Here is a 72,089-nt window from a genome sequence, read left to right as displayed (position 1 = left end):
ATGCGCAAGACGCGGTGAGGTCAGAGAATCACCTCCAACGTTTCAAGATGAATGACTCTTCTTCAAAACTGAAGAGTTATCCAGATGCGAGACGCTAATTTTATTTCTGTGCCTCTTGATGCTGCCAGACCTGCTGAGTCTTACTGTTTTAATTGAGAATTTAGAATATGTTGGGAACCAATGGAAGCTTACTTTGTTGTAACTGAACATTTAATGCAATGTGTGCAATTGTAAATAATTAAATGTCATTTGTTTATTGCTAGCTGATAGTCTTTATTTATTAGGGAATGACTGTGGAATTTGGGTACTGTAAATTATGCCTCCATGATTAACATTTCATTCACCAGCTTATACATCTATTCCCGCCCTGTAACATAGCTGCTGTGTGCTCCATATTTAGGATGCAAAGTGGCAACTCACTAAGGTTTTTTTCAGCAGCTTCAGAACCCGTGATCTCCCCCATCTGGAAGGACAGGGCAACAGATGCAAGGGAAGAATATCACCTTCAGGTTTCCCTCCAAGTCACACATTGGGGAGGATTTTCTCCCCGTGCTCGCCCCAAGGCCAGAAAATCCCGTCCAAGGTCAACGGATCTTTGCATGGTCCGTGTCCCACTCACTACGATTCCCGTGGCCGGCAGGACGGGAAAATTCCACCCATTACTTTGAATCCTTATCTAACAACTAGACTTAAGTGTTTAATTAATAGCCACTTTAGGGCTTCAGTTGGCTCACTGATAGGCAGGCTTACCAACGATGCCCTGGTACCATTGTGATGGGGCAGGGCCAAATGGGTAGGCGTTGGGTAGGCCATCCATTGGAATTAATGGATGGCCTTCACCTTCAAATATTCTGGCAAGGAAGCATAAGATCCAGTCCTCTGTTTCTCTCTCCACAGATGCTGTCTGACCTACCTTGAATTTTTATTTCAGATTTCTAATATTTGCACTGTTTTGCTTTTGAAATAATCTCAGAGCATTGCATAAGAACATAAGAACATAAGAAATAGGAGCAGGAGTAGGCCATCTAGCCTCTCAAGCCTGCTCCGCCATTCAATAAGATCATGGCTGATCTGATAGTGGGTTCAGTTCCACTTACCCGCCTCCTCCCCATAACCCTTAATTCCCTTAATGGTTAAAAATCTATCTATCTGTGACTTAAACACATTTAATGAGGTAGCCTCTACTGCTTCATTGGGCAGAGAATTCCAAAGATTCACTACCCTCTGGGAGAAGAAGTTCCTCCTCAACTCTGTTCTAAATTGACTCCCCCGTATTTTGAGGCTATGTCCCCTAGTTCTTGTTTCCATTGTAAGTGGAAATAGCCTGGCTGCTTCTACCCTGTCTAGCCCCTTCATTATCTTATATGTCTCTGTGAGATCTCCCCTCAACCTTCTAAACTCCAATGAGTACAGGCCCAGTCTACTCAATCTCTCCTCATACGCTAACCCCCTCATCTCCGGAATCATCCTGGTGAACCTTCTCTGTACCCCCTCCAAAGCCAATATATCCTTTCTTAAATAAGGGGACCAAAATTGTACACAGTACTCCAGGTGCGGCCTCACCAGTACCCTATATGACTTCCCTGCTTTTATACTCCATCCCTCTCGCAATAAAGGTCAACATTCCATTTGCCTTCTTGATTACCTGCTGCACCTGCAAACTGAGTTTTTGTGATTCATGCACAAGGACCCCCAGGTCCCTCTGCACAGTAGCATGTTGCAATTTTTCACCATTTAAATAATAGTCCATTTTACTATTATTCCTTCCAAAGTGGATAACCTCACACTTACCAACCTTATACTCCATCTGCCAGATCCTTGCCCATTCACTTAGCCTATCCAAATCTCCCTGCAGGCTCTCTGTGTCCTCCACGCAATTTGCTTTCCCACTCATCTTTGTGTCATCTGCAAACTTTGTTAACCTACACTCGGTCCCCTCCTCCAGATCGTCTATGTATATGGTAAATAGTTGAGGCCCCAGCGCCGACCCCTGCGGCACGCCACTGGTCACTGATTGCCAACCGGAAAAGCACCCATTTATTCCTACTCTCTGCTTTCTGTTAGATAGCCAATCCTCAATCCACGCTAACACTTTACCCCCAACTCCATGTACCTTTATGTATTTCAGTTTAAAATAAACTTAAGTCCCACTGTTATTAGGAGGGAAAAGTATCAAACCATCATTTCCATTATTTTGGGTTCCCACCTGGACACGTGGGACATTAGCTGAGGGTGGATTTTGTTGGACCCTAAGACCTTCCTTGTTTCCATAGCTGACATTCACCTCTGCAACAGGAAGAATAGGTGAGGCAGTGGATGGTGTCTGGCATCCATGGAACGTGATTTCAAAGAGTGAGGGTCTTCAGGGGTGGGGATAAAACACAAGTGGGGGAGGAAAATAGGGAATAAAAGTTCCGGGTAAGATTTCAATGGGAGCTAAGGATACGTCAGTGAAAATTCTTAAATTTCAATTCATTATGGAGGAACGTTTTGTTGAAATTCAGTACAGAGTAAATGGCTGTTGAATGTATGTACAATTTATTTTGTTAAAAGGAACTATTAAATCTCAGAAATTGCAAATCGCCTCACAATGGGCAAGTTCTAAATGAGGGAATCCTGCTCCCATCCATTTGGTGTATTGGGGATGTGGAATTGATTAGCGGGTTTTGTTTGAGGAACCCACTGTTCTTGAGTCAGCATTAGGTTTGTGCTGCATTTGATGGACGGCATGGTGGCACAGTGGTTAGCACTGCTGCCTCACAGCGCCAGGGACCTGGATTCAATTCTGGCCTTGGGTTATTGCCTGCGTAGAGTGCACGTTCTCCCCATGTCTGCGTGGGCTTCCTGCGGTGCTCCAGTTTCCTCCCACAGTCCAAAGATGTGCAGGTTAGGTTGATGGGCCATGCTAAATTGCCCCTTAGTGTCGGGGGATCAGGAGAGTAAATATATGGGATTATGGGGATGGGACATGGGTGGGATTGTTGTCAGTGCAGACTCGATGGGCCAAATGGCCTCCTTCTGCACTGTAAATTCTATGATTCTATGATATTCAAAGACTGAAAGTGTTAAAGCCGAGAGTCAGTATTTTGGAGAGAAGATGCCAGTTCTGATGCTCGCATGGCCTTGTGTACTGTGCCCAAGCTCTGGTGGGGTTTCAGAAATCGGACAAAGGAAGCATGTGGAATTGTCTTTACTATTGTAGGCTCTGTTTCCCTCAGTCTAATTCTGGAGTTAAATCTCATTATCACGCCATCCTTGCATTGTAAGCTGACGATCTTCAGAACCAATTGTGGCAATAATTATCCACACACATTTCACACACCACCACAGCCTCCCAGGGTACTTCCATTGCATAGTTTATGTAAAGACCCAACTCAGAATGCAAAATCTAAAGGTTATAATGTCAGAACAGTCACTTCAGACTTTATATAATAACTCAGTTCCCTGTGGAAACAAATGCATTCTCTCTTCATTTTTCGTTCAGTTTATTTGTTTCTTTCTCTATTTTGTTTATTCCTTTTTAGTTCTTATTCTCTGTATTTTAATTTCTTTTACTTGTTCTTCTGGTTTTTGAACCGAGTGTAAAGGGTAAATTTGGGAAACAATGAATCTAATGTTTTTTTTAATTGTTTGTAAAGTGAAAGTCCTTTGATTTATGTAACAGAATGTGTGCTGCACTGCTTCAGATTAGATTTGTTTTTTAAAGATTATTTATGAGTGTTACAAGTAGGCTTTATTTTATTCTGTCATGGAGCATGGGCGTCGCTGACTGACCAGCATTCATTGCCCATCCCTAGTTGCCTGAGGGAAGTTGAGAGTCAACCACATTGCTGTGGCCCTGGAGTCACATGTAGGTCAGACCAGGTAAGGATGGCAGATTTCCTTCCTTAAAGGACATTAGTGAACCTGGTGGGTTTTTCTAACAATCGACAATGGTTTCAAGGTCATCAGTAAATTCTTAATTCCAGACTTTTTTTATAGAATTCAAATTCCACCATCTGCCATGGCGGGATTTGAACCCAGGTTCCCAGAACATTAGTTGATTTTCTGGATTAATACTCTAGCAATAATACCAGGCCATCGTCTTGTGGTATTATCGCTCGACTATTAATCCATATATAATCTAGACATTAACACTGCAATGAAGTTACTGTGAAAATCCCCTAGTCGCCACATTCTGGCACCTGTTCGGGTACACTGAGGGAGAATTTACCATGGCCAATGCACCTGGGACACTAGGGTGGGATGGTGTGGAATTTCTACATGAGCCTTTCCAATCATCCGCAGTCATTCGTGGGGGTGGGAGTGTGGGGGGTGTGCAGAGCTGTAGAAAGGATCAATTCAGTTCCCATGGCTCTATGTTTGCCATCTTACTGTCCTGAAGCAACACAAGACACACAAACAAAATACAGACAATCTGTCTTCCAGTCTCAGGACTTATGCAATTCTGATGTTGACGTTCTGACAGACAAGCTGGACAATACTCTCCACAACCCCCCAGTATGGGAAAGTAGGGGGTGACATATAAAATCCAGTGGGTGGTCTTCCCACTGCCTATACATCCCATGCCGCCCATGCTTCTACATGGTCGAGGTCAAGGGTTTAGAAGATGCTCTCGAAAGAGGCTGGCGAGTTACTGCAGTGCATCTTGGAGATGATACACACTGCTGCTATTGTGTGTCAGTGGTAGAGAAAATCAATGGTGAATGGAGGACCAATCAAGTATGATACTTTGTCCTGTATGGAGTAGAGCTTCTTAAGTATTGTTGGAGCTGTGCTGATCCAGGTCAGTAGGGAGCTTGGGAGCTACTCACCAATTAATTCCCAGCCTCTGATCTGCTCTTGCATCCATGGTATTTACACCTGGCCTACTTAAATTTCTGGTCAATGTTAATTCCCGGGATATTGATGGTGGGATATTTAGAGATGGTATTGCCATTGAATGTTAAGGGGCGATGGGTAGATTCTCTCTTGTTGGAGATGATCATTGCCTGGCACTTGTGTGGCACAAATGTTGCTTGTCACATATCAGCCCAAGCCTGAATATTGTCCTGGTCTTGTTGCATTAGGGCATGCACTGCTCCAGTATCTGAGAAATTGAGAATGTTGCTTAACATTGTGCAATCATCAGCCCATCAGACAATGTCCCCATTTCTGACCTTACAATGGAGGAACGGTCATTGATGCAGTAGCTGAAGATGGTTGGACCTAAGACATTATCCTGAGGAACCCTTCCAGCAATGAATGGGGTTTGTGATGATCATGACTCCAGCCAGTACAAAGCCTTCCCCCTGATGTCAACTGACTCGAGTTTTGCTAGGGCTCCTCGATGCCACACTCAGTCAAATGTTGCCTTGATGTCAGGGCCAGTCACTCTCACCTCACTCTGGAATTTAGGTCTTTTGTCCATATTTGAACCAAGGCTGTAATGAGATTTAGAGCTAAACGGTCCTTGCAGAAGTCAAACTGAGCATTTGTCAGCATGTTATTGCATATTGCATAGTACTATTGACGACATCTTTGATCACTTTGTTGATAATTGAGTAGACTGATCAGACAGTCATTGAATTTGTCCTGCCTTTTGAGGACAGGACTTACCTTAGCAACTGTTCGCATTATTGGGTAGATACCAGGTGTAGCTGTACTGGAATAGCTTGGCTTGGGATTTGGCTACTTCTGGAGCACAAGTCTTTATTGCACTACAGTCGGGATGTTATAGGACCCCATAGACTTTTGCTGTTTCCATTGTGTTCAGCTATTGCTTTGATATCATGTGGAGTGATTCAACTTGGCTGAAGATTGGTATCTGTAATGCTGAGGATCTCAGGAGGAGGCTGAGATGGATCATCAACTCAGCACTTCCAACCGAAGATGGTTGCAAAGACTTCGGGCTTGTCTTTTGTGGTGACCTGCTGGGCTCCACCATCATTCACGATGGGAATGTTCAGGGAGTCTCCTCCTTCCATTAGTTGTTTAATTATCCACAACCATTCATGACTGCATGTGGCAGGATCACTTATCGCCGTCTGCTTCCACCGTTTAGCATGAACATAGTCTTGCGTTGCAGCTTCACCAAATTGGCACTGCATTTTTAGATTTCCCTTTTCTTCTGGACTCCTCATTGAACCGAGGCTGTCACTTGGCTTGATAATAGTGGTACAGTGAGGAACATGCCTGGTTATGAGTTTACTTCTCTTGTTGCAGATGGTCCACAGCACCCACATATGCCCAGTTTTGAACTGCTAGATCTGTTCTGAATCTATCCCATTTATCATGATGATGGTGCCACATAGCAAAATGAGTGGCGTCCTCGGTGTGAAGAGGGGATTTTGTATTCAGAAGGACTGTCTGGTGGTATTACTAATACGGTCTTGGACAGATGCATCTGCAACAGAGAGATTTGTGAGGACAAAGTCGAGTAAGTTCATCTCTTGTGATGCTTCTTTTACCATCTGTTGCAGGCCCAGTTTGGCAGATGTGTCCTTAGCAGTTCAGTCAGTCATGGTACTATTGAGCCACTCTTGGCGATGGACGTTGAAGTCCTTCCGCCCATGTATATTCTGTGCCCTTGCTACCCTCAGTACCTCTTCCAATTAGTTTCACTGTGGGGAATTATTGATTCATCAGGTGAGGGAGGGCAGTAGTTGTTCTGGGATGGTCCTTCTATTTTGGATTCTAGGCACAGGATGTGGTTAGTAAACTGGCTGATTTCTACAGAAAGGATCCATTTAAGATCAATGTTCAAGAATAACTTTTCTCGTGGGGCCAGGATGAGCAAGAGTGCCCTTCAAGCCTCTGTAAGAACAAGAGTACCGGCTACCTGAGTACCACGATATTCTGATCTGTCATTGGGATCAGTACGTGATGAGTTAAGTAAAATTGCTGGGTGTTGTGTAGGCTCAGGAAAACCTGACCTGCACACTTTTGCAACTTGCGAAATGCACACCCGACCCATATGTGACAATTATCTTTTCACAGAGGGGTTGGGTTTGCAGTACATTTTATGAGCTGCAATGGAGTGCATGAGGAGTGTGGTTATAGCTGAAGATGGTTGGACCTAAGACATTATCCTGAGGAACTCTTCCAGCAATGAATGGGGGTTTGTGATGATCATGACTCCAGCCAGTACAAAGCCTTCCCCCTGATGTCAACTGACTCGGGTTTTGCGAGGGCTCCTCGATGCCACACTCAGTCAAATGTTGCCTTGATGTCAGGGCCAGTCAAGTTATAGATGCCTGTTTAAGTTCTCCAAAACAGCAGCCCAGCTCCCCGCAATATTAAAAGGCCCCCTAAACCTCACCTCACCCATCCCATGCCCCTTCAGATTGTTCATGCCATCCCATGTTCTGTCAACCCCACCCACACCCACCCTATGTCACCTCATCCCTCACTCAGCCACCATGCCACCCCATTCTCCCTGTGATCTCCATGCCACCTGGTGTTCCTTCAGATCCTAATATGCCACCTCTATACCCCTATTTAAGCTTCAAAGCCACTCATCCAGTATCCACGATATAGAGTCCTTATAAACCATGAAACTGTGATGATTGATACTGGGAAAATACTCCAGTGTAAAATAAGTAATCCTTTAAGTGCCTATTAGGTTTGTAAGCAAACAAGAAACCACATCAAAGGCATATATGTTATTACAGCCTCTTGAAAGTGTCAATCACTCTTGGATCAACAGACCACCTGCTCAGTTGAAGTCATTATAAGCTTCTGAAACCCAGCCAAGCATTCATAGTGGTTACAGCAGTCATAACAAATGCGTCCGGCTACATTGCCTGAAACTGACAGAACAGAATGGTGTCAATTTCTATTTGAAAGTAGAGTGTCTGTTATCAATTCAGCAGAACAGGTGCAGAGATTTACTTCAATTTTCAAAGCAGGATTTGCTTTTTAACAGCCAGAGCTGTCAGTAGATTTAAATCACAGCATGAAACATAACAGCAGAGGCCGACAGGACATTTTATTTTACATTTTTAATGCATTAAGGCATTTTTAACAAATGGAAAAGTACTGTAAGGGAATGACAACAATTACACAATGCTAGTCAATGTAAGAAACCTAAAAAATAGGAGTAGAAGGAGGCCATTCGGCCCTTCAAGCCTGCTGTGCCATTCATTATGATCATGGCTGATCATCCATCTCAGTAGCTCCATCTCATAATCCCGTCTTCCCCCCATATCCTTTGATCTTCTTCACCACAAGTGTTTTACTTAACTGTTTCTTGAAAACATTTTGACCTCAACTACTTTCTGTGGTAGTGAATTCCACAGGCTCATCACTCTCTGGGTGAAGAAAATTCTCCTCATCACTGTCCTAAACGGTCTACCCTGTATCCTCAGACTGTGACCATGGTTCTGGACACCCCCACCATCGAGAAAATCCTTCTTGCATCTACCCTGTCTATTCCTGTTAAAATTTGATACCCCCTCATTCTTCTGAACTCTAGTGAATACAACCCTATCTGACTCAATCTCTCTTCAAATGTCAGTCCTGCCATCCCAGGTATCAATCTGGTAAGGATCAACTTACCTTTGCATGACAGGTCCCTGGGATGAATCACTGCATTAAAAGCACTCAACATTGCAATTTTGCATCTAATAGTCAAGAAGGTGTCAAGACATTTTACACTTACCTGTCAGAATGTTCCTGATTGATCAACAGGCTTCCCCAGAAGTCGTGACCTTCAAGGAGACTTTTTTTTTTAGGGCTTCCAAAACCCCATAGCACCACAACGAAAGTGATGTTCAGGAAGAAATGCTATTTTGCTGTGGTCCTCACAATGGAGATCTCAATGTCAGAAGAGGATTTGTTTGTAGTTTGCACCCCAGGCCTTCCCAACTGGCAGAAAGGCCACGTGATAATATCTCTGGATCAAAAAGGCAAAAGAAAATTCCCCTGAAAGGCAACTAAGCGAGGTGTTTGGCGCCCCAATTCTCACCTCCATTTGGAGACAAAAATCTGCCCTAAGCCTTCTATTCCACCACTGCCTTCTGACCACCACCCAAGCTACATTAACCCAATTTATGTCCCCCCAAACCATCAGAATTTGGGGCCCTAATTCACGATACAGGCGATGATATACTATAGTTATAACATTTTTGATACACCATTGAGATGTTATACAAGTGAAAGAACAATATAATTTCTGCTTTCATTTCTCCAAAAGAGATTTGTAAGTGATGTGTCTCAGAAGTTTTTTGGACTGTACTGGATCAAGGTGGTCCATAGCCAATGGTTTGTTTAATATACCTTTCTCACTTTCTAATGGGATATAAAACAAACTAACATGCTTTTCCACTGCGGACTGGGCCCCTTAATAGCCAGAATCAAGTGAGAAGCAAATAAAGCAACTGCAAGAGAACTGAGGACAGAAGAAGAGAGCTTATTCTGGTGAGGTAAGTCAAATAGGCAGGGAGCATTTGAAATCATCATGATTACTGATCCCCCATGAAATCTCTCAAGACCAAACTCATCCAAACTCCGTCAATGATGTGGCAGGAAAGGAACACAGCCATTTATTTATAGTGAGTCTGAAAGGCCAATAATGGCTTTATTTCCTCTCTTAATACAGAAATGTCTGAATAATTGTGAAGTGTAATAGAAATTCCGTTCCAAACCTCAAACAGTTCACACCATTTTCACAGAGCCTGAGTGCAGTAATGATTTTAATATCTACACATGGCTTCACATGACCTTAGTTGGTCTGTGGGTAGATTTGAAAATGTATTGATCACATAACATGCTCGTGTCAAGTACACTGAAACGAAGAATAAAAATAGGTCAGAGCGTATTTAACCTTGTGAGTACTGAATGCTATTTCTAATGTTCAAACAGGGACAGTGTTTTCAATCACACAATAGAAAAATGAACATGCCGGAGACAGAAACATTGCCAAGTTGAATTTCAAGAATAACTATGTCCTGAGAGCATTTCATAATGTACAGCATTCTTTGCAGCTTTTACTGATGGAGGAATGCAAGGTGCCTGAATAGTTAAACTGTGCTTTTAATCAATAAATAGCCACCTTTGCATAAAAAAGGTTAATAATTGTTTGAGAAATGCCATGACCAATTTTCATAAACATTGTTGGAGGATTTAAGAGATCCTGTGAGTCAAACAGCAAAATGTTATCGCTCTGCTTTTTTACATCGAAAGGTGATTGCACCCAATGGTTAGTAAAGAAAAGGTTCCATTATGAAGTCAGAAAATGGAATGTCCAATTCATTTTACATCTGGGCTTGTGCCTGCAGAGACATCTTAGGCTCAATCCAATCACTATTAAACGTTCCATTTGGTGTCAATCCCACAGCAGTTGAAGCAAATTGCTGGATGCATCTTTTATCCATATGCTGCTTCTCGCACTTGCTTCAATTTGCCTCCCCACCTCCACCCCCACAAACCCTTAAAGAGATTACTCATTGCTGGAGGATTGTTCCGTAACCCTCCACCGCATTAGCAAAGTGGCCACATTCATAGGAACATAGGGGGACATTTTCCCGTTCCACCCGCCATGGGAGTCAGAGCGGACGAGGGGCGGACGATGGAAAGGTACGTTGACATCGGACAGGATTTTCTGGTTTCGGGCGAGGGCGGCCAGAAAATCCCACCCATAGCAGCATTAGGATCGCAAGTAGGCCATTCAACCCCTCAAGCCCAGTCTGCTATCCAATTAGATTCTGGCTGATTTGCACTGCAATTATTTTCCTGCCCTTGGTTCTTATCTCTCAATAACCTTATGTGACAAATATGTATCCATCTCAGTCTTGAAAGCTCCCGTTAAAGTAGCACCTGCAGCCTTTCAGGGGAGAGAATACTAAATTTCTACTGCCTTTTTATCATAGGCGTAGATGTATTTAAGTGTCGGCAAGCAATTTAACCAGGGGTAGTCCATTCTTGGCCATCACTAGACATGTACATTTTCCAGTAAATGTAACAGGATAGAAATCCTGAGTGGAACCCCTGGCATGGAATTAGATTTAAATCATGCATCACCATTTCAATTTCCTAACCATTGCACAGTGAAGCTAATTGTAATACCTCCACTGCTGTCTTTGTTGAGACTAAGTAGCTCAGCCACTCCAGGGATTGAAGCAGATTTTCTTTGTCGCAAAACCATTCCAGGTGATGGATTGACCTACTAAGTCATGCAGGAAAGCAATTTGATGCACTTAGCAGGAAAAATGGCCCAGATTTTGCAGTCAGTGGTGAAGCAAGGGCACTCACTGCTGATGTTAAAGAAAGCTACCCACAAGGATCTAGCCGTCTCTATGGCATGGTTCTCCCCTTTCCCAAACGACAGGTTAAACCTGGCACTAAGTCAAAGGGAGATCTCTGTGTTTAGCAGCACTGATGTCTGCAAGTAAGCAAAACACTAATCACGTTAAAGTATTCATTTACAGCAAACCAGAAAGTTAAAAGTACTTAAAATCCCTCCCTCTTAATTTAAATTTTCAGATAGTGAAATACGCAATTACGATTGGATCAATGTAAAAACCAAAACAAAAATAAACTTAACAACAGCAAAATTATGTGGAATGTTTCATCTTTATGGAGCAATTTAATTTCTAGGTGATGGCCTAGCGGTATTATCACTCGGCTATTAATCCAGAAACTCAGCTAATGTTCTGGGGACTCGGGTTCGAATCCTGCCACTGCAGATGGTGGAATTCGAATTCAATAAAAACAATATCTGGAATTAAGAATCTACTGATGACCATGAAACCATTGTCAGAAAAGCCCATTTTCTTCACTAATGTCCTTTAGAGAAGGAAATCTGCCGTCTTTACCTGGTCCGGCCCAATGCGACTCCAACAATGTGGTTTGCTCTCGACTACCCTCTGAAATGGCTGAGCAAGCTACTCAGTTGTATCAATCGCTCAAGAAGGCAGCTCACCACCACCTTCTCAAGGGTAACTAGGCGAGCGGCAACAAATGCTGGCCAGCCAACGACGCTCATGTCCCACTAATGAATAAAAAACATACACGCCGGAATTCTACCGCCTCGCCCGCCATGGAAGCGGAGTTGGCGAGGGGCAGACAACGGAAATGTCCACTGACCTCAGGCGAGCCTGTAAAATCCCATCCATAATTTTCAAGGCCAGTGGGGGTGTTAACTGTAACTCTGACATGAATAGTTCAGTAAAAATCCAGTTACACCTCATTCAACCAGGTGTAACTTTTCCAAGTTTTTATAGCGAGACTAATGTTGTTAGAGTGGATGTTCTTGTCAATTTGTGGTTGCAAGGGATGTGGCACTCTGTGGGGACCTCTGCAGCATACCTTCCGAGGAAGATAGACTCAGTGACAGTGGTTTCTGGATTTCCACGTTTATCTACACACATCCAAACTCCTGAGATTCCTCACAGTTCCGGCGGAGTAATGACGTGATCGCTGACAGTTTGGCTGTCATTAACACTACAAAGCCCCGAGCCAATGTGATTGATAATATCCGGGAACCCATGATAGTGCCGAGTGGAATAACACCAATCCTGTCTGTAAAACTGCCTTCCGTGGATTATACAGAAAGAGATATCAGAGATCTGCCGTTGTTACAAAAGGTCAAGAGTTCACCAGGATGGCTGCAAACCTCATCCCCCTCAGTTCTGCTGGAAAGATAGAGTATTGCCTTGTAGAAGCAGACAGATCCAAAAAAAGTACAATGGGTGAGGTGGTGGTGATTAAGGTGTTTGGGCACGATCTTACCTGCCGTTCATGCCACGCTCCCGCTGCAGTGAGGTTGGAGAATTTGGCAGCCAGCCAAATCTCCGTTCACTGCATTGGGATGGGAAAATCCCACTGGCGTGAACGGTGATAAGATTCCGGCCTTTGTTTCATTCTCAAGATGTAGGTGTTTCTGACAGGCCAGCACATATTGTCCATCTCTAATTGCCCTGAGGAGGTTATAATGGACCATCTTCTTGAACTGCTTTCTGAACTACTTTGAAAAGCATTCAAGAGTCCAAGCATGAAGAGATGGGACTGAAGTCTAGGCCTGGCCAGGTAAGAGTGCAAGATGTCGTTCCTGAAAGGACATTCGTAAATTGGTTAGGGTTTTACTACATTCTGTCAGATTTATGGTTGCCTCTCAGCCTATGACAGCTTTTTCGTCCCAGACTTTTTCTAAAACTGAATTCAACCTCTCAGACCCCTATTTGGGGGTTGAACACAGGGAGAAATTTGAAGGAAAAGTTTAAAGTGGGAGAAGCAAATTGGCTGGGAAGGAAGTGACAGAGCATGGAGTCTCAGCAATGGAAGTGATGCTCCCAATGTGCGAGTGAATGAAGGGAGACATGCATAAATAGCTGGAGTCAGATGAATTAGAGTTCATGTAGAGAGAGTTGTAGTATTAAAGAAGGGAAAAACGATAAGGAAGAAAGGAGCTGGGAAATAATTAAAACACTGGGCCGAAAACTTGAATTTTCTGTCATTGGGTCACTGGAGTCAGTGTAGGCCGGTGGTGTACAGGTGATGAATAAATAGGTCTTGGTGTGGGGTAGAATAGAGGCGATGGTAGTCATGATGTGGAGATGCCGGCGTTGGACTGGGGTAAACACAGTAAGAAGACTAACAACACAAGGTTAAAATCCAACAGGTTTATTTGGCAGCACTAGCTTTTGGAGCCTCAAGCTCCTTTATCAGGTGAGTTAGGACTTGTGTTCACAAACAGGGCATATAAAGACACAAACTCAATTTACAAGATAATGGTTGGAATGCGAGTCTTTACAGGTAATCAAGTCTTAAAGGTCCAGACAATGTGGGTGGAGAGAGGGTTAAGCACAGGTTAAAGAGATGTGTATTGTCTCCAGCCAGGACAGTTAGTGAGATTTTGCAAGCCCAGGCAAGTTGTGGGGGTTACAGATAGTGTGACATGAACCCAAGGTCCCGGTTGAGGCCGTCCTCATGTGTGCGGAACTTGGCTATCAGTTTCCACTCAGCGATTCTGCGCTGTCGTGTGTCGTGAGGCTGCTTTGGAAAACGCTTACCCAAAGATCAGAGGCTGAATGCCCGTGACTGCTGAAGTGTTCCCTGACTGGAAGGGAGCACTCCTGTCTGGTGATTGTCGAGCGGTGTCCATTCATTCGTTGTCGTAGCATCTGCATGGTCTCCCCAATGTACCATGCCTCGGGACATCCTTTCCTGCAGCGTATCAGGTAGACAACGTTGGCCGATTCGCAAGAGTATTCCGTGTACCTGGTGGATGGTATTCTCACGTGAGATGATGGCATCCGTGTCGATGATCCGGCACATCTTGCAGAGGTTGCTGTGGCAGGATTGTGTGATGTCGTGGTCACTGTTCTCCTGAAGGCTGGTTAGTTTGTTGGTGAGAAGCTGGGTCTGGGTAATCATTGAAACAACTATATGATGACATCAACAAGTTCCATCCCACCATCAGACTCACCATGGACTACTCTCCGGAATCGGTTGCATTCTTGGACACACGCATCTCCATCAAGGACGGTCACCTCAGCATTTCACTGTACCGCAAGCCCACGGATAACCTCATGATGCTCCACTTCTCCAGCTTCCACCCTAAACACGTTAAAGGAGCCATCCCCGACGGACAAGCCCTCCGAATACACAGGATCTGCTCGGATGAGGAAGATCACAACAGACACCTACAGACGCTGAAAGGTGCCCTCATAAGAGCAGGATATAGCGCTCAACTCATCGATCGACAGTTCCAACGTGCCACAGTGAAAAACCGCACCGACCTCCTCAGAAGACAAACACAGGACAGGGCAGACAGAGTACCCTTCGTCATCCAGTACTTCCCCGGAGCCTTCAACATGTCATTGATGAAGACGAACATCTTGCCAAGGCCATTTCCACACCCCCACTTCTTGCCTTCAAACAACCGCACAACTTCAAACAGACCATTGTCCGCAGCAAACTACCCAGACTTCAGGAGAACAGTGACCACAACATCACACAGCCCTGCCACAGCAACCTCTGCAAGACGTGCTGGATCATCGACACAGATGCCATCATCTCACGTGAGAACACCATCCACCAGGTACACGGTACAAAGTCTTGCGACTCGGCCAACGTTGTCTACCTGATACGCTGCAGGAAAGGATGTCCCGAGGCATGGTACATTGGGGAGACCATGCAAACGCTACGACAACGAATGAATGGACACCGCTCGACAATCACCAGACAGGAGTGCTCCCTTCCAGTCGGGGAACACTTCAGCAGTCACAGGCATTCAGCCTCTGATCTTCGGGTAAGCGTTCTCCAAGGCGGTCTTCACGACACACAACAATGCAGAATCGCTGAGCAGAAACTGATAGCCAAGTTCCGCACACACGAGGTCGGCCTCAACCGGGATCTTGGGTTCATGTCACACTATCTGTAACCCCCACGACTCGCCTGGGCTTGCAAAATCTCACTAACTGTTCTGGCTGGAGACAATACACATCTCTTTAACCTCTGCTTAACCTTCTCTCCACTCACATTGTCTGTACCTTTAAGACTTGATTACCTGTAAAGACTTGCATTCCAACCATTATCTTGTAAATTGAGTTTGTGTCTTTATATGCCCTGTTTGTGAACCTGTCCTAACTCACCTGATGAAGGGGTTTGAGGTTCCGAAAGCTAGTGCTGCCAAATAAACCTGTTGGACTTTAACCTGGTGTTGTGAGGCTTCTTCCTGTTAAATTGGCCTGCAGATCGCTAAGGCAGGATTTCCTGTCCCTGATGAGGGGAAATCCTTCCTCCAGCCTATTAACGGCCAATTCGACGTTAGACGACAGCAGGGCAGGCGTTTCTCCCATGGACAGACTACCTACTCACATTTTAGCCATTAGGGGATCAGGGGGAGGGGGGAGGCATGGCCCCCCTGTAAATTGCAGACTATTAACTCTGCTTCTCTCCATACCAATGCCACCAGAGCTGTTGAATCTTTCCAGCATTTTCTGTTTGTATTTGTGCCAATGGGGAAACCAAGGGGGTGGCGGAGAGGTTGAGTGGGTGTTATCATTGTGCACGAGGAAGCTCACTCCATGACAAAATACATGTTAATATTTGAAAGTACACTGATTACCACCCATGTGGCTGACCTCATTCTCCCTTGTTTGCTTCCATAACTTATGGAAACAGAGATCATTCCCCTGCCAACTCAGGTCAAATATGCTGTACATTAGACCATGAGAAGGCTGGCCTGAGGCACTTTCCTTTACTACATCTCATCCAACACAATGTTCAACGTGTCTTCATCAAATGAGGGATCCTTGCTCAGTTTTTTTGTCTTCCCCTTATCTGTGCAAACTTGTAAAATCTTTACCATCCAATTCCCAGGCGGCATGGTGGCACAGTGGTTAACACTGCTGCCTCACAGCACCAGGGACCCGGGTTCGATTCCCAGCTTGGGTCACTGTCTGTGTAAAGTCTGCACGTTCTCCCCGTGTCTGTGTGGGTTTCCTCCGGGTGCTCCAGTTTCTTCCCACAGTTTGAAAGATGTGCTGGTTAGGTGCAGTGGCCATGCTAAATTCTCCCTCAGTGTACCCGAACAGGCGCTGGAGTGTGGGGATTTTCACAGTAATTTCGTTGCAGTGTTAATAAGAACAAGAACAAAGAACAAAGAACAATACAGCATAGGAACAGGTCCTTCGGCCCTCCAAGCCCGTGCCGCTCCCTGGTCCAAACGAGACCATTCTTTTGTATCCCTCCATTCCCACTCCGTTCATGTGGCTATCTAGATAAGTCTTAAACGTTCCCAGTGTGTCCGCCTCCACCACCTTGCCCGGCAGCGCATTCCAGGCCCCCACCACCCTCTGTGTAAAATACATCCTTCTGATATCTGTGTTAAACCTCCCCCCCTTCACCTTGAACCTATGACCCCTCGTGAACATCACCACCGACCTGGAAAAAAGCTTCCCACCGTTCACCCTATCTGTGCCTTTCATAATTTTATACACCTCTATTAGGTCACCCCTCATCCTCCGTCTTTCCAGTGAGAACAACCCCAGTTTACCCAATCTCTCCTCATAACTAAGCCCTTCCATAGCAGGCAACATCCTGGTAAACCTCCTCTGCACTCTCTCTAAAGCCTCCACGTCCTTCTGGTAGTGTGGCAACCAGAACTGGGCGCAGTATTCCAAATGCGGCCGAACCAACGTTCTATACAACTGCAACATCAGACCCCAACTTTTATACTCTATGCCCCATCCTATAAAGGCAAGCATGCCATTTGCCTTCTTCACTATCTTCTCCACCTGTGCCGTCACCTTCAAGGATCTGTGGACTTGCACACCCAGGTCCCTCTGCGTATCTACACTCTTTATGGTTCTGCCATTTATCGTATAGCTCCCCCCTACGTTAGTTCTACCAAAATGCATCACTTCGCATTTATCTGGATTGAACTCCATCTGCCATTTCTTTGCCCAAATTTCCAGCCTAGCTATATCCTTCTGTAGCCTCTGACAATGTTCCTCACTATCTGCAAGTCCAACCATTTTCGTGTCGTCCGCAAACTTACTGATCACCCCAGTTACACCTTCTTTCAGATCGTTTATATAAAACACAAACAGCAGAGGTCCCAATACAGAGCCCTGCGGAACACCACTAGTCACAGGCATCCAGCCGGAAAAAGACCCTTCCACTACCACCCTCTGTCTTCTGTGACCAAGCCAGTTCTCCACCCATCTAGCCACCTCCCCCTTTATCCCATGAGATCCAACCTTTTGCACCAACCTACCATGAGGGACTTTGTCAAATGCTTTACTAAAGTCCATATATAGACGACATCCACGGCCCTTCCCTCATCAACCATTCTAATCACTTCTTCAAAAAACTCCACCAGTTTAGTGAGGCATGACCTCCCTCTCACAAAACCATGCTGACTATCGTTAATGAGTTTATTCCTTTCTAAATGCGCATACATCCTATCTCTAAGAATCCTCTCCAACAACTTCCCGACCACGGACGTCAAGCTCACCGGCCTATAATTTCCCGGGTTATCCTCCCTACCCTTCTTAAATAACAGGACCACATTAGCTATCCTCCAATCCTCTGGGACCTCACCTGTGTCCAGTGACGAGACAAAGATTTGCGTCAGAGGCCCAGCGATTTCATCTCTCGTCTCCCTGAGCAGCCTTGGATAGATTCCATCAGGCCCTGGGGATTTGTCAGTCTTTATATTCCTGAAAAAACCTAACACTTCCTCCCTTGTAATGGAGATTTTCTCTAACGGGTCAACACTCCCCTCCGAGACACTCCCAGACAACACATCCCTCTCCTTTGTGAATACCGACGCAAAGTATTCATTTAGGATCTCCCCTACTTCTTTGGGCTCCAAGCATAATTCCCCACTTTTGTCCCTGAGAGGTCCGATTTTTTCCGTGACAACCCTTTTGCACCTAACGTATGAATAAAATGCCTTGGGATTCTCCTTAATCCTGTCTGCCAAGGACATTTCGTGACCCCTTTTTGCCCTTCTAATTCCTCGTTTGAGTTCTTTCCTACTTTCTTTGTATTCCTCCAGAGCTCCCTCCGTTTTTAGCTGCCTGGACCTAACGTACACCATTCTTTTCTTTATGCCCAATCACTCAATTTCCCTGGTTATCCATGGTTCTCGAATCCTACCCTTCCTATCCTTCTTTTTTTACAGGCACATGCCTATCCTGCAGCCCTAACAACTGTTCCTTAAAAGACTCCCACATGCCAGATGTGGATTTACCCTCAAACAGCCTCTCCCAATCAACAGCTGCCAAATTCTGCCTAATCCCACTAAAATTAGCCTTCCCCCAATCCAACACCTTACCCTTGGGACACCACTCATCCTTTTCCATCACTATCCTAAAGCTAACAGAATTGTGGTCACTATTTGCCACATGTTCCCCTACCGAAACTTTGAAGAACTGACCGGGCTCATTCCCCAGTACCAGGTCCAATATAGCCCCCTCCCTAGTCGGGATATCTACATATTGTTCTAAAGAACCTTCCTGTACGCATTTTACAAATGCCTCTCCATTCAGACTCCCAGCCCTACGCGATTTCCAGTCTATACCAGGGAAATTGAAGTCTCCCACTGCAACAACCCTATTTTTCCTGCACCTATCCATTATCTCCTGACATATCCGTTCTTCCACTTCCCTTGGGCTGTTGGGGGGCCTGTAGTATACCCCCAACATAGTGACTGCGCCCTTCCTGTTTCTGAGCTCCACCCACAGTGACTCGCTACACGACCCCTCTGAATTATCCTTCCTCTGCACCGCTGTAATATGCTCTCTAATACTGCTACTCCCCCACCTCTTTTGGCCCCTCCTCTGTCTCACCTAAAACACTTGTACCCCAGAATATTCAGCTGCCAGTCCTGTCCCTCTTTCAACCAAGTCTCTGTCACCACAACCACATCCAAATTCCTCGTAAGCATTAAGGCCCTAAGTTCATCTGTCTTACCTGCTACGCTCCTTGCATTGAAGTAGATGCACTCCAGACCTCCAGGCCCAGTGAGGTCATCCTCCCTCAGAGTGCTCTTCTTCTTTGCCAGCCTTGTCCTGGCCCCAAGCTCGTCCCCAGCCTCTACACTTGTAGACCTAATTTTTTGATCCCCACCCCCCTGCCATATTAGTTTAAACCCACCCGAACTGCACTAGCAAAACTCCCAGCCAGGATATTCGTGCCCTTCCAATTTAGTTGTGACCCGTCCTTGTACGGGTGCCCTCCTCTCTTGAAAACTTCCCAGTGATCCAGGAATATGAATCCCTCCCTCCTGGACCAGTCCTTTAGCCAAGCGTTCAATTGTACTATCTCCCTATTCCTAGCCTCACTGGCCCTAGGCATTGGGAGCAGCCCAGAGATTGCCACTTTGGAGGCCCTACTTTTTAGCCTATTTCCCAACTCCCTGAATTGCTCTCGTAGGATCCCCCTGCTCTTCCTATCTACGTCATTTGCATCAATGTGTACAATGACATCCGTTTCTTTATCCTCCCCTTTTAATATGCCTCCTATCCGCTCGGAGACATCCAGTACCCCAGCCCCAGGTAGGCAGACTACCATCCTGGAGTCCCATTCGCACCCACAGAATCGCCTGTCCGTGCCTCTAACCGACGCATCCCCCACCACTATTGCTCTCCTAATCCCTCTCTTTCCTTTCCGGACCACAGAGCCTGACTGTGTGCCAGTGACCTGGTCACTGTGGCTTACCCGTAGAGAGTCATCCTCCTCCACACTATCCAAAACAATATACCTGTTTTGGAGGGGGACAACCACAGGTGAAACCACCACTAATTGCTCACACCCCTCCCCTCTCACACCTGTCGCCAAACCCTGGACAGCCGCTGGAGTACTCTCTGGTATGTTACCCTTATGACCTTTAGTCCTCCTAACTGTAACCCACGTGTCTTCACCCCGAGGCCCCGGTGTAACTTCTTGCCTATAACTCATGTCTATTTGTCTCTCATTCTCCCTGACTAGACTAAGGTCATCAAGCCTCTGCTCCAGTTCCCTGACGTGGTCCCTCAGGAGCTGCAGTTCCACGCACCTGGCGCAAATGTGAACTTCCGGGCGGCTAGGTGTTTCCAGGAACTCCCACATCCCACACCGAAAGCAACAAACTGGCCTATCACTCATAGCTACCCTTTTCCTTTATAGGAATGGAGAAGAAAAAAAAAACGTACCCCGCTTCGCCCTTTCCCGAAGCCCTGTGAGCCAAAGCCCTTACAGCTCACACTCTACTCCCTGCTCACTCTGCTGCCTGCTCCCAACGCTGCCCGCTCAAAAGTGTGGCCTGCTTTTAAACCCTCCAAAAACCTTCCGAGGCTTCTCCTGGGCCTACTTCCTGTTTTGGATTTTTTAAAAATGTAAGCCTACTTGTGCCACTAATAAATAAACTTAAACATTCTGCATCACTTTAAATGCAGAGAGGAGCACTTCAAAAGCTGCTGCTATGGCTGACGTCTCACCCTCAAGCAATTGCCATGTTGCCTGCTCTTCTCAACACACACAGTAGTACTTTAAAATGAAATAGCCCCTTCTCTTTTGACTCAATTGTAAAATTGTGTTCTGTTGGTTCACAGCAGTTCATACATCAGAAGTCTAAAATTGGTCCTTACAATCATTTAAATACACACACACTTTATTGCAAACTCCTTCCTTGACGATGTGCATGTGTTTTATACTCACAAGAAGAATTCACCCTGATGCTGTTTGTGCTCACTTGGAGTAGTAATTAATCACTTTCTCATGCAAAAAAACCCAAGGAAATAAACTACTAAGCAGCTGTAAATAATTGATAAAGCTCAGCTTGCCCACTTCTTCATGTAAAGAGCATGTGGTCTATTCATTATCAAATGTGGTTTAACCCCCTATTCACCCACGTGAGGCCTCTCACTTCTGGAGCTTTTTCAAAATTGTTTTCTTTCTCTACCCCAACTCACATTCCTTATTTTCAAAATCACAATACTGTAAGCTTCTCTGTCAATCGCCTGGCAATGGTAGGGTGAAAAAATCAGCTCAGTAGGGGAACATCTTGTTCTCTATGTAATAAAATATTAAATGGGTTTTCTATTTAGTTGCAGAGATTATGTGGAGGAAATCTTCCCCGGGTGTTCCAAAGAAGGTTTGACCAATGCCCATCATGTGGACTAACCAGCCTGTTTGATTGGCACCCCATCCACCACCTAAACATTCATTCCTTCCACTGCCACTGAGGTGGCAACAATGTGCATTATCGACAAGATGCACTGTAGCAACTCGTCAAGATTCCTTTGACAGCACCTTTCAAACCTGCACCTCTACTGCCTCTCTACTGCCTAGAAGGACATGGGCAGCAGATGCATAGGAACACCACCACCTCCAAGTTCGCTTCCAAGTCACGCACCATCTTGCGTTGGAAATATATCGCTGCCCCTCATTGTTGCTGGATCAAAAACCTAGAACGCCCACCACAGATGTGCCTATACCACAAGGGACACAGCGGTTCAAGAAGGCAGCTCACCACCACCTTCTCAAAAGCAAATAGGATGAGCAACAAATGTTGGTCTTTCTTAGTGGAGCTCACATTCTGTGAATGAATAAATAAAAACCAAGGTCAGAATAACATGTGCCATTTTACAGGCAAGTGTTTTGGAGACATACCCTTGTACTTGATCACCAATGTTGAAAGCAGATTTATTCACACTGATTAGAGAAAAGAGGCGATTTAAACCCAAGTTCCTTTCCTGTTCTAATTTGCTAATGGGCACCTGTTTGAAACCTCTCTGATAGTTTGTCCAAATTTTGGGCAGCGGTTTGTAACTGGTGAGTTCTCACACATTGACTTGTGGAGAGAGACATCTAATTCACGGCTACCCAATTTTCACGTAATACTGGTCTCTCTGTTATATTCAGATAAGGACTATAAATAAACAAGAAGCCCACCCACCTGAAATAAGTAAATGATATTTAAATATGCAAAGCAGTATCCCATGTGAGTCGTAGGACACTATTTACTAAATTTAAGGGGTTGGGGGAGGGATGTCAACAATGTCAACTAAACAAAGGAGATTGTCATTGACTTCAGGAAGCGTAAAGGGGAACATGCCCCTGTCTACATCAATGGGGAGGAAGTAGAAAGGGTCGAGAGCTTCAAGTTTTTAGGTGTCCCGATCACCAACAACCTGTCCTGGTCCCCCCATGCCAACACTATAGTTAAGAAAGTCCACCTACGTCTCTACTTTCTCAGAAGACTAAGGAAATTTGGCATATCAGCTACGACTCTCATCAACTTTTACAGATGCACCATAGAAAGCATTCTTTCTGGTTGCATCACAGCTTGGTATGGCTCCTGCTATGCCCAAGACTGCAAGGAACTACAAAAGGTCGTGAATGTAGCCCAATCCATCACGCAAACCACCCTCCCATCCATTAACTCTACACTTCTCACTGCCTTGGCAAAGCAGCCAGCATAATTAAGGGCCCCACGTACTCCAGACATTCTCTCTTTCACCTTCTTTCTTCAGGAAAAAGATACAAAAGTCTGAGGTCACGTACCAACCGACTCAAGAACAGCTTCTTTCCTGCTGCCATCAAACTTTTGAATGGACTTACCTTGCATTAAGTTGATCTTTCTCTACACACTAGCTATGACTGTAACATTACATTCTGCACTCTCTCGTTTCCTTCTCTATGAACGGTATGTTTTGTCTGTGTAGCGTGCTAGAAACAATACTTTTCACTGTATGTTAATACATGTGACAATAACAAATCAAATCAAATCAAAAGGGCACGTGGGGGGAAGCGGTGGTATTGTTACTGGATGAGTAATCCAGACATATGGACAAATGCTGCAAAAACATAGTTCAAATTCCATCAAGGCAGCTGGGGGAATTTAAATTCAATTAATAAATACATCTGGAATAAAATGTTAGTCTCCTTAATAATGATCCTGAATCCACTGGATTGTTGTAAAACCCATCTGGTTCACTCCTGACCTTTCGGGCAGGAAATCTGCTTTCCTTACTCAGTCAGGTCTACATGTGACTCTAAACCCACTCTGACCTGCTACTAAACCAGTTGAGGTAATCACCACCACCCCCCTCCCGCGCCCCCCCCCCCCCCCCCCCAACCCCTCACCACATTCCCTCCTCCCCTTTACGCTGCCAAACTGCTGGGATCATCATCTACTTTGAAAATGGGTCAGAAGGTAAGCTTAGCAGAAGAGTAAACTGGTTTCCTGCCCTTCCACAACTGGCAGTAGGGTGTCAATTTAGTTCAAACCTCACTTCAGTGTTACATTGCTGCCTTGGTGTCTATTTTGAGAGGAATATGACTAATCTCCATTTACTGGCTCACTGAACGTCTTCTGTGGTATTGGCCAATTTTACTGATTTCAGTTTTGACATTCTACTTGGTTTAAAATCATTTTGAGTGTGCCATCCCTTCCTGGGTAAGACGAAGTCTGTATTCAAACTGATGCTTGTCAATCATTTAAAAGCAACTAATGGGTGGAATGTAAGCCAGACTGAGTAGGTTCCAAGATGACATGCCTGATGATAAGTCATCAAAACAGTTATTCCCCTTTAGAAGACAAGTCCATGAATCATAGAATCCCTACAGTGCAGAAGGAGGCCATTTGGCCCATCGAGTCTGCACCAACTCTTACACAGAGGATCCCACCCAGGCACTTTCCTGTAATCCCACATAATTACCCCACTAATCCCCCTAACCCACACATCTTGGGACACTAAAGCAATTTAGCATGGCAATCAACCTAATCTGCACATCTTTGGACTGTGGGAGGAAACTGTAGCGCCCGGAGGAAACCCACGCAGACACAGGGAGAACGTGCAAACTCCACACAGACAGTGACCCAAGGCCGGAATCGAACCTGGGTTCCTGGTGCTGTGAGGCAGTAGTGTTAACCACTGTGCCACCGTGCCGGGTAGGTCCACACTACTCCTACGCTTTGTGCGGGATTGAGTCGTCAGGTTCATTCACGGGATCCAAGTATCAAGTAACTACTGAGAACTAAAATTCTTCCCTTTGGGCTCCTAATCACCCAGCAACCAAGAGAGAAAAAAGATGTAGTTTATTAACACTATGCTTTTTCATCTGCCATAACAGGTAGGATTGTGTTGGCTGGATAAATAGCCCTGTGGTTGGCAAACCGCATGGTCATAGCCAATTAAATTCCACCAGAACCTCATACCTATCTAGGCTGCCTAAATCTTTCCTCTTTTCAACCTGTTCCAAGGATCTCTGACATGCAGGTGTGTGCTCAACAGGAGAGAGTTTGCACTCCATCTTAGCAACCAAAAATCTCCACCAGAGTTAACTTTTTAGCCATTTGTTCTGGAGACCCTTGCAGAAGGAAATTATGTTTCAGACATCCAGCAAATTTACAAGAAATGTAACGAGATGGTTCTGAATGGAAATCTAGATGCATTATCTGATATTATTACCACGTCAAAAAAAAACAGAATCATGCCATACATGCCCACTTTATCGCAAGCAAGACTAGCGATTCTGTGGAGAACAACATCAAGTGATAAATAGAAGCAATCACTATACCACTCAACATTAATTGCCCAGAACAGCTGGTCCTGTGAACTGATAAAGCATAAAAAATGAAAATAGCTATTACTCATCTAGCTTACTTTGAAGAGAGAAAAAAGATATAGTTTGTTCACACCATGTTTTTTCATCTACCTTGTTTTTATTAATTATTATTTTTTATTTGTTTTCATTTTTAACTTATTACCTTACCATTGGTCCAGCAGCTACAATTTTATGCCTTTTTGAATCTAGTAACAGCATTTTGGGCAGAATGGTGTAAAACACAGGATAGTGACTTAAGCATCTATCGTATATCACTGGCTTCAACTGAAAGGAAAACCAGGTAGGGTGCATAAAGGGTGGCAAATTCAACACTTTCCATTTTGCCCCTTACCTAAATTTAACATCACCCCCATTCTGTGGTAATCACACAGTACTCTTTGATTTGATTTGATTTGATTTATTATTGTCACATGTATTGGTATACAGTGAAAAGTATTGTCTCTTGCATGCTATACAGGCAAAGCATACTGTTCATAGAGAAGGAAAGGAGAGAGTGCAGAATGTAGTGTTACAGTCATAGGTAGGGTGTAGAGAAAGATCAACTTAATGCGAGGTAGGTCCATTCAAAAGTCTGATGGTAGCAGGGAAGAAGCTGTTCTTGAGTCGGTAGGCACATGACCTCAGACTTTTGTATCTTTCTCCCGACAGAAGAAGGTGGAAGAGAGTATGTCTGGGGCAGCAGGAAGTGTAGGCAGAGTCAATGGATGGTTTACGTAATGGACTGGGCTACATTCACGACCTTTTCTTGCGGCCTTGGGCAGAGCAGGAGCCATGCCAAGCTGTGGTACAACCAGAAAGAATGCCTTCTATAGTACATCTGTAAAAGTTGGTGAGAGTTGTAGCTGACATGCCAAATTTTCTCCCACTCTCTGGTTCCGTTACTGACTGGCAGCGAGATTCAGATCTAAACTTGTCTGAACATGATGCAATATCCATTCATCTGAGCTATCTACATGATTGCCCAAGCAAGGCATCACCAGTGTGGAAAAGAATAGGGAACAAGGTGAGGTTCATCAGAGTAAGAAGTCTCACAACACCAGGTTAAAGTCCAACAGGTTTATTTGGTAGCAAATACCATAAGCTTTCGGAGCACAGCTCCTTCGTCAGATGGAGTGGATATCTGTTCTCCAACAGTGCCATCATCTCACGTGAGAACACCATCTACCAGGTACACGGTACCTACTCTTGCAACTCGGCCAACGTTGTCTACCTGATACGCTGCAGGAAAGGATGTCCCGAGGCATGGTACATTGGGGAAACCATGCAGACGCTACGACAATGGATGAATGAACACCGCTCAGCAATCACCAGGCAAGACTGTTCTTTTCCTGTGGGGGAGCACTTCAGCAGTCACGGGCATTCAGCCTTGGATCTTCAGGTAAGCGTTCTCCAAGGCGGCCTTCACGACACACGACAGCGCAGAGTCGCTGAGCAGAAACTGATAGCCAAGTTCCGCACACATGAGGATGGCCTAAACCGGGATGTTGGATTTATGTCACATTATCAGTAACCCCCACAGCTTTCTCCCTGATCTTGCAGAATCTCACTAGCTGTTCTGTCTGGAGACAATACACATCTCTTTAACCTGTGTTGAATGCTCCCTCCACCCATATTGTCTGTACCTTTAAGACCTGGCTGGCTGTAGAGATTTGCATTCTAATTAGTATTCTGTAACTTGATTTCTGTGTCTGTGCACTGTTGGAGAACAGATATCCACTCCATCTGACGAAGGAGCTGTGCTCCGAAAGCTTATGGTATTTGCTACCAAATAAACCTGTTGGACTTTAACCTGGTGTTGTGAGACTTCTTACTGTGCTTACCCCAGTCCAACGCCGGCATCTCCACATCGAGGTTAATCAGCACATAGTCTGAAGATGAACCAGATCATTTGCAATCTTGGTGTGCCAATTGATTCCCAAGACGAACTTCCAAACGCAGCTGTATCTCCAAGAATGCATATTTGTATTTCCATAACATTGCCCGACTCTGTCTCTGCCTCAACTAATCACCTTCTAAAACCCTCAACCATTTATTAGTAACCTCCACTAAAGCATTCCAATGCTCTCCTGGCTGGTTCTCCATCTTCCCACCATACACAACTTCAACTCATTCCAATCTCTGCAATCTCTATCCTCATTCGAATTTGAATTCAATTAAAAAAAAATCCGGAATTAAGAATCTACTGATGACCATGAAACCACTGTCGATTGAACCCATCTGGTTCACTAATGTCCTTTAGGGAAGGAAATCTGCAGTCCTTGCCTGGTCTGGCCTAAATGTCTCTCCAGAGCCGCAGCAATGTGGTTGACTCGCAACTGCCCTTGGGCAACTAGAGATGGGCAATAAAATCTGGCCAGCCAGTGATGCCCATGTCCCACAAATGACTAAAAATAAATTCACACTAAGTCCTGTTCAGCCATCATCCCTGTGCCCAGTGAACGACATTGGCTTTCTATCCGTCAGTGCCTCACTTCTAAAGTTCTCATTCTTATTTTTAAATCCACCCAAGGCCGCACCACTCTCCGCCACCCCTTCCCATTTTCCCTGTAGCCTCATTCAGCCCGGCAAACCCTCAAGAATTTTGTCAATTCTTGCTTCTTGCACATGCTGATTTTAATCACTCTGTGAATTAATAATGTTGTGTCTTCAACTGCTTAGGCCCTAATCACAAAAATTCCCTCCATAAACCTCTGTACCTCTCTATTTCTCCCTCCTTCTTTAAGACATACCATAGAGTCCACCTGTTAGTCCATCTGTCCATGATATCTCCCTCTGTGGCTTGGTGTTAAGTTCTTGTCAGATAACAGCTCCTATGGAAAGTCTTCGAATGTTTTGCGACATTAGAGGCACAATATAGAATCATAGAAGCACAGAATCCGACAGTGCGGAAGGAGGCCATTCGGCCCATCGGGTCTGCACCAACCACAATCCACCCAGGCCCTATCCCCATAATCCCACGCATTTACCCTAGCTAGTCCCGCCGACACGAAGGGGCAATTTAGTATGTGAACCTAACCTGCACATCTTTGGACTGTGGAAAGAAACCGGAGCACCTGGAGGAAACCCACGCAGACACGGGGAGAATGTGCAAACTCCACACAGACCGTGACCCAAGCAGGGAATCGAACGCATGTCCCTGGCGCTGTGAGGCAGCAGTGCTAGCCATTGTGCCACCATGGTATAAGTTGTCACAGATTGTAATAATTGTTAGCCTGGGCACTAGGAAGAACCCCCCTGCTTTGATTTGATTTGATTTATTATTGTCACGTTTAATTAACATACAATGAAAAGTATTGTTTCTTGTGCGCTATACAGAAAAAAAATACCGTTCATAGAGAAGGAAAAGAGAGAATGCAAAATGTAGTGTTATCATCTGCTTTCTACCTGAGGGGGATTCATTACCAATAATTATATTACAGCCGTAGGCTAAATTCTACTATTGAACTCACACACACACACACAGGTGAACTGTTGTAGCGAAGAGCACGCATCAGAAAATTAGGCTTACAATACTTTTTTGTCCAATCTCAGAAATACTTTCAAGCGAGACTTCCCCTCAAGTGCAATATTGCTGTATTTACCTTTACTGTTCTAATGCTCTGTGGAGCCTGGACTAGCTCAGCTTCCTAGCACCACCCTTTTCCCTCTCACTCACCAGGCAGAAAGAGAAGAAGGAATGGTGTTGAACATTAGTTGGAGAAACTTCAAAAGAACATAAGAAATGTCACAGATAAGAAAAGGCCATTAGGCCCACTGAAGCTTTTCCCTTCAGTACATTAACTCTACTATCATGACATATAATTGTATTTTGAACAGCCCCAATGTTTTTTGCCTGCTAGATTATTCAAAACATTAATCACTCTTGGAGTAATGTTTTCTCTGATACTTATTCCAAATGATCTTGTCACTAATGTCCTTTGTGTATGCCAGTCTAATTTTTTGGTGTATTTTGAAGTGAAATCCTAGCTTTGCCTTATTTACACCGTTTTATATGTATGAAATAAAAGGTAGGCAGGCCTTGAAGGAGGCCACATTGAACAGCAGCTCTGTAAGGGGAGAGGTGAAGGAGAGGAGAGATTCAACGTGCCCTCGGCTATATTCGGAGTACCACCACTGCAAAGGTCATTTGTGACAGCAGGGTTAAACAGCATCAGGATTCTATGCAATGAGGTGACAAACGCCAAAAGATGTTCTCGGGAGGCCGTACCCAGAGCATGTCAATCCCTGTCCTTTACATATTCATCAACATTTAGCAAGAAACTAGCATGAAATTAGACAAAATCAAATTTATCTACTTTATTTGATATTCTTTGATTTAGTTGGATTCTTTAATTCCATTCATGTTTTAATTAGAAGGGGTTCATGGAAATGTTAAAGCAATCCATTCTATTGAAATGTCGCATTAATAGATATGGATTCTATTATGTGAATGTGAAGTATAAATTATAGAGAATGTATTATATATTATACATACACACATATATATAGTATGTAAAATTAAATAGCTTCAGACAAATGAATGAATATTATTTTTGATTTGTTTCCATTTCCAAGATGTTTTTCTTCCTCCATGGAATGACTCAGTCAAATATTTTGCATGACACTTTATCATTAATCCCTTATTCTAACCCATCAAGTTCTCTTTTCCGCCCCCCCCCCCCCCGTCCCCCCCCCCCCCCCCCGCCCCCCCCGCAAATTAGATCGATGTTCGGTTCAAGCAAAGGACGTGTCAATGAAGAAGTACAACCCATCACACATGCGAACAGTATATATGCATGTTGGAAATGTCTTACTATTCAAATCCCGAGCACAAAATAATAACAGCCATTATCTAAATAAAAAGGTAAGTTTCCAGTTGTCACAAAGTACTTTTTTAAACAAGTTTCACTGACATTTCTTCAACTTGAAATATGTGAAAATGAGAAGCAGAAGCCATAAGAGTTGCAGGCTAGCTTTGAGTGGTGATGGCCACAACCGCCTCCCCTCCCACCCCCTGAAGTGTGCAGCAGGTTCAAAGTTGGTCTGCACACAAATAGCAATTAGGGGTGGCACAGTGGTTGGCACTGCTGCCACACAGCTCTAGGGACCCGAGTTCAATTCTGGCTTTGGGTGACTGTGTGGAGTTTGCACATTCTCCTCTTGTCTGCATGTGGGGTTACATGGATAGGGTGGGGGAGAGGGCCTGGGTAAGATTCTCTGTCAGAGGGTTGCTGCAGACTCGATGGGCTGAATGGCCTCTTCTGCACTGTAGGGATTTACTTTGGAAGGAGGAATGGAAGCATAGGATGGGAAAATGCTTAGGAAATCAGAAACACAAAGGGACTTGGGAGTCATTGTTCAAGATTCTCTTAAGTTTAGCGTGCAGGTTCAGTCAGCAGTTAGGAAGGCAAATGCAATGTTAGCATTCATGTCGAGAGGGCTAGAATACAACAGCAGGGATGTACTTCTGAGGCTGTATAAGGCTCTGGTCAGACCCCATTTGGAGTATTGTGTGCAGTTTTGGGCCCCATGCTAAGGAAGGATGTGCTGGCCTTGGAAAAGATCCAGAGGAGATTCACAAGAATGATCCCTGGAATGAAGAGCTTGTCATATAAGGAACGGTTGAGGACTCCGGGTCTGTACTCATTGGAGTTTAGAAGGATGAGGGGGGACCTTACTGAAACTTATAGAGTACTGTGAGGCCTGGATAGAGTGGACGTGGAGAGGATGTTTCCATTAGTAGGAAAAACTAGAACCAGAGGGCACAACCTCAGGCTGAAGGACGATCCTTTAAAACAGAGATGAGGAGGAATCTCTTCAGCCAGAGAGTGGTGAATCTGTGAAACTTTTTGCCGCAGAAGGTTGTGGAGGCCTGGTCATTGAGTCTTTAAGACAGAAATAGAAAGGTTCTTGATTAATAAAGGGATCAGAGGTTAAGGGGAAAAAGCTGGAGAATGGAGATGAGAAAAAAATCAACCATGATTGAATGGCAGAACAGACTCGATGGGCCGAGTGGCCTAATTCTGCTCCTATGTCATGTCTTATGGTTTTATCTATGGTGATAAATTAACAGGTAGCAAGAAATTTGTATGCTGTCCACATCACAACAATCACGTGCAGATTAACTGACTTCACAATCGCCACTCCGGTTATTTGTACAGTAGGGGTACAAATCCAAGTATAGTTACACTCTAGATACCTGAAATAAGGCCGCATATAGGACCACAGGCCATAATTCCATTAATCTGACGTGTATGAAGTGACAGTGAAGAGCGAGCATCACAGTAGCTCTCAGAGATGTGAATGTGTAACAGGGTTTCAGGTGTGGATACTGGATAAGCAGCTTCCCTCCAGTCCCACTGTGGTGGGTAGTCCACTTTCAGCTGGTTATGCATCTATGTTTCTTGTCCTGCATAAGCAGATGAAACCTAGGTTTATCGCCTCATTAGAAAAGCAGCACAAAATTCAAGGTAATTCAGAAAGTTGACCTTTAGCTTTAAGTCAGGTAAGGTTAGAGAAGACGGGAGGTCTTGCAATGCAATGAGTGAGTCCCTACCTCCAGGTCAGAAACTCTGGGTTAAAGTCCCATTTCAGGATTTGATGGCCATGGAAGGTGCATTTATAGCCAATTTGATCATCAGCCTATAAATCCTTCCAATATGCCAAGAAAATGCCAGCTCCTGTGTGCAATATCTCAGAGGAATCAAAAGCACAGGTCCTCACACAGAGTTTCCAGCATAGAGGTGGCGGCTAACACAATTGTGGACCCAAGCAATGTTCCCTGTAACTCACACAGGCCATCCACAAGTTGTCCCCTCTCAGATACCATGTATGCACGGCTGCACAAAAACCATTCAAGGTACCACACATTCAAATGAACAAGCTGTGTACATCAGAACACAACCGGACCAAAACACAGTTCAACATCTGATGGCCGATTTCTCAACTTTCATTGTAAGAAGTTTCACAACACCAGGTTTTTACTGTGCCCACCTCAGTCCAACACCGCCATCTCCACACCAACTTTCATTGCAGCACAAGCAGAAACCATTCAAAGTGTGGGTGTTGTACTGAAAGCTCAGGCTTTTCAAAACAAGCTCAGCTTGCTGTTTTCACTGTGGATACAGTAAGAAGTCTAACAACACCAAGTTAAAGTCCAACAGCTTTATTTGGTAGCAAAAGCCACAAGCTTTCAGAGCCCCAAGTCTCTTCTTCAGGTGAGTGAGGACTCGTGTTCACAAACAGGGCATATAAAGACACAAACTCAATTTACAAGATAATGGGTGGAATGTGAGTCTTTACAGGTAATCAAGTCTTAAAGGTACAGACAATGTGATTGGAGAGAGCATTAGGCACTGGTTAAAAAGATGTGTATTGTTTCTCGACAGGAAAGTTAGTGAGATTTTGCAAGTCCAGGCAGGTCATGGGGGTGACTGATAGTGTGACATGAACCCAAGATCCCGGTTGAGGCCTTCCTCATGTGTGCGGAGCTAGGCTATCAGTTTCTGCTCAGCGATTCTGCGTTGTCGTGTGTCGTGAAGGCCGCCTTGGAGAACGCTTACCTGAAGATCAGAGGCTGAATGCCCGTGACCACTGAAGTGCTCCCCAACAGGAAGAGAACAGTCTTGCCTGGTGATTGTTGAGCGGTGTTCATTCATCCGATGAATCACCAGACAAGACTGTTCTCTTCCTGTTGGGGAGCACTTCAGCGGTCACGGGCATTCAGCCTCTGATCTTCAGGTAAGCGTTCTCCAAGGCGGCCTTCACGACACACGACAACGCAGAATCGCTGAGCAGAAACTGATAGCCTAGCTCCGCACACATGAGGACGGCCTCAACCGGGATCTTGGGTTCATGTCACACTATCAGTCACCCCCATGACCTGCCTGGACTTGCAAAATCTCACTAACTTTCCTGTCTGGAAACAATACACATCTTTTTAACCGATGCCTAATGCTCTCTCCACTCACATTGTCTGTCCCTTTAAGACTTGATTACCTGTAAAGACTCACATTCCACCCATTATCTTGTAAATTGAGCTTGTGTCTTTATATGCCCTGTTTGTGAACACGAGTCCTCACTCACCTGAAGAAGGGGCTTGGGGCTCTGAAAACTTGTGGCTTTTGCTACCAAATAAACCTGTTGGACTTTAACCTGGTGTTGTTAGACTTCTTACTGTGTTTACCCCAGTCCAACGCCGGCATCTCCACATCTTCACTGTGGATACCCATGTTTGAAGAGGCTTGCAGAGTCTCACAGCAGATCAGCAATGTGATCACTCAGGTCCCACCCCATAGGAGTGACAATGACACTGTTGAGTATGGACCTGCTGCACTTTATCAGGATTACAGCCCTCCCGCTCCCACCACCTTCCCCCAGTGCCCTTTGCTGTTGTCACTTAGCCAGCAGACAGCTTGTTGCTGCCCATGCAGAGGTAGTGTGGTCTGAATCTTAGGCTAGAGTTCCTCAAGGTTGTTCTCTTAGTCCATCTGCAGCCTCCACCCTGCCATCGTGCAGCCACTAGAGTGACACTGCCTCGGAGCACTAGGTCAGACTAAGGTGCACAGAAAAAGACAGTAAGGGGTAAGAATAATTAGTTGAATTTTGAATGCAGTATGATATGTAAATTTGATTTAGGTGTTTATTTAATTGTGTTTATTTCAGCATTGTGGCAAAGTGAATGTTGTGATGGTCAGTAAGACAAGAAAACTAACATTTGGTGAATGGAGAATTGAGGTTGCATTTACTTGGAACATAATTGGACAAGTTGATCACAAACTGCCTAGTCAGGAAGAGGCTGCAATGGTTGCCTCCTCCCTGCCTCCTCCTCCTCATCATCCTCTTCCTCCTTTTCCTCCTCCTCTCTCTTCTCCTCCTCTTCCTCCTCCTCTTCCTTCTCGTCAGCTGGTCATTGTATAGCTGTTGGCAGTGACTGTGCTCTCATGACAAGCCTTTGCAACATCCAATAAAAACCCATGAATCTTGACATGGGCTCTGCTGAGTTCTGCGGGGCTGCTCAGGTGGGTTCCAGGCAGCAGCAACATTGTTTCGGTATTCCAATGGGTCTGCCCTATCACAGTTAATCTGGCAGCATGGCTTTCATTGTATGCACGCTTCCCATCCACATGTGCATTGCATACCAGAGTCGTGACAAGGTGCCTCGCGGGAGACTGCTGAGTAAAATAAGGGCCCATGGTATTCGAGGCAAGGTACTAACATGGATTGACGATTGGCTGTCAGACAGAAGGCAGAGAGTTGGGATAAAAGGTTCTTTCTCAGAATGGCAACCGGTGACAAGTGGTGTCCCGCAGGGTTCAGTGTTGGGGCCACAGCTGTTCTCTTTATATATTAACGATCTAGATGACGGGACTGGGAGCATTCTGGCCAAGTTTGCCGATGATACAAAGATAGGTGGAGGGGCAGGTAGTATTGAGGAGGTGGGGAGGCTGCAGAAAGATTTAGACAGTTTAGGAGAGTGGTCCAAGAAGTGGCTGATGAAATTCAACGTGGGCAAGTGCGAGGTCTTGCACTTTGGAAAAAAGAATAGAGGCATGGACTATTTTCTAAACGGTGACAAAATTCATAATGCTAAAGTGCAAAGGGACTTGGGAGTCCTAGTCCAGGATTCTCTAAAGGTAAACTTGCAGGTTGAGTCCGTAATTAAGAAAGCAAATGTAATGTTGTCATTTATCTCAAGAGGCTTGGAATACAAAAGCAGGGATGTACTTCTGAGGCTTTATAAAGCACTGGTTAGGCCTCATTTGGAGTACTGTGAGCAATTTTGGGCCCCACACCTCAGGAAGGACATACTGGCACTGGAGCGGGTCCAGCGGAGATTCACACGGATGATCCCAGGAATGGTAGGCCTGACATACGATGAACGTCTGAGGATCGTGGGATTATATTCATTGGAGTTTAGGAGGTTGAGGGGAGATCTAATAGAAACTTACAAGATAATGAACGGCTTAGATAGGATGGACGTAGGGAAGTTGTTTCCATTAGCAGGGGAGACTAGGACGCGGGGGCACAGCCTTAGAATAAAAGGGAGTCACTTTAGAACAGAGATGAGGAGAAATTTCTTCAGCCAGAGAGTGGTAGGTCTGTGGAATTCATTGCCACAGAGGGCTGTAGAGGCCGAGACGTTGAGCGTCTTCAAGACAGAAATTGATAAATTCTTGATTTCTCGAGGAATTAAGGGCTATGGGGAGAGAGCGGGTAAATGGAGTTGAAATCAACCATGATTGAATGGTGGAGTGGACTCGATGGGCCGAATGGCCTTACTTCCGCTCCTATGTCTTATGGTCTTATGGTCTTATGGTGAACCATGTCATAGAATTATAGAAACCCTACAGTGCAGGAGGAGGCCATTTAGCCCATTGTACCTGCACTGACAACAATCCCACCCAGGCACTATCCCCGCAACCCCATGCATTTACCCTGCCAATCCCCCTGACACTAAGGGGCAATTTAGCACAGCCAATCAAAACAACCTGCACATCTTTGGACTGTGGGAGGAAACGGAAGCACTCGGAGGAAATCCATGCAGACACGGGGAGAATGTGTAAACTACACAGTCACCCGAGACTAGAATAGAACCCAGATCCCTGGAGCTGTGCGGCAGCAGTGGTAACCACTGTGCCAGCGTGCCACCCAATGTCATTAAAGGATAGTCCTCATCTCCCAATAGCCATTGCTACAACTCAGATAGTAAAACAGTAAAGGAAAAAAACTTTTGTCGGGATTTTACAGTCCCCCCCGGGGTGGGTCTTCCGGTCCTACCAAAGTCAGTGGCCATTTAGCGTTGCTTGTCCCTCCTGCCACTGAGGAACCTGCTGCGGAGGGGGATCACTTTCAGCAGGACGAGAAGATCCTGCCCTTTATTTATTTGCAAACTTTAATTTACAGAGAAATACATTATACATCTTTCACCTCCAATCCGACAACCACAGTTTCAGCATGCCACTGCATACATGAACACAGGTGAGTCCTCAATTAATGCCCGCCACATGTATATAATTAAACTCCCAATTAATATACAATTAGCAACCAGCCTCCGCTGTGGAATGAAGGTATCATGACTGCTGCCAGGGTGCTGGCTGTTGACTTGCCTGATATGCTGTGTATGGGCACACACCAGCTGGACATTGAGGAAATGTAATCTCTTTCAGTTTTGTTACACCTCGGAATTGACGTGCAAATGCCTGCAAAGTGACAAGAGTGTGATCTATGCCACTCTGCATAATGGGGAAGCCTATAATCCTCGCAAAGCAACTTGCTCGCTTTCCTCTGGCGAGAGAGAATGAAATGTATTCAGCTCTCCTGGAATAGGAGGCCTCAAGTGACCTTCCTTATGCAACAGTTGATGGCAGATGGAGAGAGTGTGCATCCAGCTCAGTGAGGGCTATCCTTTGATGACATGATTTGTGACTCTGGTGTATAGTTCATACACAAGTGGGCAGCGTGTATACAATGAATGCCACGCTGCCAGGTAGATTACGATTGGGTAGATCACTGGGGTACTAAACCTACCTGGAGCCCACTGGAGGAGCCCTGCTGATCTCAGCAGAGCATGTGCCACAATTCAGAGACTTTTAAAAATATTTTCCAACCTGTACAGATCCTGATGCAGTAAAGCTCATCGCCATGGTCACTTACACAGCCAGTGGCTTTCTTTACCCTGTTCTGAAACTACTGGCATGGCAGATGGCAGATTTCAGAAAGTGTGCCCTTTGTGAAGCGTAGACATTTCACACACTAGTCCTTATTGAAATTCAAGTGGAAAGTTGCTCCCTGAGCACCCTGGGCTAATATGGCCACCTGCTGAGAATCGTTCTCCCTTTCTCCTCCTCTTCTCTCTTCCTGCAGCTTGCCCTGCTCCTTGCCCCGTCTCCTCACCATCTCTGTAATTCAAGGGGGATACACACCATTCCACCTATATCTTCAAGCAAGTTGTTTTGCGCAGAATCCTTGAAGTAAGGACAAAGTTTTGCTGCACGTGCTGCCCCATTCTCTATCAACTTCAGCAACATTCGGCAATTATAGAAAGTGCCAAACACCTCTACAATCTACAGTAGCCAGCGTGTAACCTGAAAGTATAATTCAGCGTGTAACCTGAAAGTAGCACTTGAATGCATGTTTAGCTGTGTGTGCTTAAGAGACATCATTAGCTGGGGCATTGAGTTCTAGAATGGCTGAGGTCAGGTATCAATTCAGTGTTATATGTTGATCAGTTTCACAATCTCTCGTATCTGCATCCTCCCAGTGGATGTCTCCTGAACCTACACAAATTCTTTCACCAGAATGGCATCCAGTGAGGCTCACCACAAGTGTATGCATACACTATGGCAATAATTTTGGAGCTAAAATAGTACTTGTAACATCTAAATGCCAGACGCCAAAGATGCAGAATTATGCCATCAACATATCTTAATTGAATATTTTTTCCAGGATAATTTAAAACCCAATGAGTGTACTAAATATATTTTTTGAATTTGGTGCATAAATGCTACAGTCATATCCACTGCAACACCAGCTTTCCCTCCCAGCCTAATAGATCATAGATCATAGAATCTACAATGCCGAAGGAGGCCGTTAGGCTCATCAAGCCTGCACCGACAACAATCCCACCCTGGTCCTATCTCCGTAACCCCATATATTTACCCTCCTAATCCCCCTGACACTAAGGGGCAATTTAGCATGGCCAATCAACCTAACCCGCACATCTTTGGACAGTGGGAGGAAACCGGAGCATCCGGAGGAATCCCACGCAGACACGGGGAGAATATGCAAACTCTACACAGACAGTGACCTGGGGCTGGGATTGAACCCAGGTCTCAGACGCTGTGAGGCAGCAGTGCTAACCACTGTGCCACCGTACCTCCCATGTTATTTTATACCGTTAATACACATTTTTTTTAGAACATGTGAACAATCTTATTAAAGGATCAAAAACATCACTTAGTTCTCACCTCCGCCATTTCCTATTAGACTAGCACTAGACATCAAAGTGGGGCTCACTAATGCAGAAGGGAACGCTCATCCATGCAATCACATTGATCGTAAAAGCAGTTACCAGAACTGTGGAAATGCTTCCTCCAAACTATCAAAAACATGGGCATTGTGAATGCAGATTTTATTGAGTCTAATGTATTGAATTATCTAGCTATTTTAATATAGTCTGAGCCAAGATACATTTAAGTCCGGGTCTGAGATACTGGACCTAAAATATGTATGTAAAGTAACATCCCCCTCAAAAAATAGCAGCAGCAATTATGAATATTCCTTTGTTTTCCAAGGTCATTAGTGATTCAATTTTCTGATTTTTGAGATTTTCAGTCTCAATTCCCATGATCTTTTTATACTAACGCCAGCCACCTAACTGTGCAGTTAAGATGGTTGGATTCGAGTGGAACCCAGCAGTATGCACTCCCAGGCTATTTTATCTGCACACCAGCCCCATTCACGCCACACAGGAGAGGTTGGGGTGTTAGAATTACTCTGTTGAGTTCAATTTCACAACATACAGGGATTGTGAACCAATGGACCTCTGCGTTATAGGTCTTGCACCATAACCACTGGGCCTGGCCTCCACAAACTAGATGTTCCAGCAGCCAACAGGTCGAAGCCTAACTCCAGCTTCCCAGGAACTGTACCTGGTGGAAGAATCTTACAGCATCTGAAAGAATCGGCTCCCACTTCAGCACCCAGAGTGGACATGAGGAGACACCCAGCCTTATCTCTTCCCCCTTTCAGCCGAGGGCTGAACTTGGGGCAGAGATTAAGCAGCAAACTGGAAGGAAACTGCAGTAAAGGTAAGTTGTGGCAAATTATACTATTACTTCTCCACATGAAATATTTCTGGGACATAATTAGTGGGATTCTTTGGCCACCACCACCCCCGCTCCCCCCAGACCAAAAATTCCCACCTGAGGTCAATGGACCCTTAAATAGCCCCTCATATTTTTCATCCCACTAGCAATAATTCCTATGGCAGGCGGGACTGGAAAATTTACCCCATTGTTTTAAACATTTTGATAGATTTTACACAATCCTGCAAAAGTTAAGATTATTTTGTACTAGGTTATCTAAATTTAGTTTAAAGTTTATTTATTAGTGTCACAAGTAGACTTACATTAACACTGCAATGAAGTTACTGTGAAAATCCCATGGTTGCCACATTCTGACACTGAGGGAGAATTTAGTGTGGCCAATGCACCTAACCAGCACGTCTTTTGGACTGTGGGAGGAAACCGATGTAGACACTGGGAGAACATGCAAACTCCACACAGACAGTGACCCAAGCTGGGAATTGCACCCAGGTCCCTAGCGCTGTGAGGCAGCAGTGCTAACCACTGTGCCACCGTGTTAGAATGCAACCAATGACAACTTTGTATTGGATGTAGTGTGACCAATGGTAACAAACTCTAAGGATCAGCTGACCCAGTAAACCATGGAACCAATCACAGAATGATGTGGTGGTCAGCTGACTAGCTGACGCACTATAAATAAGAACCTGTTGGAAATTGTGGGGATTGGCCCAAGGCGAGGCCCTAAGTTTGGAGTAATGAAGTTTATTTATTAAACCCTTCCTTTGATTTACAAGTTGGAGTAAATTGTGTTATATTTTTATTGTCTGCATTTGAAGGGTTCCTTCTGAAGAAACACACCCTGCTGTCCTATTAGAATTTGTTGCCACTAAGACTTAATTCTTTCTCGTTCATTTCCTTAATGTTTCTTTTCTTTTTGCCTCTGCGACCTGTCGAACACTCTAGCCCGTTCCCCCATGACTTCTTTCCCACTTCCATCCTTCCTGCTCACTCACACTGCCTCGCTGAAATTTCCCTCAGCCTTCACCCAGTCCTCCCCTCTCTCATTTTAAGTGCAGCCTTAGTCTGCTCAAATCACTTTGTAAATAAATGGAATTTGAAAAGGTTTCTGAGCTAATGGATTACCCAGAGCCCCAAACGCTCAGCCCTGTTTACACGGGGTCACATTTCATTTGCTGCCCGTGTCAAGATACTACCTGTCAGGCCTCGCTGAGGCCCCTGAGACGGGCCAATCAATGCCTTCTTGCTGTGACTCCTCCAGTGAATCCATTAAAGTTATGCGGATGCATCACACTGAAAAAAAAAAGGAGTCTCCTGGTACCTCTGATAGAAATTAAGCACAAATTAGAAGAGGAGCACAAGTGTTTTGGCTGAGGGCCAAGACTGAATTAATAGGCCATCAGAGCCTCTTGTGTGCTGAAATCCCATTTGTTAAGAATGTTTTATGAAACATTTCCACTACTAGGCTGCTGCTGAGCTGGGACCGAAAATTTCTTCCACAAACCTCGGATCGTTAAATAAAGTTTTATTCAGTGGCAAAGGGTTAGGGAACAGTCCTTTCAAATTTAATAACTCATAAATGGTGCATGATTTTTACACTCCTATAACCATTTGCCCCTTAAAACACTCTAATTGTTTCTGGGAATGAAATACAGGGTCCCTGTTGGCTTGACACAGTTCTACTTACAGTATTTTTAAGTGGCCATCTAACAGATATAAATGAAATAGCATTTTAAGATTCCCTTTCTCTGCATTTCACCGTTTACGATTCATTTTAGGCTGCCTAGTCTCAGATAAGGTGCCACGCTTTTCACATTGCTGTCCTCTTTATCTTGTAACTGCGCTTGAGGTCAACAGGCTCTTTAGATAAAAAATTACTTCTCTTCATAGCTGTCTCCGTTGCTCCTTTCCTAACAAATTAGCCCAAAATGCCGTCCCCCGTTAAGCCTGCACTGTTGTGCTGCTGAGGAGTGTAACTGGGCTTCCAGGCCACGCCAGGGTTGAAGTTGCTACATTATTCCAACTCGAGATGGATTTTGACTGCAGATTTTGGGTGGAATTTTCCAGTCCGGTCTGCAGCAGGCATCACAGCGGGTGAGAGGGGAAAATGTTGCGGGGAGTTTCCGTTTCAAGTCGACGCGAAAACAGGTCATGGTCGTCCACTCCAGACGTCAATGACAGTGCGTGTTTCCCGCTGCGCCATGTTGGGAACCCCATTTAAATACATTCGAATATCATGATTGCTCACTATCAAGGCAGCTCACCGGAATCACTTCCCGACATGGGATCAAAAGGCCCCACGATGTCTAATGAGATGGCGTGATTCATGACTGGATATAAGGATATGTACCTGGTGAACTGCACTTCACTCGTGGGTTCTTGGTACATTTCTCCCTCTTGCCTCATGCTGCATTCGTGGTTCTTACAACTACACACCAGGCTTCACCGACAACTATTTCAGGTGGTTTCCAAGCCAAGGCTCTGCATACCAGGGCAGTGGTAAGGTGAGGGAGGGTTGAAATGAGCAAAGACCTCTAAACCTTGCAGCTGGCAGTTGCAGACATTGAAAGACCCCACCCCCAGGGGTGCACACACTGCGCTGGGCACAATCAGGGTGTAGGCTGTGATGTATGTTGGGGGCATGCCCCTTTAAGAGAACGGGTTAGGTGACCCAGGACTCAAGCTCCATCCTGGGTGGATCTTGCCTAACCAATCTTGTGCTGACTGTGTTAGGATAAAGACGTGTTAATAAACTGTTTCAGTTAGTTTACTACCACTGACCTCATGGTTTATTAGTCTCAATATTAGACCTCAAACATAATATAGGCCATTTGGGGTCAAGTCACCTTGACCTCCCTCTAGGTGCCCCATCTCTTGCAATAGTCATGCCGGGGCCCTCTGGCACTGACAGGGAGGATGAACATCATCTGGACACCTTGGGGCCTCCATTCAGGACACTTCAATGCTCAGAGTCCCCTCTGCCTGGGCCCGCACCAACTCCAGGAGTACAAGTCACTGAGGGTGCTTCCAACCCTGAGCATAAGACCCTTATGACGCTGGGACCCTCCAGAGCTCGGCCACCAGAGGACATCGCATGCATCAGGATCTAGCAGACTGCAGGCAGCGTCCACCCCTGTGGCGGATGTTGGGGCTGCAGGTAGGGGTAGAGGTAGGTTAGGAAAGTGACAAAGTTTGGAGATCATCTCAGGGTCACAGGTACTCTATCATCACATGTTTTGTAAACCATTCCATGGGTCTCTGAATGTAATTGTTAGATGAAAGCAGTTTCATTTGGATCTTTGTAATTCTCTTATCTTGAGGTTCAGCCTTCCTCACAGAGTGTTGCCTCTTAAGATTAACATTCATGTCATGTCAACCTCAATGCAGCCTGTTACTGAACCCTTGTGTGTTGTCAGGGAGATGTGTGTACTTCTTTATTTGGGGTGCATGATGGGTAAGTTCTCAATCCTTAGACCTCAAGAGATAGCAATGGCTGAGGAGGGCTCATCAGAAATGTGACTCTCTGTACATTTGGGTTTCCAAACTGATAGGGTCCCAAACCATGACATGGACATTACAACTAGAGCCCTACACTGGTCCGCATTTCCTTCACGGCAGTGTTTGCATCCTTACATGATGTAAGAAGCAACTAGCCTCGACTCACATCACTGTTCGTCCTTGCTGGACTTTGAGTTGAGAGAGTGAGCACATTAGCAGTACACTGGTGATGACAGTTAAGATCTGACACTAGTGAGTGGTGAACACTTATGGCCCAAGTGTGAGTGCAAGACCCACCCACTCAGCGATGGTTTGGTTATTCCTTCAAAAGTCACAAAATGGCATGGAGGGCTGGAGAAGATGTCTCCTGGATGATGGGACTTAGTGTTTCTCCTCTTGGAACCTTTCAGCTATGAGGGTATCAAGGATACACCTCCCATGTCTCCCATCCTCCATGGCATCAGGGCACTTATATTGTCTCTCAATGTCCCGTGCTCCATGTTCATGCATGTATAATGAGTTAATCTGGCACAGAAAGCTGGCCAGTGGGAAATGCACCGCACTCAGCCTCTGGAGCGATAAATTCTGCTGAATATCTCTATTGTTGGCTGACTGCAGTGTCCCAACAAAAGCTCAGCACAAGCTGGAGGAACAGATCCTCACCTTTGCTTCAGCACTTTATAACCATCTGGATTCAACATTGAGTTCAACAATTTTTCCCTGCTCCTCAGTTTTCTTTGCATGTGTCCGCCTTCATCTTGCTCTTCTCATTTTTGCTTTTTGATGGCAGCTGTTCATTATTCTGCCCTTCACAGCACACGCATGCACACCTGGCTTGCAGGACATAGAGTGTGGGGACTGTGTGAGGTCGTGGTCCTGGCTGGCAGGATGACCTGACTGAGGAGTGGATGTCCTGTCTCTAGGCAATGGATGCTCCTCAAAGCATCAAATGACTGCAGGACCGCCATGATTGGCAGGAAAGCCCAGCATCCAAAAAATCCTGCCCAAAAACTATTCCAGGTCTAACTCACCACCAACCACTGCGGCACGGTGGCACAGGGGTTGATGGCACGGTGGCACAGTGGTTAACACTGCTGCCTCACAGCGCCGGGGACAGGGGTTCGATTCCCGGCTTGGGTCACTGTCTGTGTGGAGTTTGCACATTCTCCCCATGTCTGCGTGGGTTTCCTCCAGGTGCTGCGGTTTCCTCCCACAGTCCAAAGACGTGTGAGTTTAGGTTGATTGGCTAAATTGATCATAATGTCAGGGGGATTAGCAGGGTAAATATGTGGGGTTACAGAAATAGGGCCTGGGTGGGATTGAGGATGGTGCAGACTCGATGGGCTGAATGGCCTCCTTCTGCACTGTAGGGATTCTATGAATTCTATTCATTGTTATCATTTTGATTTTTAGATGTTCTTCTGACAGGGATTCTACTTTTCCTACCACTGACATTACAGTTGACTGGTCTATGGTTCCTTTTTAAAATACTGGTAGCTACCTTTCTCTGACAATTAATTAAAATGTTTTGAAATGCCTCCGCTATCTCTTCCCAAATTGTTTTCAAATATGTAGATGTAATCCATCCAGACCCGGAGTTTTATTTGGTTTAATTGCAATTAGTTTATTTAATGTTTTACCTTTTTATTTCAAATGCAGTTATCTCATTTCTAATCTTATCATTCAATGTAGTGTTTTGTTTCGCTGGTAATTGCTAAAGGAAAGCACTTATTTAATGTTCCCTCCATTTCTCTATCATTGCCTGTAATATCATCCTGTCCATCATTAAGTGGCCCTATTTCTATCACAACCATCTTTCTGAGAAATTTCTGTGTCTGTAAAATGGTTTACTGTTTTGTTTTATGTTCCTTGATAATTAAATCTCATAGTTCCTCAGTGCCCTGCTAATCCCTTCAACTTTCTTCATACTCTTCCCTCCAAGGTCTGGCACTATTTCTCTACGTTTAATGTGAGGAGAAAAAAAAACAGAAAAAGGGACAAATAAGATAGATGATGGGCCCAGGCTTTAATGGTGTCGATATGAGAACTGATAGCAAAACCAAAAATTAAAGACGTCTTCTTATGTGCAAAACACGTGGGCTAAAATAAAACATTTTCTTGCATTTATATAGCACCTCCCACAAGCTCAAAATTGGTTTACAGCCAGTGAAGTTAGTTGTAATGTAGGAAATACCACAGTCAATTGGCACATAGCAAGTTCCCTCAACAACAATATGATAACAACCAAATAACCTATTGCAGTGATGTTGGTTGAGAGGTAAGTAAAACAAAGAGGGGAAACAATTTGCCATTAAAAAGGCGAAGACAAGTATAATAAAAATAGCAGAGTTTTGAAATGTCGTGGTGTTTGGCTAAAAGGAATTCTCCAGTCTAAATTCCAAGCAGAGGGCAGCACAGTGGCACAGTGGTTAGCACTGCTGCCTCACAGCGCCAAGACCTGGGTTCGATTCCCGGCTTGGGTCACTGTCTGTGTGGAGTCTGCACATTCGTCCCCCTGTGTCTGCATGGGTTTCCTCTGGATGCTCCGGTTTCCTCCCACAGTCCAAAAGACATGCTGGTTAGGTGCATTGGCCATGCTAAACTCTCCCTCAGTGTGCCCGAACAGGTGCCGGAATGTGGCGACTAGGGGATTTTTCATAATAACTTCATTGCAGTGTTAATGTAAGCCTACTTGTGACACTGATAAATAAACTTGAAAACTTTTTTTAACGTTCTGATGGTCAGCTGATTCTTGTTTTGATTTAATGTGCTCAGAAGGACCTGCACCTCCACAGCTGCTTATCTCTCCAAGAAGACTCAAAGCACTTCGCCCAGACAGAATTAATTTTTCAAGTGTTGTGGCTGTTAGAAATGCAAATGTAGTAACGTTTGCACACACCATCCCACAAGTAATCTGTTTTTGTTGGTGTTGGTTGGTTGAAGACGGCTTACTGGGCCAAAGACATTAGGGACTCCCTGCTGTCCTTCGAAGAGTGCCATAGGATATGCACATTCTATCTGAATGGGTTTTAACAAGTTAAAAAAACTGCCTTCACAATGCTGCGTTCTGTATTGGCGTGTCATCTTCAATTACATGCTGCTCTTCTGAAATGGGATTGGAACGTCTTGCTTAATTATTGGGTGAGGCTGAAACTGTTAAATTTAAACCCCTCGATATTTGTTTTCCATTTTATTGTACCTTTCGGTTGTACCCATATTCCTAAAGATGATGTCATGAGCAGGTTTGTAGCTATTGCTTGTTCAACCCAGGACTAAAGCCAATAATTTAATGTGGAACAGTATAAAGGGATACAGCACCCAAATTAAGTTTAGATTTGGAAACAATGGTTTTTAAATCCGGAGTGGTTAATAACATAATCCTCTCACCAGGGACAGGTGGTAGGTTGGCAGTGGTGATACGATGGTTCTCGCTGTACAGTCATGGGATTTAACTTTCTTGTGACCCTCCCTTCTGTAGACTGGTGACCAGGTGCCACTTAGCATTTGTGTCTTGCCTCCTTCTCACCATTAGTTAGAGAATAATGCGACAAGTTTAATACTGATCTGAAACCCATAATCAGATGCTATCTCCAGTTTCAGCGAGATGAGATTCCACTGATGTTTTCATTATTCAAACCATCGTTCATTCACAGTTTGGGGACAAAAATATTGAACTCAAACTTAATGGTTGGATGACCACACATCAGAGACCCTGCTGGGGACAAGAATCTGCTTATAGATGGGATCACATTTCCCTCGTAATGAATTTAAACTATTAGATATGTATGTATTCTTAAACAATGGCAAAATACCCCGCTGATTCTTATTGGCAGCAAGACTTTGTGCCCACTCAGCAGGAAATAACCTTAACCATTTTGTCTGCACTAAGCGCTTAAATAGATTCCTCTTCTGGTGCGAGGATATTTTACGTCACTGCAAAACATAGAAATCATAGAAACCCTACAGTGCAGAAGGAGGCCATTCGGCCCATCGAGTCTGCACCGACCACAATCCCACCCAGGCCCTACCCCCACATATTTACCCGCTAATCCCTCTAACCTATGCATCTCAGGACTCTAAGGGGCAATTTTTAACCTGGCCAATCAACCTAACCCGCACATCTTTGGACTGTGGGAGGAAACCGGAGCACCCGGAGGAAACCCACGCAGACACGAGGAGAATGTGCAAACTCCACACAGACAGTGACCCAAGCCGGGAATCGAACCCAGGTCCCTGGAGCTGTGAAGCAGCAGTGCTAACCACTGTGCTACCGTGCCGCCCTGTCTTTATGTCTGTCTTTATAACCTAGTAAATATTTTCTGCACTCTTCTTATTAAACTAGGAAATGATTTACTAGGATGCTACCAGGTCTAGATGGTTTAAGTCATAAGGAGAGGCTGGGTAGACTGGGACTTTTTTCCCTGGAGCGTAGGAGATTTGGGGGTGATCTGATAGAGGTCTATAAACTAATGAGGGGCATAGACCAGCTAGATAGTCAATGTCTTTTCTCAAAGGTAGGGGAGTCTAAAACTAGAGGGCATAGGTTTAAGGTGAGAGGGGAGAGATGCAAAAGGGTTCGGAGGGGCAATTTTTTCACACAGAGGGTGGTGAATATCTGGAACAAGCTGCCAGAGGTAGTAGTAGAGATAGGTACAATTTTGTCTTTTAAAAGGTATTTAGACAGTTACATGGGTAAGGTGGGTATAGAGGGATATGGGCCAAATGCAGGCAATTGGGATTAGCTTTGTGGTAAAAAAGAAGGGCTGCATGGACAAGTTGGGCTGAAGGGCCTGTTTCCATGCTGTTAACCTCTATGATTCTATAAGATGTGCAGTGTCGCAACAGCCAAACATTTGTAAGTTTGGGTTCCAGCTTCAGCTGTGAGACCACCTCCATGAGAAACTCTCACACCACTCAACTTAAGACAGCTACAGTGATGTATGGACTCCAGTAATCAACACTTTGGGTGATTAACTGCACACGTACAGTGAATTACAGATATGACGTTCCTCAGGTTGTTATGTTTGACATGGAGGTTAAAGGGTCAGAAGTCTGGGTTGTTTCACTTGGAAAGAAGGTGTAGGTATCCATGCTTGGAGACAAAAGCAACCGGACGTCTCCAAAGTCCCAGGAAGGTGTTGAGACTTCAGATTGTAGACAGTTAGGCTTTAAACTTGCCATTTATTTCCAAGATAAAAGAAACTTGGAACGCAATTCTCTGTGTTTTTTTCTCCCAAGTGCAGTTCCGATGGTGCCCTTCCTGCTTGCTGGAATAGTGTGAAGTCATACACAATAAAAATAGAAAATGCTGGAAAATCTCAGCAGGTCTGACAGGATTTGTGGGGAGAGAATAGAGCCAACGTTTCGAGTCTAGATGATTGTTTAGTGTGAAACCATGTTCCATTCAGCACTTGGAGCCTCATTAATTATGCATGAAAGCATCACGCCTTCTCTCACATCATTGACATCCCTCAGTGAACTTTAAGTTGACAGAGTGAGCGCATTTGCAGATCACCACTGACCACAGATAAGATCAAATCTTAGTGAGCCATGAGCCCAGAATGCCCAAGTGTTAATGTAAGGCCCGTCCTCCTGGTGATGGTTTGGCTTTTCCCTGAGATGACAGGAAATGGCTTGGAGGGTTAGAGATGTTTCCAGATGGCCTGCCTTCATTTTATTCCTCCTGGAATGTGTCAGCTACTAAATATCATGGGCATGTCTCCCATGTCTTCCTTCTCCATGATATCAGCACACTCATACTGTCATAATGATATAAAAGCAATATACTGTGGATGCTGGAATCTGAAACAAAAACAGATCTGCAGTATTCTGCTTTTAGCTTAGTGTTTAACTCACTGCCGCTTCCATTCTAGGAAAACCTTCCCTGAAGAAGTACTGCTCTTCTCTCTGACAGAATTTCCATTTGTCTCTCTCACCCTGTGCGCATTCTGATCACTTACTGGACTCTCTTAGCACCTTCTCAGCCTTCTGTATCCTCATTTACATTTCCCTTTGTCCAATTCCACACCCCTTCCCCGATAGTATAAATCTCTGCTGATTCTCTTTGCTTTTAGCTCTGTCGAAGGATAATCCTGACTCGAAACGTTGGCTCTATTCTCTCCCCACAGATGCTGTCAGACCTGCTGAGATTTTCCAGCATTTTGTGTTTTTGTTGACACTCATACTGTCCCTCAGCAATCCCCTGGCCTTCTGCTCCTCATGATGTGGAGATGCCGGCGTTGGACTGGGGTACACACAGTAAGAAGTTTAACAACACCAGGTTAAACTCCAACAGGTTTATTTGGTAGCAAAAGCCACACAAGCTTTCGGAGCCTTAAGCTCCTTCTTCAGGTGAGTGGGAATTCTGTTCACAAACAGGGCATATAAAGACACAAACTCAATTTACAGAATAATGATTGGAATGCGAATACCTACAGCTAATCAAGTCTTAAAGGTACAAACAATGTGAGTGGAGAGAGTATTAAGACAGGTTACACCACAGCGAAAAACCGCACCGACCTCCTCAGAAGACAAACACGGGACACGGTGGACAGAGTACCCTTCGTCGTCCAGTACTTCCCCGGAGCGGAGAAGCTATGGCATCTCCTCCAGAGCTTTCAACATGTCATTGATGAAGACGAACATCTCGCCAAGGCCATCCCCACACCCCCACTTCTTGCCTTCAAACAACCGCACAACTTCAAACAGACCATTGTCCGCAGCAAACTACCCAGCCTTCAGGAGAACAGTGACCACGACACCACACAACCCTGCCACAGCAACCTCTGCAAGATGTGCCGGATCATTGACACAGATGCCATCATCTCACATGAGAACACCATCCACAGGTACACGGTACATACTCTTGCAACTCGGCCAACATTGTCTACCTGATACGCTGCAGGAAAGGATGTCCCGAGGCATGGTACATTGGGGAAAACATGCAGACGCTGCGACAATGGATGAATGAACACCGCTCGACAATCACCAGGCAAGATTGTTCTCTTCCTGTGGGGGAGCACTTCAGCGGTCACAGGCATTCGGCCTCTGATCTTCGGGTAAGCGTTCTCCAAGGCGGCCTTCACGACACACGACGGCGCAGAGTCGCTGAGCAAAACCTGATAGCCAAGTTCCACACACATGAGGACGGCCTCAACCGGGATGTTGGGTTCGTGTCACACTATCTGTAACCCCCACAGTTTGCATGGACTTGCAAAATCTCACTGGCTGTCCTGTCTGGAGACAATACACATCTCTTTAACCTGTCTTAATGCTCTCTCCACTCACATTGTTTGTACCTTTAAGACTTGATTAGCTGTAAGTATTCACATTCCAACCATTATTCTGTAAATTGAGTTTGTGTCTTTATATGCCCTGTTTGTGAACAGAATTCCCACTCACCTGAAGAAGGAGCTTAAGGCTCTGAAAGCTTGTGTAGCTTTTGCTACCAAATAAACCTGTTGGACTTTAACCTGGTGTTGTTAAACTTCTTACTTCTGCTCCTCCCCATCTTCATCGTACAATGAGCTATCATCCTCCTCCAGTTCAGCCTCTGACAGGGGTTTGCCTCTCGGGGTAGTCAGATCCTGAAGGGCACAACAAACTGTGATCATGAGGGAAACCCTCTCCAGTGTGCGTATTGCTCTGAGCCACCTGTGCAGTGGCTCAGACCTTCTATGGTCTGCTCTGTGAGGGAGCGTGTGGAGCTGTGAGCATTGTTATATCTTTCCCCAGCCTGAGTCTGAGGGCGACGCACCAGTGCCATCAGCCAGTGCTTAAGTGGGTGGCTCCTATCCCCCAGCAACCACCTCTGATGACATTCTGGCCCCTCGGAAATCTCAGGCACCTGGGAGTGACTGAGGATGTAGGAGTCATGGCAACTCCCAGGGTAACGTTCACACTCGTGCAGGACGTGCTGGCAATGGCCACACACCAGTTGCACATTGATAGAATGGTAACCCTTGCAGTTTTAGGGGCTGCTGCTAGGAAGCAAGCATGTATAACCACATAGGTGCAAACTATTACACCCTGGGAAGCCTGGGATGGCTGCAAAGCTGGTGAACCTTTGAGCTTGGCTATCTTGCGACCAAACCAAACTTAACATAATGATGGGCCTTCCTGTAAAGGGCATCGGTTACCTCCTTTATATATCAGTATATTGCCAACTAAGAAATGTCATACAGGTCCCCTGTTGATCCTTGGAAAGACCCAAAGGCATAAAAATTGCTGATGTCACCTTCAAGGCCCTGGCAGGGGAAAGCCTGCAACCCCATGTGGCATCAGCTCTTCATGAAGAATGTGGCATATGTGATAGATGAGATCACTGCCTGGCACTGCCTCTCACTCAGCTGTAAGTAGGAGACTCTTCAATGATAAACCCTCAGTGTGACGAGTCACCACGGCTGTTTGGTCCTCACCCTCCTGTTCATGCTCTGGCTCCCCTTGGCTATGCCCCCCAAGTGGTGCCCCCTGCTGGAGTTATGCGTGGCGTCGCCTCTCCCTCCTTCACCTTCTCTTTTGAATGAGGACTCAGAGTGATGCAGCCTTAAGCCCTGGATCCATTCACAACTTTGCCTTCTCTGTGTAAAAAAAATCAAATACTAAGTGGTTAAAGGGCCCAGCAAGGGAAGCTGTGATTGTAGAGACCTATGGGAGATGTGTGGCTACACAGCTTCCAGGGCCATGATTGCATTGTGCCTGATGGAACTTTACCCCTGAGACTCCAGCACACACAGAGGTAAGCAACCTTCCAATCCAGAGGAGTGACATCTGGAGCCTCTCTGGGTGATAAGTAGTGAATGAAATGACTGAACCAAAGTAGCTCTGCACTCCATTCTTTGAATCGGTGTAACTATGGCCTTTCTCATGGACAGTGGGTGGAATCCGTTTGGCCACTGATATGTGACATTAATAGTTAACCCCCAACTCCAATTCACTGATGGGATGGCAGAAGTGATTCAGCCTTTCCCTCTTCACTATTTCCATCACTCTCCAAGGCTGCATTCCTACCTTGCACTCTGTCGATGAGTCAAAGCTATTGAGTTCTGCCCATCCCTTTAACAACATCGAATGAAATGATTGGTTTGCTATTGCTCCCTGGGCATCAAGGCCTCTGGTGTGTGTAATTGGCCTGGACCCCTTTAGTTTGTTTGTTACAGTAAAAGTCTTAAACGTGAAATCTTGTTCAGTCACCCTTTCAGGTTTCAACTGGAAATTTGATTTTTTTTAACTTTTTGGTCTCTACAGTGATTGTAAGTTGTGCTTTACTGATCTCCATGCTACTGACTCACACCATTCTAAAAGCAGGTCCTGGTCTTAAACAGCAGCTACTGTATAATCGTAGTATAGTAAGAGTTTTAACAACACCAGGTTAAAGTCCAACAGGTTTATTTGGTAGCAAATGCCATTAGCTTTCGGAGCGCTGCTCCTTCATCAGATGGAGTGGATATCTAATCGTAGTATAACAGGGTGATAGCTCAAAACATTCCTTCTTTTGTAAAGGTTCAATGAATGGCGTCTGTCTTTAGTTAGGTTTGCGCTTGTCTGTTTAATGTCCCTGATACTTTATGCTGCTGGTCACTAAAAAAACAAGATGAAAATGACACGGAAGTTTATTTATTAGTGCCACAAGCAGGCTTACATTAACACTGCAGTGAAGTTACTGTGAAAATCCCTTAGTCACCACACTCCGACGCTTGTTCGGGCACACTGAGGGAGAATTTAGCATGGCCAATGCACCTGACCAGCACATCTTTCGGACTGGGAAATTGAGGGACTGGTCAAAAAGAAAAGAGAGGCGTATGTTAGGTCCAAGCAGCTAAAAACGGAGGGAGCTCTGGAGGAGTACAATGAAAGTAGGAAAGTACTCAAACGGGGAATTAGAAGAGCAAAAAGGGGTCACGAAGTATTCTTGGCAGACAGGATCAAGGAGAATCCCAAGGCATTTTATTCATACGTTAGGAACAAAAGGGTTGTTAGGGAAAAAATCGGACCTCTCAGGGACAAAAGTGGGGACTTATGCTTGGAGCCCAAAGAAGTAGGGGAGATCCTAAATGAATACTTTGCGTCGGTATTCACAAAGGAGAGGGATGTGTTGACTGGGAGTGTCTCTGAGGGGAGTGTTGAACCGTTGGAGAAAATCTCCATTACAAAGGAGGAAGTGTTAGGTTTGTTAGAGAATATAAAGACTGACAAATCCCCAGGGCCTGATGGAATCTATCCAAGGCTGCTCAGGGAGACGAGAGGTGAAATCGTTGGGCCTCTGACGCAAATCTTTGTCTCGTCACTGGACACAGGTGAGGTCCCAGAGGATTGGAGGATAGCCAATGTGGTCCCGTTATTTAAGAAGGGTAGGAAGGATAACCCGGGTAATTATAGGCCGGTGAGCTTGACGTCCGTGGTGGGGAAGTTGTTGGAGAAGATTCTTAGAGATAGGATGTATGCGCATTTAGAAAGGAATAAACTCATTAACGATAGTCAGCATGGTTTTGTGAGAGGGAGGTCATGCCTCACTAACCTGGTGGTGTTTTTTGAAGAAGTGACCAAAATGGTTGACGAAGGAAGGGCCGTGGATGTTGTCTATATGGACTTTAGTAAAGCGTTTGACAAAGTCCCTCATGGTAGGCTAGTGAAAAAGGTTGGATCTCATGGGATAAAGGGGGAGGTGGCTAGATGGGTGGAGAACTGGCTTGGTCATAGAAGACAGAGGGTGGTAGTGGAAGGGTCTTTTTCCGGCTGGAGGCCTGTGACTAGTGGTGTACCGCAAGGCTCTGTATTGGGACCTCTGCTGTTTGTGATTTATATAAATGATCTGGAAGAAGGAGTAACTGGGGTGATCAGTAAGTTTGCGGACGACACAAAACTGGCAGGACTTGCAGATAGTGAGGAACATTGTCAGAGGCTACAGAAGGATATAGATAGGCTGGAAATTTGGGCAAGGAAATGGCAGATGGAGTTCAATCCTGATAAATGCGAAGTGATGCATTTTGGTGGGAATAATGTAGGGAGGAGCTACACGATAAATGGAAGAACCATAAAGGGTGTAGAGACGCAGAGGGACCTGGGTGTGCAAGTCCACAGATCTTTGAAGGTGACGTCACAGGTGGAGAAGGTGGTGAAGAAGGCATATGGCATGCTTGCCTTTATAGGACGGGGCATAGAGTATAAGAGTTGGGGTCTGATGTTGCAGATGTATAGAACGTTGGTTCGGCCGCATTTGGAGTACTGCGTCCAGTTCTGGTTGCCACACTACCAGAAGGACGTGGAGGCTTTGGAGAGAGTACAGAGGAGGTTTACCAGGATGTTGCCTGGTATGGAGGGGCTTGGTTATGAGGAGAGATTGGGGAAACTGGGGTTGTTCTCCTTGGAAAGACGGAGGATGAGGGGAGACTTAATAGAGGTGTATAAAATTATGAAAGGCATAGATAGGGTGAACGGTGGGAAGCTTTTCCCCGGGTCGGTGGTGACGTTCACGAGGGGTCATAGGTTCAAGGTGAAGGGGGGGAGGTTTAACACAGATATCAGAAGGACATATTTTACACAGAGGGTCGTGGGGGCCTGGAATGTGTTGCCGGGCAAGGTGGTGGAGGCGGACACACTGGGAACGTTTAAGACTTATCTAGACAGCTATATGAACGGAGTGGGAATGGAGGGATACAAAAGAGTGGTCTAGTTTGGACCAGGGAGCGGCGCGGGCTAATTGTTCCTTGTTTCTCGTTTCAAGGCTTCATTCTATGATCATCTTGCTGGTGCCAGTACAGAGCGAGACTGCGGATAGTTGGGAACCTGTCTTGGGGGCAGGGAATTCATATGGTGTTCGTGGAAGTGGAAATGACTAGGGTTGGGAAGCATTTTCCGATCAGGGCCAGTGTGATCTCCTGGACTCGTTTCGATCGCCTCAGGGAGTCGGAGAGGAATTTCCCAGATTTTTTTTCCCCATATTGGCCCTGGGGTTTTCACTCTGGGTTTTCGCCTCTCCCTGGAGATCACATGGTCTGGAATGGGGGGGTGGGGGTGAGTTAATAGGTTGTGATGAACAAAGCATCGTAGCTGTGAGGGACAGCTCGGTGGATAGGATATTGGTATGTAGATAGGCTGGAAAATTGGGCGGGGATCCTGGATTCAGGATTCAATCCTGGACCGGGGAGCGGCGCGGGCTTGGAGGGCCGAAGGGCCTGTTCCTGTGCTGTATTGTTCTTTGTTCTTTGTTGTTTGGAACCAGAGCACGTGGAGGAAACCCACGCAGACTCGGGGAGAATGTGCAGACTCCGCACAGACAGTGACCCAAGCCGGGAATCGAACCCGGGTCCCGGGCACTGTGAGGCAGCAGTGCTATCCACTGTGCCGCCCTTGTAAATGATGCTGCACCCTCTACAGGGCATCTGGGTCCTGTGTGAATGGTGCAAGCAACTGTTACTGTCCTTAACAGCTCAGCTAATGAGTAGCATTCATTTTATTCTTAGAAATGTTAATTAAGCATAAAGTAGTTTGATGAATTCTGAAATGAGCAGTGCAGAGCCTGAACCAGTGTCAGTCAGAATAACAAAATCAAGGTCAATTCAGGTACAGAAAGTAAAATACAGCGGACAGAAAGAAGTAAGGTGAGGTTAAGAGGTTAAAAACAAGTGCACTTTTAGAAAACTTTCCAACAATGAAAACATGGAAGGGTTGAGACTCATTTTTATAATAGTTCTTTTCTTTGCTAGAGAGGGCGACTGACAGTAATTAATATTTATCAAGTCTGTAAAAGGTGCTTCGACTCAAAATGACATGACTTAACTTTAACTTTCTCTGCCAAGATTACTTCACATCTGCGGTGCAAATACACACCACTCGGTGCATAATCACAATGACTGGGAGCCAGACAGTGAGAAACTGGGGTGACGCGGTGGCACAGTGATTAGCATTGCTGCCTCACAGCGCCAGGGACCCGGGTTAGATTCCTGGCTTGGGTCACTGTCTGTGTGGAATCTGCATCTTCTCCCCGTGTCTGCGTGGGTTTCCTCCGGGTGCTCCGGGTTCCTCCCACAGTCTGAAAGACGTGCTGGTTAGGTGCATTGGCCATGCTAAATTCTCCCTCAATGTGCCCTAACAGGTGCCAGAGTGTGGCGATAGGGGATTTTCACAGTTACTTCATTGCAGTGTTAATGTAAGCCTGCTTGTGACAATAATAAACAAACTTTAAAAAACTGTTTCTGTGAAGCTAACAGTGGGATGTCTCAATTCTGACAGCAAGTTTCCAATTTTTGCATAATTGCACATCTGCCACCATCTAACGATACTCTGGCATTTGTGCATTAGTAACTGCAAGTGGACCTCACAGTGCTGTTAATTTGACTGCAACCTTTAGACCAATAATTTCAATGCTCAGATAGGTGATCATTGTACTCGATGCAATATGAACATTATGTGATCAAATAATGAGAAGCATTCATTTCATTCTGAGGGATGGTAAGTAAATTTAAGTCCATTTTGTTTATTGGTGGCCCACTTTTCATTTCTATTAATCGTTTCAAATACTTATCAACAATTTTATACTTACTTTCACTTCTGGTAATTAAGAACATGCAGTAGTTAGATTTTGGAAAGATGGGTGTAGCACTTGGACTAGTACTGAACAAGACAGGCCAGAAGGCTTCTTACATTGACCCCTCACTTAAAGTTTAAAGTTAATTTAATAGTCACAAGTAAGGCTTACATTAACACTGCATGAAGCTACTGTGAAATTCCCCTAATCGTCACACTACGGGCATGTTCGGGTCAATGCACCTAACCAGCATGTCTTTCAGAACACCCAGAGGAAACCCGCGCAGACACGGGGAGAACGTGCAAACTCCGCACAGACAGTGACCCAAACCGGGAATTGAACCCGGGTCCCTGGTGCTGTGAGGCAGCAGTGCTAACCATTGTGCCACCATGCTGCCCTTATGTTGAGCTAGTTAAACTCAGCCAAGATGGTAGGGAGTAAAGCAAACAGCAGAGCAATATCTCTCTGTCAGCAACGTCTTAACTTCTGTTTTTACATTGCACATCTGCCCTTGCCTGGAGCGACTGTAGCATTTCCGCATAAATGATAGGGAGCCCCGTTTGCCTTGATACTATATTGAGAGGAAGTTTTGCATCAATATCTATAGGCCGCAGCATTCACAGCATTTTAATTTGCTTCTCAAAATGTGCACCAATCCCCGGGTCAAGTTAATGCGGATCATTCTAGTTTCGAACAATGAGCACCTACTGGATTTGAGTTATAGGGGAAAGTCTGTTTGGTGATTAACCTAATCCACATATGTGACTGAGGGCTAATTACCATAAATCATTAATATGTTATCCCTAATAGCATAATGATTGCGCTCTCCAAATTTTAAAGATAGGACTTATATATTTTCTGAGATGCAGGAGAAAATCTATTTTCTAATTAACCTAATTTGCACATAGAAATTAAGACTCGTTAGCATAATTTATTAATATTTTATCCCTCATACCAGGAAGATAATATTCCTCCAAGTTCCGTAAGAATAAAGGTTACACTTTTTGCATTGTCAGGAAAAGCTGTTTTCTAATTAACCCAATTTATGGATGGAAATTAAGTAGAATTAAAATAATTAATTTATGCTCAATCCCTTATAGCCAACGATTATTTCTCAAAATTTGTAATTGTGATATTTAGAGATTCTGGACGGAATTTTCCACCCACAGTGGCCCCGAAACCGGAAAATCTCACCCGAGGTCAATGGATCTTTCCATGGTCCACCCCTCGCCTGCTACAATTCCCGTGGCAGACAGGTCGGGAAAATTCACCCCTCTGAGATTTTGGATTAAGTATATTCCGGGTGTTAGTTATTGAGTTCCGCATTTTGTTGCAAAGTACAGATGCTGGACACCAACATCAAGAGACTCAAAGGCGACAAGGTGAATGTGGCTGAGATTCCCCGCCCCCCCCCCACCCCCCACCACCCACCACCCCCAGTCCACCCCAAACAGCGTGCTTTCCGGCAGAGAGGCAGTTTTTTTTTCCCCATATTGGCCCTGGGGTTTTTCACTCTGAGTTTTCGCCTCTCCCTGGAGATCACATGGTCTGGAATGGGGGGGGTGGGGGTGAGTTAATAGGTTGTAATGAACAAAGCATCGTAGCTGTGAGGGACAGCTCGGTGGATAGGATATTGGTATGTAGATAGGCTGGAAAATTGGGCGGGGATCCTGGATTCAGGATTCAATCCTGGACCGGGGAGCGGCGCGGGCTTGGAGGGCCGAAGGGCCTGTTCCTGTGCTGTATTGTTCTTTGTTCTTTGTTCTTTGTTCTCCATTGGCCGCTGGTGGATTCTTCCAGTCCTGCCGATGTCTACAGCATTGTTTAAAACTAGAATGATCTGCAGTGACTTGACTTGTGGAATGGGGCACATTTTGAAAATTTTATATGGCTTACCCATCCCGCTGAAGGAACCTGCCGCAGTGGGGGTTGTCATCGGCAGGACCAGAAGACCCCTCCCTCCACGTGAAGGGCTGGAAAACCTTGGCCACAGCCTAACTTGACACGGAGCCTGGACTACTGGAAGAAGAGAAGACTGAGAAAGGTCAGGAATTCTATTGTTTTGGTCTGGACGTAGAGTAGAAGACAGCATAATGAGTCTTGATGTCAGTGAGGAAGCAGGAAGATATTTTAAAAAAACTAACATAATAAAAAATAAGCATTTTGCTGTCAGTTTGAGGATTTTGATCATTAAAGCACTTATCTGTTCCTTGCTCACAGCAACAATGCAAACCCCCCATTTTGGAACAAAATACACTGTGATGCTCACTGGAAGCAGAAAGAAGAAAAACTGGATCACCGTACCAATTAATTCCTATTTACCTTCCCCTCTCTCCCTATTCTACCGACCACACCCCCATTCCTACACCCCCTCCCACGCTGCCCCCACCATTGTCTAATAGAATCATTAACTGCTCATGCATCATCAATTATACTCTTCATGTTAGATACATCTACGATTTCTTTTCTCAAATATTGGGCAAAAAAAATCTGTTGTTTAATTAATTTACTTTGTTTATGCAAATTTAAGCTAATTATTAAGCAGTGAATAACAGATATCCAGCAGCACTGAAAAGGCATTGATTTGATCCAAATATTCAGACGTTACAAATTACGATGGTAGAGCTCAAATTATATAGAAGCATCAGCCAGTTCTTTCACTTTGTCATTAGAATCGACACTGAGGGATTTTTAGGATCATAGAAACCCTACAGTGCAGAAGGAGGCCATTCGGCCCATCGAGTCTGCACCGACCACAATCCCACCCGGGCCCTACCCCCACATATTTACCCGCTAATCCCACGAACCTACGCATCTCAGGACTCTAAGGGGCAATTTTTAACCTGGCCAATCAACCTACCCCGCACATCTTTGGACTGGTTTTGTTTGCTTCATTTTGCGTATTTCTTCAGTGAATACCAACACAATTGCATTCTGTGTAGATACATATTGAGAGATGGTCATTGCTATTTGACATTTTGACACAATCTCCACTTTTTAGCAAGTAGCATGGTCCAGATTACAATTCATTGACCTCTTAATTTTTGATTAAGATTTTGCTACAATATTTGCAAAGGGAGTTTTATAGTCCTTGATATTGCATTTGTGATTCCAGCATATAAATACTCATGAGCTTATCTGAGGTCTTTTCTCGGCTGTCTTATTGGAGACATTAACTTATTTAACTTAAAACAGATTAAAATTCTGTACAGGTGGCTCGTATTGCTGCCTCTTTGCGCTGGGTTCGATTCCTGGCTTGGGTCACTGTCTGTGTGGAGCCTGCACGTTTTCCCCATGTCTGCGTGGGTTTCCTCCGGGTGCTCTAGCTTCCTCCCACAATCTGAAAGATGTGCTAGTTAGGTGCATTGGCCACGCTAAATTCACCCTTCGTGTACCCGAAGAGGCGCAGGAGTGTGGTGACTAAGGGATTTTCACAGTAACTTCAGGGCGGAAGTTCAGAATCAGAATCAGGTCGGGTGAGGCTCACAGAACGGAATTCTCTGTTGGCCTCGGGCAAGATTTTACGAGCCTCCCCAGGCGAGGTCGTAAAATACCGGCCCATTGCAGTGTTAATGTAAACCTACTTGTGACACTAATAAATAAACTTTAAACAAAAGTACTTCATTGCATACTTTTAAGGTACAAACACTTTCCCTGGCAGCACTCACTCCACTCACATTGTCTGGACCTTTAAGACTTGATTACCTGTAAAGACTCACATTCCAACCATTATGTTGTAAATTGAGTTTGTGTCTATTTTTTCCCTGTTTGTGAACACAACTCCTCACTCACCAGAAGAAGGAGCGACACTCCGAAAGCTCGTGCTACCAAATAAACCTGTTGGACTTTAACCTGGTGTTGTGAGACTTCTTACTGTGCTTACAGCACTCAACCTGACGCTGCTGATGCCAAAGCCTTCCTTCTCTTCATCTCCTACAGGAGCAAGTTATGAAAAGCTCTATTTCCTTGCATAATGAAATGCAGGGATCCATTATGAAATTGTCACTCTGTACTGTGGCGGAGTAGTGAGGCTTGACTTTCAACGTAGAGTCAGAAACCAGAAGCCTGGGTCCCAATCCCATACCCTGCCTGTGTCGCTTGCGTCGCTATTCAAATTTAAATGCCTAATTGAGCTGAGATGAGCTCAGTGCCCAAATAGTGGTCTTGGAGCTGCCTGCTGGAGCAAGAGCATCAAAGGCAGACGGCGGCCATGATGGGGACTGCTGCAGTCTTGCACAAGTGAGGAGGCAGGAATTTGGAGGGCTGGAAGTCTCAACATTCACAGTATTGGCCAAATAGTATTGCACCCGATCTCACAGTGAAACTTCGGCTGGCAAAAATGTTTTCCAGTTTAAAAAAAAAACTTTGCATTGGACCGGACAGCTATGCACTAAGGCGTACCATACTGTTTGGTGAGTTCCAAGTTGAAAATCACCTCCTAGCCATCACCAACCAGTTCACAAGCTTCTTAATGAGCTTAATGAGCAGTTAATTAGAGGGGAGGGGATTTCCACTTCCCACTCTCCCTTTAAAAATTACAGCACGATCCAGTAATGTCATCCAGGAACGCAATTTTCATTGTACTCCCACCACCTCCTGCAATTGACAATTCAGCCCCAGTAGTGCATTGTAGACTGAGATAAGAGTAATATCAATAGAACTCTTCTATACATAGTTAGCTAGGAGCTGGGTGACTGTTTCGAATGCTTCCTGCTCACATATGGTAATTCTCCCATACAAGCTCCTTGTAAGTTTTGGTAATTTCAAATCAGTTCCTGGTGAAGTTGACCTCATTGAGTCATAAACCCAGATTTTAAATGTATTTTGTTTTTCAAGTAAAATTTATCTTATGTAATAGTTGCTTCTCCCCAACCCCCTCTCCCCGCCATTTTTCTCATCTCTTCCCTCTCCCAAAGGCCCTACCTCATTTCAAGGTATGGTTCCATGAAGATTGACAATTGTTGTCATGGCTCACATACAATCAGTCTCAGGCAGATATTTGGGCAATGAATGAACCCAATCCTATCCTTTTTAGGGATCATTTGGCAAAGTCTCCAAGGCTGTTGTAACTTGTTACATTCCTCACAACTTTGTTGTACAAAGGGAAATAATCATGGAGTGAGTGGGGATTGTCATTTACTAGCCTGAATACGACTGCCTACAAGATGGAAGAGGGAGGAAGCATCATAAGAGATGAATCCTGTCCTTTCCTAACATCACCACAACCAACTTCCCCAGCAGCAATCACTGTGTTTTAAGTTTTGAGTTTATTTGTTAGTGTCACAGATAGGCTTACATTAACACTGCAATAAAGTTACTGTGAAAATCCACTAGTTGCCATACTCTGGTAGGTACACTGAGGGAGAAATTGACTTGGCCAATGCACCTAGCCCAGTTCGTCTTTCAGACTGTGGGAGGAAACCGGAGCACCCGGAGGAAACCCACGCAGACACAGGGAGAATGTGCAAACTCCGCACAGACAGTGACCCAAGCCAGGAATTAAACCCGGGTCCCTGGTGCTGTGAGGCAGCAGTGCTGACCACTGTGCTGCCCACACATTGTAGTAATAAAGGATACAAACTCCGGGTGGGATTTTACCTTTCCTTTTGTGCAAAGTGTGGCGGAAGGCGGGAAAAAAAGAGTTAGAGCCTTCAGCGCCACTGGCAGCTTTCTCCGCCATCGTGTTAGGACCTTAAAGCATAAAAATTGAAGGGGCGGGTCCCACAACATCACGCTGGCAGACGGCCTCTCACCAGATTCTCCGCTCTCGACACCAAACCCAGCCAAGAAAAGCAGGTGTGGAAAATCCTGGCCTCTGACTCTTATCTTCCTTCTTAACCCTAAAGCTCCACTGGAGGGCCATTAGTGTTTCCCCAGCTGAAATCAGAAAAGACTGAGAACAAACACTGGAGCACTCACTCCCTGGCTGTGTGGCTCAGTATCACATGGGCAGCACACTTCCTCACATTGTGATCAAGAAGTGGGGAGGGGGGGATGAGACTAGAGTCTAAATCTATTGTCCCCAGTTAAAAGTCAATTTTACGAATTTAATAACGTGGCCAGTTTGTAAGGCATCTGAACAAAAATCTTCTCCCCTTGAGAATTTGTACTATCTTTTCATACACAGCTTTGCTCTCATTGAAAAAGCATTTGATAAAATATTCACACACTTCCAAAAGAACTCTAGACTCTCTCCTTGGGGTGAGAAATAATTATTGAGCATCTGTCTTACAACTGCTTTCTTCCTGATCTAGTCTTACTGGATTAATCCATTTGATCAAAAGGTAGCATAGGTTATTCTTTTATTTATCTGTGTTCAGATTCTGCCTCACATTTTGGTAGATTTGTAATTTTTTGAGGCAACTTTTGAGTTTTCCCGTTGCTAGATATTGTTCTTTCATGATTTAAAGAAGTAATTTAATTTGCAGGAGTATTTTACGATAGAAGGCTTGCGAGCACCCATCGCTTTTCAACATAGATTGCAACTGCAACTTGGGATTTGAATCTTGAGATCCCATGAATTTCAAATAGGAATAATTGGAATTCTTTCAAATAATGAATAGCAATCAGGAGACGTGCCTGTTTAACCCTTTTATGAAACGCATCAAGATTTTATTGGACCTGCAAAATCTTATAAATGTATATTTAATAGTAACTGAGGTATCCTCAAGAGCTAACCAGGCAATGGGACTTCACATTGAATGCTTAAGTATATAGGGCACTGGGTGGCCTCCGGGACCGAGGTAATGGGTGATTCAAGTCCTTTAATATATTAGCAAGGCTGGTATATGGTTGATACCCTTATTATAGCATATTCATGGACATTGTGGCTGCCTCTTCTTCCATTGTCAGACCTACTAAAGTCATTCAAATATTTTCAATACTCGGTTGCCATTTATGCCATAGATTCTATTACTGCTATCCTTTGGATACTGCACTACTTGGACTAAGTCCACCCCTGAGGAAAACAGCCAGAGCAGGAACATGTCTGCATAATCAAGGACCCCACACACCCCGGACATTCTCTCTTCCACCTTCTTCTGTCGGGAAAAAGATACAAAAGTCTGAGATCACGTACCAACCGATTCAAGAACAGCTTCTGCCATCAGACATTTGAATGGATCTACCATACATTAAGCTGATCATTCTCTGCACCCTAGCTATGACTGTAACACTATAGTATGCACCCTCTCCTTTCCTTTTCCCCTATGTACTCTATGAACGGTATGCTTTGTTTGTATAGTGTGCAAGAAACAATACTTTTTATTGTATCCGAATACATGTGACAATAATTAATAAAATCAAATAATAAATCATACAGTATTCAGGCTTTATTAATAGGGGCATAGAGTACAAGAGCAAGGACACTAGTTAGACCTCAACTGGAGTATTATGTTCACTTCCGGGTGCCACACTATAGGGAGAATGTGAACGTATTGGAGACGGTGCAAAAGAGGTTTACAAGAATGGTTCCATGGACGAGAAACTTTAATTATGAGGATAGATTGGAGAGGTTGGGACTGTCCTTGGAGAAAATAAGGCTGAGAGGAAATTTGATAGAGGTGTTCAAAATCATTAGCGGGCTGGACAGACTATATAGGGAGAAACAGATCCCACTCGTAAAAGGATCAGGAAACGAGAGCACAGATTTAAAGTGATTTGCAAAAGGAGAAAATGCGATTTGAGGAAAATATTTTAAAGACAATGGGTGGTTCAGGTCTGGATTGCACGTCCTAGAAGTGTTCTGGAGGCAGCTTCAATCAAAGCATTTAAGAGGGCATCAGATGACTACTTGAACAGAAGCAATGTGCAAGGGTACAGGGAAAATGCAGGGGAATGGCACTAAGTCATTGAGGCCGATTGTCCCACACCGCTGCGCTGCTCAAGTAGCGCAGCGGGCCGGGAGACATCAGCAGCGGCTTTTTTGCGGGCTTCCCCCACAAAACATGCGTTAACATACCTTTACATATGATTAGCGGGTCCGTGACTGAATTCCCCCCCCCCCCCCCCCCACCAGCGTCTTCCCCCTCTCCGGTGTGATGTCACGCTGGCGGGGTTTACAACTCATCTCTAAAAGTTGGGACCTGGCAGCACTGCAGAGGAGTAGGAGGTAAGATGCAGCCCCCGGAGTGCAGGGGAGGATGGAGACAGGGGCTGGAAAGTTTCTGGGGTGGGGTGGGGGACTTCACTGGGTGCTGGTGGGGCTGCTGTCCCCAGGCCCAGGGATGTTCCATTGTTCTGGCTGTGGGGTGTGTGGTGAGGGACTGCACTGTGCTGGGGTTTTAGGGAGAGAGGGGGAGGGCATCATGTGCTGCTTGAGGGCTCATCAATCCAGGCAGCCGGTGCTCCAAGCAGTAATTAGAACTCTGTCCCATGTCCCTGACCTGCAACACATGCCTGGAAGGGAATGCTGTAGTGGCACCCATGGTAATGGCTCAATGGCTCCATCCACACGCCAACCTGTATGTTCTCCCTGCATGTCGTGTTCACGATGCCAATGGCAGGAACCTAATCAGGTGACGCATAGCACCCCACATTGTGCTGTGTTGCCAGCATCCAGAGTCGGGAGCACTGGGCCCAGTGAGGGATTGGCGGGGAGCGCTGGGATAGTATCTATCAATCTCCCCTTCTCTCTCGCTCTCTAACCTCCACTGTGCAGATGGATTTCGGACTGATAGGTCTGGAGCTGGCCATCATGGTGGCAGGAGGAGGAGGAGGCGGCTCAGGAGGTGGAGGGAGTCGTACGGCCACTGCAGGAACAGACAGTGGCAGACCCTGCAGAACGAGGGCAGGGGGCTGCCATTGAGGCCCAGGGAGTGGGAGCACAGTCTCCTGAAGGGTGGGGGGAGGGGCCAGGGGAAGGAGGATGCAGAGGCAGAGGTCTTTTGTGGGCCTTTCTGAGGCCGTGTGCCGTCTCCAGCTCTGCCTGCCCAAGGAGACGGTGTGGCACCTCTGTCAGGTCCTGGCAGACCTGACAGCTCAGGGGAGGGGAGGGCACCAGCTCTCAGTGGAAGTCAAGGTGACAGTGGCACTTAACTTCTTTGCCACGGGGTCTTTCCAGGCACCCAGTGCGAACACCTGTGGCATTTCGCAGACTTCTGTCCACAGATGCCTTGTACGCCCGAGCTTGCCAGTACATACACTTGATGTTGGCCAGACACAGCAGGAGGCCCGGGCTGCAGGCTTCGCCACCATAGCGGATATATGCAGGAGGTAGTGGATGGGGCACTCATTGCCCTGTGTTGCCCGCGAGGTGAGGGGCAATCTTTTATCAACAGGCAGGACTCCGTCAATATCCAGATCGTCTTTGACCACCGGTTCATCATTATGCAGGTGTGAGCACAGCACCCCAGCGAGTGTCCATGACAGCTATGTCCTGATCGGACACCCCTGGCTTCTTTTAAAGACCAGCCCAGGCTGCCGGGATGGCTTGTGGGCGACAAGAGCTACCCGCTGAGGTCATGGCTGATGATGCCAGTGCGGAGGCCCGAGACCGAGGCGGAGACCGGTTATAATGAGGCCCACGCTGCCACCCGGTCCATTGTTGAGCCTGCTGAAGATGCGGTTCAGGTGCCTGGACCGCTCTGGGAGTGCCCTCCAATATGGCCATGTGTGGGCTTCCCGCATCATCACAGTGTGCTGCATTCTGCACAATATCGCACAGCAGCGGAGGAGGAAGTGGAGGAGGAGGAAGAGGAGGATTGACACCTGTGGGCTGTGGAGGAGGTGCTGAATGAGGAGCCGTAGGATGGAGGACAGGTGGCAATGGCAAGGGTCCGACAGGGCTGGGCAGCAAGGAATGCTTTAGCAGCAGCTCACTTCACCTAGTTGTTGCTGTGCGGTGTGGCGGCTGCTGCCACCACTCTCCCACCATACCCCAGGACATGCTGCAGCCGCACTCAACCAACCCTAAGCTGCCCCCTCGCCCCCCCACTCCCCCACCCCCTATCACCCCCACCCCCTTTCATCCCCCCACCCTCCCCCCTCCATCCCCCCACCCTTCCCCTCTCCACCCACTATCACCCCACTCCCCACCCTCCCCCATCCCTCCACCTTTATCCTCTCCACCCCCTATCACCCCACCCCCCCACCCTTCCCCTCCCCACCCCCTTTCACCCCCCCCTTCCCCTCCCCACCCCCTTTCACCCCCCCCCTTCCCCTCCCCACCCCCTTTCACCCCCCCCCTTCCCCTCCCCACCCCCTTTCACCCCCCCACCCTTTCCCTCCCCCACCCCCTTTCACCCCACCCCCCACCCTTCCCCTCCCCCACCCCCTTTCACCCCACCCCCCACCCTTCCCCTCCCCATCCCCATTACCTCCCCACCCTTCCCCCCCCACCCCCTTTCACCCCCCACCCTTCCCTTCTCCACCCCCTATCAACCAACCCCACACCCTTCCCCTCCCCCACCCCCATCATAGAAATCATAGAAACCCTACAGTGCAGAAGGAGGCCATTCGGCCCATCGAGTCTGCACCGACCACAATCCCACTCAGGCCCTACCCCCACATATTTTACCCACTAATCCCTCTAACCTACGCATCCCAGGACTCTAAGGGGCAATTTTTTAAACCTGGCCAATCAACCTAACCCGCACATCTTTGGACTGTGGGAGGAAACCGGAGCACCCGGAGGAAAACCACGCAGACACGAGGAGAATGTGCAAACTCGACACAGACAGTGACCCGAGCCGGGAATCGAACCCAGGACCCTGGAGCTGTGAAGCAGCAGTGCTAACCACTGTGCTACCGTGCCACCCCTATCACCTCCCCATCCTTCCCCTCCCCCACCCCCTTTCACCCCTCCACCCTTCCCCTCCCCCACCCCCTCTATCACCCCACCCCCCACCCTTCCCCTCCCCCATCCCCTATCACCTCCCCACCCTTCCCCATCCCCACCCCCTTTCACCCCTCCACCCTTCACCTCCCCCACCCTCTGTCACCCCCTTCCCCACCTTTCCCCTCCCCCACCCCCTTTCACCCCTCCCACCCTTCACCTCCCCCACCCCCTGTCACCCCCCCCCCCCGCCCCCACCTTTCCCCTCCCCCACACAATTCTGATTCCTACCCGTTCTCTGCGTGCACATTGGTGAGACCGGGCTAAGTTGTCAAGCCTCACAGCCACGGCCTGCTGTGTCTCCAGAATCCCTGCGAGATCCCCAGCCATGGCCAGCTTAGCCTCCAACATGCCTCCGACATTAGGCCATGGCCTAATGTGCCTCCAGGATGCAATGACCCTTGGCCATTCCTGCTGTATCTCTGCTATGGCCCACTATGTCTCTCGGATGTCCTGCACTTTGTCACCCATGAGGACGGATCCCTGATCCAGAGTTCTACTGCAGACGCTACCCTTGCAGTGTTGGCCTGATTACCACGCTGTGTCGGCACCACCTCCTGTGACAGCACGCTGTTTGACTCCTCTAAACAGCCTTGCAGTTGCAGCATGGTTGCTGACAGCCCTTCCACAACTCCTCGGGTTTCCTGACGCATCTCCACCAGCTTCAGGATGATCGAACCCTGTGGCCTGGCTTGGGGCCAGCTGAATCCTCACATCCAGCAGACTTCCACATGCCCGAGCCCTCGGATGTTCCCACCTCCACCCAATGTCCATCAGCAGCTGTGATGTGCTCACCGGTAAGTGACCCAGAAGCCTCACCGCTAACATGCCCCACTGTCGTGATAGTCTCTGTGATGGTTGGTTGTATAGTTGATGCCTGTGCCGATTCACTGGTGCTGCCCTCAGAGGATAATTCAGGGCCTCCCTCCGAGGTACTGCCCGAGATGTCCCGTGGAGTCTCAGAAGGAGCAGCAGGTGGCGGGGCGGGGCTTACCCCAGAAGGGACTGGAGCATCAGGATTCTGAGAATTCTTTTGGGAGAATCCCAGCCATAATGTTTGCTGAGCCAGTGCAGACATGATGGGCCAAATGGCCTCCTTCTGCACCATAACAATCCTGTCATTCTGCAGAGTCAAAGAATCTAGTAAGAGAGAGTAAAAACTTAGTTCTAAGGCAAAACTAGACCTTAAACCTCTTCAGGCTATTAATCAGTCTGTTTCATTAATCACCGCGACCAACCCGGATTCAGAGACAACACCAGACTACTGAGTGACTGAGCTCCATTGAAAAAACAAAGTTTTATAAACTTGGCCAGAATCAGGAATTGTCTTTTAACCATCCTCACGTACTCTAACAAAGTTCTAAAGAGCCTAAAATCTTCAATTAGAAAAATTCACTGCAAGAAATCAATCCCTTTGAGGTCAGGTCTGCAGCCGTAGGAACCTGTCGAACTCTGGCAAGTGCGGCAAGCGACATTAAAGCCGGCCTGTTTCACCATTGTTCATGGGGGCTAAATCTTCACTATTTTCTCACTCAAGGGACCAAAAAGCAAATTTCAGAAATATACCTGGATTTGAAAAAAGGTTGCACGTGAAGAGAAGAAACAACTTGCTGAGCAAATTAAAGCAACGTCGAAGCAATAAATTGATAATTTAAAAATGGGTAATTACTTAGAGTGTAAGAGGGTGTGAGTGTGTGTGACCAGCTCGCTCCCAGGCCAGGATGTTCTGGCCTCCCCCACTGCGGTGGGTTCCCCAGTGGTATGGCCAGCAAGTTAGGGCAGCATGGGTGGCACAGTGGTTAGCGCTGCTGCCTCACGGTGCCAGGGGCCCGGGTTCGATTTCCGGCTTGGGTCACTGTCTGTCCACGTTCTCCCCGCGTCTGCGTGGGTTTCCTCCGGGTGCTCCGGTTTCTTCCCACAGTCTGAAAGATGTGCTGGTTAGGGTGCATTGGCCAAGCTATATTTTCCCTCGGTGTACCCGAGCAGGCGCTGGAGTGTGGCGACCAGGGGATTTTCACAGTAACTTCATTGCAGTGTTAATGTAAACCTATTTGTGACACTAATAAATAAACTTTAAAAACTCATGGAAGAAGACTGTCTTCAGCAGGACTGGAAGGTCACACCGCCGGAGGGGGGGGGGGGGGGGGGGGGGGTGTGGTGGGGGGGGGGGGGTGGATTCCTGGCTCCAATCTCAAGGTGTTTAAACACTCGCCCTGCCACAATCTGAGAGTGGGTGGAAATAGGTGTTGATGTGTGGGGATAAGGGTGATTGAGAGTTATAAGACTGGGAGTGAGCCACACACACACACTTACTCTGCCTCTCTCTTTCACACACATACACTCAGTCTCCCCCTCCCTCTCTCCCTGTCTCTCTCTCTCACACTCTCACTCACAAACTCACTCATTCACTCAGTCACATACTCACTCTCTCTCACTCACACACTCATTCTCTCCCTCGCTCCCTTTCACACACTCTCTCCCCAACTCTCACATACACCAATGGTGCATAGTCTCTTCACCCCTCGCATGGGCCTCTCTCCTCACCTCCCTGGCCCAACAGCCTCTCTCCCAGGCCCTGCAGCACCTTGATCTGATCAGTTAAGGCATTGCCCTGAGGAGTGAATCTGCAAATGTTTTTTTTTTAATTCATTCGTGGGGCATGAGCGTCGCTGGCTGGCAGCATTTATTACCCATCCTTAGTTGCCATTGAGAAGGTGGTGGTGAGCTGCCATCTTGAATCGCTGCAGTCCACCTGCTGTGGGTTGACCCACAATGCCGCTAGGGAGGGGATTCACATATCTTGTTTAACGACAGACTGATGTTGCTCTTGATACTTTTCTTGTGGTTATTTTGTTGCAATCACCCATTTGGTTGCCCCACGGTTAACCTGAGAACCACGCTGTGAATCCAGGAGGACAATATCTACAAGGTTGTAGGTAGTTTAATGGGACCCTAGTAAAGTTGTTTCTTGCAATTAGGCAAGGTGGTGGCCTAGTGGTATTGTTGCTGGACTAGTAATCCAGAGATCCAGGGGACCTGGTTTAAATCCCACCACGGCAGATGGTGAAATTTGATTCTAACAATATAAAATCTGCAATTAAAAGTGCATGACAATGAAGCCATTGCCAATTGTTGTAAAAACCCATCTGGTTCACTAATGTCCTTTAGGAAGGAAATCTGCCATCCTTACGAGGTCTGGCCCACATTTGACTCCAGATCTACAGCAATGTGGTTGTCTTTAATGGCTTGGCAAGTCACTCAGTTTAGGGGCAATTAGGGATGGGCAATAAACGCTGGCTCAGCCATTGATGCCCACATCCCATGAATGAATAAAAAAAAGTGAATGTAATATCCAAACAATGACATCAAATAGGAAATTTGTACTTTAGAAGTGTTTCCTGTTTACAAAAACACTTACATGTTGCAATAGCTCCATGGAGATAGTAGACGATAGACAGACTATTAGACAGTTATTGAAGCTATCCAGCAATAACCGAGCCACAATTTGCAAGGTCACTGAGAGTGCACCTCATTTTCACAGGGTCAAAGGCTACCTGCAGGACCACAAGTGCCTCTTTATACTGTTTCTAGTGATGGGAGATGTTACAGCTATTGTTTTAGTTGCCCAGTTTATGCTCTGTTCACCCTGTTGCTATACTACTCCCCGTAGTGAAGAGGCAGGAGAATCCAGCCCACAGGCACACCATTAATGCCGCTCCGTGTTTGGATTAATAGGGGGTAAACTACTAATTGCAGATTGTGTCACAAGTGCAATTTCCTACCACAGCAAAAAGAGCAATAAAATCAAGCCTAACATCTGCTCCAGCACCTCCGTGTTCCCAAAGTATTCAAAAGGACATCTGCTATTGTACAAGAACAGTTTGAATGGGATTGCTATTTTATAGGTGGGATGTTCACCTAGCACTGTCGCTGTTGGAGCCAACGTAACCCAAAAGCAATAGAGGGGTCAGATTTTCATACACTTAACAGTAGACAAAATAAAATATGGATAAAGTTATTGCCAATAGATTTGCATAACCCATGCTATTGCCATGCAATAAACTCAGTCATAAAGAGCTCAGCAAGGGAATTTGGCACATTCTTAATGAAAAGCTATTGCTGGAGGTGGGTTAATGGCATCAGTTCTTAAGCAATTACAGAACACGTTACTGCCAATCAAGGTCAGGACATTTACTTTTAATGATCTTTGCTCAACAGAAACACTTGGATAAAGGAACATTTGCTCGCTGCAGGGGCTCCCAGAAGGACGCTTCTGTTCTAAATTGATATTTTAGAATGGTAATGTAAAATAAGGTGCACGGGACACTCGTCACGTGAAGGAAAAGTGTAGGGGAGGTTGGGGGACAAGATATTTTTACGACACACATCTGCAATACCACGACACACATCTGCAATACCACGACAACCTTCAGGAGGTTTAAATGATATTCAGTGCAAGATGAGCTGATTTGAGACGAGAGTTCAGATAAACCAAATCATAGTAATAAAGATGATGCGTAATGGTGCTCATTAACACTGTTCATTATTGCAGCATTGGCGGCCGTTGCATTTAGCACAGTACTCTTCATATCACAAATGACCTGACCCAAGCTTCATTTGTTAAAACACATTTTAGAGATACAGTATTGAATAATCCATAGCCCAATAATATTTAATGCCACTCGGATTGGTAGCAGCTGTAGTCCCTTATTTAATCTTTTTCAAGAGGCAAACCTTTAGGGTCAATTAACTCCTGTTAACAAATGTTTCTTGAACAAAGGGGGGGGGGGGGTGGAATACATTACAAAATTCTGACTGTCCATGTTATTCTACACATTCCATATTATCCATATTAAGCTGTGGCCATCTCGGAGAAGAATGAATCATTTCAATATTTTGTACGATCCAGACAGCCCAAATGTGGCAACGTTTTCAGAAAAAGGATTCGCTATTACCTTAATAATGACTATTCAGAGCACGGAATGTGTATCGCTTAGTGAAAACTCTAATGCTGGTGGTAAGTGTTAACAGACTGCACTTTGAAACAGTTTGAGGACATCATTGTTGCATTTAAGTCACCCTGTTGAGTTCTCCTGTCCTTTGCCCAGTTTGGATCAAATTTAAATTCTTGCCTCTTCAGCAAAGCTGGCATTGTTGGATGTTGCTGTAATGCCACAGCGTCTCAGTGGTTAGAATCAGAATTTTGTGGCTTGCATGCTTGCAGTCCCTCGTGGATGACAAAATCACAAAGTAGTGATTCATTCTGGGCATTGCAAATTGTAAACTAAAATCAGCAATATTGCAAATGGAAAACGCTTTGGAGAGCAGAATCCTCTATTAACACATCTGATCCATGTAATAGAACTGGGCATTCCAGCTG

Source organism: Mustelus asterias, chromosome 9 (assembly GCF_964213995.1).
Source record: "Mustelus asterias chromosome 9, sMusAst1.hap1.1, whole genome shotgun sequence".
In the NCBI taxonomy this organism is placed as follows: Eukaryota; Metazoa; Chordata; class Chondrichthyes; order Carcharhiniformes; family Triakidae; genus Mustelus; species Mustelus asterias.
Note: the sequence above shows the minus strand (reverse complement) of the source record.